Here is a 72,089-nt window from a genome sequence, read left to right as displayed (position 1 = left end):
AAAAGTCAATTTCCTTATTTCTGGAGATTCCTCTAAAGACCCTGGTTTGGACCTTCTTCTACCATCCTGTCTATGGTGTCTATCTCTCTTTTAATCTAACTCCTTTAATTAAGTTTCTTTCCAAGTTTCAAAAGGAAGCCTCTCTCTTTAGGGCTCCATTTTGTTCCCTCACACTTTTCAATGTCCCAAACACAAGGATCCAAACATATTAAAAACTTTAACCATGCTGCAGCTCCTTGCTATACTTTGGTTGCTTCAGTTAAACTCTTGGAATAGTGTTCCTATAACTGAAGCCATGATCCCGCAAATTAGGGTGTTTAGTGTAAATGTAGTTATCCATGTCCAATATGTGACAGGGTTATTGAGAGAAGTGATCTGCAGAAATATAGAGATGGCTCACAGATTTAGCAAGATGACACCCCCGTAATAGCACACAGAGAAAAGATCAGGTTGCCATGGTTAATTCCTGTATCTCCCTACTCATCAGCCAATTCATTCTTCCCAATTTTGCTCATAAATGTTGTCTTCAGGGCCTCAGGTATATCCTGTTAGCCTACAGATAGCCTCAAGATCACTGCAGTCAGTAACTTCTCTCATAGGGCTCCAAGCTCTTCCTGTTGTCCTATGTATACTCTCACCAAGTACTCTAAGAACATGGAAAGCTCCCACTCAAATTGTCTTTCCAATGGAACTACTCCTATCATTACTGAAAATAGAAAGCAGGCAAGCAAACCAACACAGTGATTTTCAGTTTGTCCTACAAATTCTGAGTTGTCTCAAGCTATATCCACCTCTTTGTCATCACCTCTAGACCCGGTGCTTCACATTCTATTGAACACACATTTCTCCTTCATTCAGCAATTTCTCCCATATTATTAATTTTAAAGCAATTTTCAATATTTGACATTTATATTATTTTAAACTGTTTTCTTACTTTCTTATCTTACTCTGCACAATCAGAAAACTTTTTGAGTTGTGGATTGTGTTCATAACTAGAACAGTCCTTAATTGTAATTTAGCAAATAATCAAGAGCATCTCACATCAGCAGGCCTGGGGGTGGGGGACACTGAAGCCAGCAAATGGACCCTTGGCTGATGGCATTCTGAAAGTAGCCCAGGATCGTCAATGCTTTGATAATGGGATACATGGAAGTCATAGAGAATACAGATCACCAGAAACACTTCTCTCTGCTTAATGAGGCATATTAATTATATGCAACTTTGAGGTACACCTGTATTTTTCTGCTTTGGATACATCCACCCTCCAAAGTACCTTCTGCAATCCCCCTTTTGTCCCACTCTACCATGCCCTTTCCTATTCTCTAACTAATATTTCTATGACTTTCAGGTCTTTTAATTCTGGCTTCAGCATATGAGAGAAAACAAGTGGTTCGTGATGCTCCTCAAAGTATATTTACTTAACAAGAGCTAATTCTTTCAATTCCCTTAAATATGACATAATTCCCTTCCTTTCTTCTGAAATGAGTTCCTGCTCAGTAAAACTGTGAATTTAATCTTTTATGTGCATTAATGTTTATTTGCATTTATATCTTTGTTAAGGTGTCAAATCAGTCTGAGTTGTATTACAGACAATGGTGAGCTTCCATGTGGTAACTGTGAATTGAACCCCTGTCATCTGAGAAAACAGCAAGTGTTGTTAACCACTGAGCCATCTCTCCAGCACCCATAATTTAATTCTTTATTACTGAATGTTGCTCTAACATGTGTGTCCATGTGTATGTCTATGTCATCTGTTGATGAATAACTAGTCTGACTCTTTAGCTTCACAGTTGGCTGGGCCATACTAAATATGGATATCTCTAATGAGTGCTGTTCTCTAGAAAACCATATTTAATTTAGTCTTTTCTATGCCTTTCCAAATTAGTACAAGACTCTACTATGTACAAAATTGATTATTTGCTTAATAAACACTCTACTTTTCATTAATTGTTTAACTATCAGGTACATAGATGTTTTCTGTAGTAGTAAGTATATTGTATTAATTTTAGGGAATACTTTACCAATAATACTATTGTTGGATATTATTTAATATATTCACATGTAAGGTATTCTTATTATACCTCACTTAATCATCATCATAATAATTAGCTATCTATGTCATTATCTGAAATACACAGTGACAGAATGTATGCAAACTTGAGACCTTACTTAAAACATGCAGCCAGTAGGTAACAAGGTCATATATATGTAGGTAAATGCATGTGTGTTTGTATGTATATTTTATTTTGACAAAGAATAATTTACTTCAATTCTTCTTAGAAGGGGGAACAAAATACCTATGGGAGGAGTTGCAGAGACAAAGTTTGGAGCAGAGACTGAAGGAATGACCATCCAGAGACTGCCCCATGTGGGGTCCTATCCCATAAACAACCATCAAACCCAGACAGTATTGCAGATGTCAACAAGAACTTGCTGACAGAAGCCTGATACAGCTGTCTCCTGAGAGGCTCTTCCAGTGCCTGGCAAATACAAAAGTGGATGATCACAGCCATCCATTGGCCGAAGCACAGGTTCCCCAATAAAGATGCTAGAAAAAGGACCCAAGGAGCTGAAGGGGTTTGCAGGCTCATGGGAGGAACAACAATATGAACTAACCAGTACCCTGCAGAGCTCCCTGGGACTAAACCACCAATCAAAGAAAACACATTGTGGAACTCATGGCTCTAGCTGCATATGTAGCAGAGGATGGTCTAGATGGTCATCAATGGGAGGAGAGGCCCTTGGTCCTGTGAAGGTTCTATGCCCCAGAATAGGGGAATGCCAGGGCCAGGAAGCAGCAGTGGGTTGGTTGGGGAGCAGGGGGAGGAGGGAGGGTAAAGGGGATTTTTGGAGGGGAAACTAGGAAAGGGGATATCATTTGAAATGTAAATAAAGAAAATATCTAATAAAAAAGAAGAAAAGGATAATTGTATGTATTTACAGAGTGCAGTGTAATATTTCAGTACATATAATTATATTGCAATGTGATGTAATAGATCATGAAGATTTGCATATTCATTACCTCAATTATTTATCATTTCTTTGTATTAGAAACATTAGAATTACCCCCATTAGCTGTTGTGAATGTCCTCTGCCTGTCAAATGTTAAAATGGCACAGAGATGAAGAGACATTTGTATGTGTACTAGATATTGAACCACTGAGCTATTTTAAACCCATGCCATCGAAGAAACTGTTCATTTTGGATCGGTCAAAGACAAATGTCCACTTAAAGTTTTCATTTGAAGTTCAGTTGAGTACAAATCTTCGTTTTCCAAAGCTGGCTGGAGCCCTTTAATTTCCCCAGTTAAATCACTCCCAGTAAAAAAAAAAAAAGCAAGTTAACACCAGAGTGAACACAATTAGCTCCAGGCAGTTTCCTCTTTTTGTTTTAGATCACGCCACACCCACAGAGTATGATTATAAAAGGTCCCTAACCTTGGAACTCTCCCATTTTCAGTTCTTCTTGAAGAAGACAAGACCATCCAGTTCAGACTTTCGCCCAATATGCATGGCACGGCCTGGCATGGCCTTCTCATTTTTTTAAATATTTTCTTTATATACATTTTAAATACTATTCCGTAAGTTCTCTATATCCCCCCTCCCAATGATGGCCATCCTCTGCTACCTATGCAACTAGAGACACAGCTCTGGGGGGCACTGGTTAGTTCATATTGTTGTTCCACCTATAGGGTTGCTGACCCCTTCAGCTCCTTGGGTACTTTCTCTAGCTTCTCCATTGGGGGCCCTGTGTTCCATCTTATAGATGACTGTGAGCATCCACTTCTGGCCTTCTCATTCTACCGGACAGCAAGTGCCACAGGAGCTGCAGGGAACCGCTACTCCTCTTTTTTTTTTTTTTTTTTTTTGGGGGGGGGTCCCTTTGTGGAATGCTACCCTTGGCTCTGAGGCTGCTTTTGGGCCTAATAACAAAACCTATACTCATCCACACATGTAAAGAGTGGCCTTTATATCTCCATACACAGCAAAACTCATCCCAGAACATTTAGTTGTTCTGTTATCCATTTGTGTGAAGTGACCTGAAGTACCTCTGGGAATGGGCAGAGCAAAGTCAGAGCATCATGGTCACTGATCAGCCCCACTGTCCTTGAAAACCCAGTGTCTCTCTTTTTCAGCTCCTGCTCATTCACTAATCATCAGCACGCCCTTGTAATTCTTACTCTAAAGAGAATTGTCTTATCTCAGTTCTTAATAAAATTTAATAGCAGAGGACTCCAGTGAGGGCTCAAGTTAGTGAGATTTTTTTCTCATCTAATACACCAGTGTATTATGCAATTGAGTAATCTATGGGCTGTTGTAAGTAAAGCAAACAACATATATTTACAGAACTAAGCACACTGCATTTTATGGTGCTATCCTTGACTCTTTCACACTCTGATCAGTAATGGTGCTCTTCTCATTAGTGTGCATCAGTGAGACACTCTGTTAATTATCTACAAAGTTACCCCTGAATAGCAGTCATTTCGAATACCATTTGTTATTACAGCAAATATCTAGAAATTACACCATTAGCACAAAAAAAAAATCAATCTAATTTTAAGCCTAACATTTAAAACTCATCACCCTCACTCCCACATGGAACATGCTATCAGCAAGTTTTCTATGTATTTGAGAACCTCTAAATTCCCGAAAGCCGCACAAAGCTTATGACATGGTACAAAGAAATAAAAGTCTTATTTGATCAATTTTTATGATCCTTTTGAACGATAGTCACATGATTTTGGGAAAGGTGGAAATAGAGTCTCAATAGTTTTACTACCAGTGGGTATTTGAAGATGCTTCTCAGACACTGAAGCCCAGAAATAGAAAGATTGTTTTGTTGGCTTTTAGGAAATTTAGCAGATTACAGGCAAGGATTGAGAGGCATAGACAGATATAGATGTGAGTGTGTCACTGGGGAGGTGCTGCCCAGCAGACCCACAGAATACAATGAAGCCAGGTGAGATAATGAAGGATTTCAGGTGTGTTTGGATTTCATATAACTTAAAAATAAAAATTTAATTACACACGGTGTGTGTGTGTGTGTGTGTGTGTGTGTGTGTGTGTGTGTGTGTGTGTGTAGGTCAGAGGTAAACTTGGATGAGTCGGTTCTGGTTCTCTGCTTCCACCCTGTGACTCAAACTCCTCCCCTTCCCTGATTGGTGGCAATTGCCTTTACCTGTTGAGCCATCTCATTGGAACTTCATTTAACAGAATGTACAGTATATTGGATATTTGAGGGGTGAGAATATAGCTAAACTGGTAGTTCAGATAACTTGCACAAAGCTCTGGAGTTGCCCTAGCACCAAAAGACAGGACTTGTTATTGCAGGCCTATAATCAATTACAAGGTCATTCTTGATTACAAGGGAGGCCGTGATAGAGTACACTGCTCCTCACTTCTAGCCTAGTGTCTGCTGTTTAATAGTCACACAACTATTTCTGCCCTTTAGAAACTGGGTGACCACGTTGCCTGGACTTACAATTGTTACCATGGAGATGAGAATGTGAAAACTTACAGCATAGAGCTGACAGCAGTAAGTTCACATCTACTTCTCTGGCCCCCTCACGTTCCTGTACCCGTGTAGAACTCCTGGCCTTCTCATTGTCCTCCAGGCTAAGCATTTCTTTACTAGAAGCTGCAAACTCCTAGCAAACTCCTGTCCTCCAAGAGGAGCCGTACTTGTTGCTTCCCCCACCACACTTGCTTGGATCTCCCTCAGTCTTATCTTTTACTTGGGAAATTTCACTGTGTTTTGCAAATCCTCTTGGGATCCTGTCACACTGAATGGTACACTGTAGCTATCTATAATGCATAACTTACTTCTTAATGCATTAAAAACTGGACGTAGTTCTTTAGCACCTAGCATGGTGGTGTAAATTTCCAGTTATTATAGCATTGGTTTTAACTAGGGCAGATTCTTCCTTTAGGGAAATAAAAACTTAAATGTTCCTTGAATCTGATTAACTTTTATATGACGTTTCTCTGACAGAATAATGTTAATATTGAAATACGGAAGGCCTTGGGGTTGATTGAATCACTACAGAACTGGTAAGTTGACTCCATATATTCTTTTCAAAACAAATGATTAAAGTCCTCTTTTTGGAATCATTTTCTTCTTAGGCAGAGACCTCATTATTTTATGCCTCTGAAGCACGACTGGTGTGAAAGGAGTTTCTTTAAAGAGAAAGCAAAAAGCAGACACATAGAAAAGAAATAATAAAATAATACTTGACATCTAATTGGACATTGAAGGACATTCAAATTTCATTTTAAAATGATATTGTAGAGGATGGGTAACTGCTCATACTGAATATTGAGAGAAAATTAAAAAATGGTATTATTTATTTACTTTTATTAATTTTTTATGTATTTTCATCATAAATACTGTCCCCTTCCTGTGACTCCTAACAGGGTTCCTCCCCCCATCTCTCCTCCCCTCTGCATCTGAGAGGGTGTCCCCACCCCAGGTATCCCCGTATCTTGGTGCATCAAGTCTCTGCAGGATTAAGCGCATCTTCTTCCACTGAGGCCAAACAAGGTAGCACTCTGCTGAATATGTGTCAGGGCCTAGGACCAGCCTGTGTATACTCTCTGGTTGATAGCTCAGTCACTGGGAGCTCCCATGGGTCCACATTAGATGACACTGTTGGTCTTTCTGTGGGGTTGCCATCACCTTCAAGGCCTTCAATCTTTCTCCTACCTCTTTCATTAGGGATGCCCGACCTCTATTCAACAATTGTCTGTGAGTATCTGAATCTCTCTCAGTCAGCTGCTGGGAAGAGGCTCTCAGAGAACAGGTGTGCTAGGCTCCTATCAGCAAGCACAATATAGTACCACTAATGGTGTCAGAGATTGGTGCCTGCTCATGGGATGGATCTTAACTTGGCTTGATTATTGGTCAGTTAGTCCTTCATTCTCTGTTCCATCTTTGTCCCTGCATTTCTTTTAGACAGTAGCAATTTTGGGTTGAAAGTTTTGTAGGTGGTTTGTTGTCCCTATCTCTCCACTGGGGTCCTATCTGACTACTGGAAATGATCTCTTCATATTCCATATCCCCACTGTTGTGCATTATATCTAAGGTCACCCACATTGAGTCCCAGGAGCCTCCTCCATCCCAGGTCTCTTGGACTTTCTAGAGATTCCCTCTATCCCCAACCCAGACAGCTGCATATTTCCACTCATTCTCCTGGCCCTCTGGGCCTCTCTCCTTTCTCTCCCCACACCTGATCCTGTCCTCCTATTCTTCTCCCACTTTGCTCTTCCACCAAGGTCTCCCCTTCTCTCTGCCTCTCATGACTATTTTGTTACCCCTTCTAAATGTGATTTAAGAATCTTTATTTGGGCCTTCCTTCTTATTTACCTTCTTTGGATCTGTGGGGTACATCGTGGGTATTCTGTACTTTTGGAATAATAGCCACTTATCACTCACTGCGTACCATTAATATCCTTTACAGTATGGGTTACCTCACTCAAGATGATATTTTCTAATTGCATCCATTTGCCTGCATGATGTTCTTGTCTAAACAGGGGAATAATATTCCACTGCACTAATGAACCACACTTTCTGTACCATTCTTAGGTTGAGAGACACTTAGGTTGCTTCCAGTTTATGACTATTTCAAATAAAGCCTGTTTTTCATTTGTATAAAGGAAGGCTACTGATTTATTTGAGTTAATTTTATATCGAGCCACTATGCTGAAGTTGTTTGTCAGATGGAGAAGTTCTGTGGTAGAATATTTGAGGCCACTTATGTATACTATCAAAACATCTGCAAATAGTGATGTTTTGACCACTTCTTTGCCAATTTGTATCCCCTTGATCTCCTTTTATTGTCTTATTATTGCTTTAGCTAGAACTTCTAGTACTATATAGAATAGATGCAGGGAATGCGGGCATCCTTGCCATGTCCCTGATTTTAGTGGAATTGCTGCAAAACTCTTTCCATTTAATTTGTAATTGGCTGTTGGTTTGGTGTTCATTGCTTTTATTATGTTTAGGTATGGGTCTTGAATTTCTGATCGCTCCAATACTTTTAACAGGAAAGTACTTTGTATATTGTCAAATATTTTTCAGAATCTAGTGAGGCAATTATGTGATTTTTTTCCTTTGAGTTTGTTTATATAGAGGATTATGTTAATGGATTTTCATGTATTGAACCAACCTTGCATCCCTGAGATGAAGCCTGACTGTGGTAAATGATGGTTTTGATGTGTTCTTGGATTTGGATTGCTAGAATTTTATTGAGTATTTTTGCATCAATATTCATAAGAGAAATTGGTCTGCAGTACTCTTTTTTTTTTTTTTTTCTTGGTTGGGTCCCTGTGTTGTTTAGGTATCAGAGTAGTTGTGGCTTCATAGAATGACTTAGGTAGTGTTGCATCTGTTTCTATTTTGTGGAATAGTTTGAGGAATATTGGTATTAGATTTTTCTTTGAATATCTGGTAGAATTCACACTAAATCCATCTGGCCTTTAGCTTTCTTTGGTTAGGAGGATTCTTCTAATTCCTTGAGGAAATATGTGCCTATTGGACAGTTTACTTACTGTTGATTTAAATTTAGTAGGTGGCACATGTCTAGAAAATCATATATATATCTAGACTTTTCAGTTTTGTACAGGTTTTTGTAGTAAGATCTGATGATTGTTTGAATTTCCACAGCTTCTGTGGGTGTGTTCCCCTTTTTACTTCTGATTTTTGTTAATTTGGGTACTGTGTCTCTGCTCTTCAGTTAGTTTGGATATGGATTTTTTGTTTGTTTGTTTTTTATCTTGTTGACTTTTCTCAAAGAACCTGCATTTGGTTTGTTGATTTTATGTATAGTTCTCTTTGTTTCTATTTCCTTGATTTGGGCCCTGAGTTTTACTATTTCCTATTGTCAACTCCTCTTGAATGTGTTTACTTCTTTTTTTCTAGGGTTTCAGGTGTGCTGTTAAGTTGCTCTTGTAGTATCTCTCTAGTTCCTTTATGAGGGCACTACAAATGTTCCTTTTAGCACTGCTTTCATTGTGTCATATGTTGGGAATGCTGTGTTACCATTTTTACTGAATACCAGCAAGTTTTTAATTTCTTTCTTTAGTTTTTCTGTAGCCAAGTTATCATTGAGTAGAGAGTTGTTCAATTTTCATGTGTATGTGGGTTTTCTGTAACTTTTTTTTATTATAGAAGTCCAACCTTAGTCTGTGGTGATCTGATAGGATGCATGGGGTTATTTCAATCTTCTTATATTGGTTGAAATTTGTCTTGTGATTGTTATATGATTAACTTTGGAGAAGGTTCCATGAGGTGCTAATATATATATATATATATATATAGTGAGAGTGAGGTATTGAAGTCTCCCTCTATTATTGTATGGGATTCAATGTGTGTTTTATGCTTTAGTAAAGTTTCTTTTATGAATGTGGGTGCCCTTGGGGCATTGATGTTCATATCTGTGATTTTCTCTAGGTAGATTTTTCTTTTGATGAATATAAATATCCTTCCCCATCTTTTTTGATACATTTTGGTTGAAAGTCCATTTTAGTGAATATTAGGATGGGCAACTCCAGCTTGTTTCCTGGAGCCATTTGCTTGGAATACTTTTTTTCTAGCCTTTCCTCTGAGGTAGTGTCTATTTTTCTTATTGAGAAGTGTTTCTTATATGCAGCCCAATGCTGATTCCTGTTTGTGTATCCAGTCTTTTAACTTCTGTCATTTTATTGGGGAATTAAGTCCATTGATGTTGAGATATATTAAAGGCAGATGATTGTTATCTCGTGTTATGTTTGTTGTTGTAGATGCCATTATGTGTTTGTGATTATCTCCTTTGGGCTGTGTGATGATTACTATCTTGTTTTTCCTTTGGTGTAGGTACCCTCGTTGTGTTGGAGTTTTCCTCCGTAGGGCTGGATTGGTAGATAAATATTGTCCTAGTATATTTTGGTTTCTCCATCTATGTTGATTGATAGTTTTACTGGGTATAGTAGCCTGGTCTGGCATTTGTGTTCTCTTATGGTCTGTATGACCTCTATCCAGGTTCTTCTGTTGAAGAAATTTGGTGTAATTCTGATAGGTCTCCCTTTATATGTTACTTGGCCCTTTTCCCTTACAGCTTTTAATATTCTTTTTGTTCTGTGCATTTAGTGTTTTAATTATCATGTGATAAGTGGAATTTCTTTTCTCCAATCCATTTGCTGTTCTATAAAGGCTTCTTATACATTTATGGCCATCTCTTTCTTTATCTTGGGAAAGTTAAAGAAAGATTTTGTTGAAGATTTTTTTTAGGGACCTTTAAGCTGGTAATCTTTTCCTCTTCTATTCCTATTACTCTTTGATTTGGTCTTTGGTATCCTGAATTTCCTGGATGTTTTGAATTTTCTTTGACAGTATTGTCAATATCTTCTAAGGTATAGTCTACATCTGAGATTCTCTCTTCTATCTCTTGTATTCTGCTGCCAATGCTTGCAAAAGGAATTCCTGGTCCCTTTCCTAGGTTTTCCATTTCTAAGGTTTCCTCAGATTGTGTTTTCTTTATTGTTTCTACTTCTACTTTTAGGTCTTAGACTGCTTTGTTCAATTCCTTAACCTGTTTATGCTTTCCTGTATTTCTTTAAGGGATTTATTTGCTTCCTTTTTAGGGGCTTCTACTGGTTTATGTGTGTTTTCCTATATTTATTTCAGTGAGTTATTTATATCCTCCTTAAAGGACTCTATAATCTTCATGAGATAGGATTTTAGATCAGCATCCTGAATTTTAAGTGTGTTGATGTGTCCAGGGCTTGCTGTGGTGGGAGAACTAGGTTCTGATGATGCTGAAGTGTATCAGCTTCTTTTGCTTATGGTCTTGCATTTGCCTCTTGCCATCTAGCTATCTCTACTCTAAGCTGGCCTGGGTGTCTCTGTCTGGAGCCTTTGTCTTGTTTCCCTGGGATGCTGCAGGTCTCCTGGGATACCTGTGGCCCTGGTTGTAGCAGATTTCATGTGAGGCCTTCAGACTGTAGAGTCTTCAGAGGGGCAGACAACAGCTGATCTATTTCCCTGGGTGGAACAGATCTCCTGGGAGACCTTCATATTGTGAAGTCTTCAGAGGACAGACAGGCTGATGATCTGTTGCACTGTGTATAGTATATCTCTTGGGAGGCCTTCAGGCTGTTGTGTCTTCCAAGGAGCAGTCAAGCTGTTGCCCTGCATGTAACTGTTCTCCTGTGTAGTCTTCAATCTGTGGGGTACAGTAAAGCTGATGATCTGCTGGACTGAAGGCTCAGGCTAGAAGGGAAATGCTGGGTCCCAAGTAGGCTGGGCTCCTTGGGGTTCCCAGATTTTGCGGTTGTTTGAGAGGGCCTCTTCCTTGTTGTTCTTCATGTAGCAGAGCTCCTGGGAGGCCTTCAGAATGTGGGGTCTTTAGAGGAGCAGACAAGCTGGTGACCACTCATATTTTCTTAGGGTTATGAGACTGCTAGGATGGTTTACCCGATCTTGCTTTAACTTTGGGTACAATGTATCTGTCTAGAAAGTCAACTATTATGTTTAGATTTTCCAGTTTTGTCCACTTTAGGCTTTTAAAGTAAGCCTAAGGGTTTGTTGTTGTTGTTATTTATTTGTTTGTTTGTTTTTGTTTTTCTTAATTTCTCCAGTTTCTCTTGTTATTTCTCTTTTATCATTTCAGATTTTGTTAATTTGGATGCTGTTTCTCTGCCTTTTAGTAATTTTGGCTAAAGGATGGTTTATCTTGTTGATTTTTTTTTTTTTCAAAGAGCCAGCTTTTGGTTTTGTTGATTTCTTTGTATTGTTCTCTTTGTTTCTAATTGATTGGTTTTGGCCTTGAGTTTGACTATTTTCTGCTGTCTGCTTCTCTTGGGTATGTTTGCTTCTTTTTGTTCTAGAGCTTCAAGTCTGTTAATTAAGTTGTTACTATGAGAAATCTTCAATTTCTTCATGAAAGTAGTTAGTGCTTTGAATTTCCCTCTTAGCCCTGCTTTCATTGTGTCCCATAACTTTGGTTATGTTGTGCCTTCATTTTCATTGAATTCTAGAGCATGTTTAATTTTCTTATTTATTTCTTTCCTGACTAAGTGATTATTGAGTAGAAAGTTATTTAGTTGTCATTATTATTTCTGTTTTTTTTTTTTCTTCTGGTTTTGTTGACGTCTGTTGAGGCTTGTTTTGTGTCATATTTTGTGGTCAATTTTGGAGAAGGTACTGTGAAATGCTGATAAAAAGGTATATTCTTTTGTTTTTGGATGGAAGATTCCATAGATATCTGTTAAACCTATGTGGTTCATAACATCTGTTAATCTCATCACAATGAAATTAGTTAGTTTCTGTTTCTCTATTTAGTTTCTGTTTCTATGACCTGCCCACAGGTCCCAGTGAGGGGTTGACATTTCCCACTATTATTGTGCAGGATTCAGTGTCTGTTTTGAGCTTTAGTAAAGTTTTTTCTGTGTGTGTGTATGTTTTGTTGTTGTTGTTGTTGTTTATTTTACATAAGTGGGCACTCTTGCATTTGGAGGATAGATGTACATAATTGAGGCTTCATCTTGGTGGATTTTTCCTTTGATAATTATCCCCCCCATTAATTACTTTTGGTTGAAAGTCTATTTTAATTATATATTAAAATGACTTCTCCAGCTCATTTCTTGGAACTGTTTGCTTGGAAACTTTTTCTACCCTTTACTCTGAGGTAGTGTCTATCCTTGTTGCTGAGGTGTATTTCTTGCATGTAGTAGAATAATGGAGTCTGTTTATGTATCTAGTCCATTAGCCTGTGTAGTTTTATTGGTGAAATGAGTTCACTGATACGGATAGATATTAATAACCAATGGCTTATAGTTTCTTTTATTTTGTTGTTGGAGTTAGGACTGTGAGTTTGTGATTCTCTTCTTTTGAGTTTGCTGTGAGATGATTAATTTCTTTTATTTTCTTGGGTGTAGTTAATTTCTTTGTGTTGGAGTTCTCTTTCTAGTATCCTCTGTAGGGCTGGATTCTTAGAAAGATAATGTTTAAATTTGGTTTTGTCATGGAATATCTTGGTTTCTCCAACTATGGTAATTGAGAGTTTTGCTGGGTATACTAGTCTGGACTGGCATCTTTGGTCTCTTAGGGTCTGCAACTGTCCAGTATTTTAGAGTCTTTTATGAGAAGTCAGGTATAATTCTGATAGGTCTGTTTTTATATGTTATTTGGCTTTTCTCCTTTCAGCTTTTAATATTCTTTGTTTGTTCTGTGCATTTAGTGTGGGGTAGAGGGGTTTTGTGCTGATTAGAGAGTGCAATAGAGGATGGAGTTATGGACTGGAAGGGAGATTGAATTCTAACAGAGCTGGGCAGAGCCCATGTCTGCTGGGCTCTGTGAGGTCTGAGCACAATGGGCATGGGGCTGGTGTATCTCACCTGTGTCCCTGGAAAGAATAGGGTTCTTGGGACACAGAATGGGCTATGGAGTAGAAGGGGAGTAACAGGCATCTCTGTGAGTGCAGGTGGGGGTATGGACAGGAAGGGAGTTAAAATGATAATTTTAACATGTACTTTTTATTTAATATCCAATAAACTAAACTGATTATATTTTTATGCCTGTTTACTTTAAGTCTGTGTGTCTCTACTGGCTACATGTTTCTCTCAGAAAGCATATTGTTGCTTTATTTCCTTCATAAATTTGATAGACTGTATATCTCACTTGGAAGAATTCCACCATTTTATACTAAGAAATAACCATGAAATATAGTCAACATAACTAAAGCACATGAAAGTATACCATCTATAAGAAGAGCAGATACACAGGAGAGAAAATGAAAATAATTCAACTTTTAAACAAAAAGTTTAAAAGTTTCTAAGCCATGGTGGAACAAGAAATGAAGGAAAGAACAAAAACAATTTTCAGAACCAACAGATTAAAATGTATAAAACTTCGATAATTTTACAAATGCCTTTATTGGGGCAGGAGTCTTCTCCTTTAACTTTCAGCTGATAATTAGAGTATATTCATTTTATTATTTATTTATGTAGCTGTAATCCGTATTATTTTGGGAAGAACGAATTATAAGGTAGTAAGGTAGGAGAAAGAGGAGTCATCTTATACTTTGAGGAAATGTTATTAATTTTTTTTTATCTCTGTGGGTCTGTGGGTCTTTTCCCCCTCAGTGCTAGAACTGCAGGTACATGCAGCCATGCCTAGCTTTTTGTTTGTTTGTTTGTCTATTTATTTATATTAGGTATTTTCTTCATTTACATTTCCAGTGCTATCCCAAAAGTCCCCCATACTCCCCCACTCCCCTACCCACCCACTCCCACTTCTTGGCCCTGGCGTTCCCCTGTACTGAGGCATATAAAGTTTGCACGACCAATGGGCCTCTTTTTCCGCTGATGGCCGACTAGGCCATCTTCTGATACATATGCAGCTAGAGACATGAGCTCCGGGGGTACTGGTTAGTTCATATTGTTGTTCCACATATAGGGTTGCAGATCCCTTCAGCTCCTTGGGTACTTTCTCTAGCTCCTCCATTAGGGGCCCTGTGATCCATCCAATAGCTGACTGTGAGCATCCACTTCTGTGTTTGCTAGGCCCTGGCATAGTCTCACAAGAGACAGCTATATCAGAGTCCTTTCAGCAAAACCTTGCTAATGTATGCAATGGTGTCAGTGTTTGGAGGCTGATTATGGGATGGATGCCCAGATCTGAGGAATACCGAATGGCTGAGAAGCACCTGAAGATATGTTCAGCATCCTTAATCATCAGGGAAATGCAAATAAAAACAACCCTGAGATCCCACCTCACACCAGTCAGAATAGCTAAGATCAAAAATTAAGGTGACAGCAGATTCTGGCGAGGACGTGGAGAAAGAGGAACACTCCTACATTTTTGGTGGGATTGCAAGCTTGTACAACCACTCTGGAAATCAGTCTGGCGGTTCCTCAGAAAATTGGACATAGTACTACCAGAGGATCCCGCAATACCTCTCCTGGGCATATATCCAGAAGATGTTCCAACCGGTAAAAAGGACACATGCTCCATTATGTTCATAGCAGCCATACTTATAATAGCCAGAAGCTGGAAAGAACCCAGATGTCCCTCAACAGAGGAATGGATGCAGAAAATGTGGTACATTTACGCAATGGAGTACTACTCAGCTATTAAAAAGAATGAATTTATGAAATTCCTAGGCAAATGGATGGACCTGGAGGGCATCATCCTGAATGAACTCATACAATATGTACTCACCGAAAAGTGGATATTAGCCCAGAAACTTAGAATACCCAAGATACAAGATACAATTTGCGAAACACATGAAACTCAAAAAGAATGACGACCAAAGTGTGGACACTTTGCCCCTTCTTAGAATTGGGAACAAAACACCCATGGAAGGAATTACAGAGACAAAGTTTGGAGCTGAGATGAAAGGATGACAAATCTTATTAATTTAGTGAACATTTATCCCTGGATGATCTTCCCAAGTGTGTTCTTGGATTTTTTGTTGTTCTGCCCTATTTTTCATTGTTAATTAAGCTAGGAAACGTAGAAGCTACTGGCCAAAGCATGTCCACCATTTACAGGGACATGACTCTGGTACTATCCATTATCCTGGAGGATAGGTTATGAATGTTATATAGCACAATCTAAACTTTATTCAGAGTGGTTACTTCCTTCTTGCAGTAAGCATACAGAGAAATAACTAACTAAAGACTTTTATTTAGCCATTTCTGTAAAACTTGTTGGGATTTTTGTTATGCAGATCCATGAAACTGCTGGTTTCTCTTCATCTCTGCACCTCACTCTCCTTGCGTGATTTGCTTTGTCTATGTGATTTGTCAAATCCACCACTTAAGTGTTGGCTTAACTGCTTTTGTCTCTGTTTACTTCACTCTTCAGACTTTGAACTTTCTGTTTCCCCTTGGCATGTCATCATTCTGAAGACTCAAGTAAAATGTTTCATTTTCTGAAGTTTAATTTTCATAAAAACAGAAGTGACAACATGCAAGGTTGTTTTTTTACCTCTCAGGACAGAAAAAAAATTTCTAAGTAATATTTAGAGATATTTTGGTGGTTATTCTGCTCTGCTTTAAAAATCTGTCGTAATGCATATCAAATATTGTACCCATGGTAATTCTTACTCTGTTCTCAAAAATTCCTAAACATTCAACAAAATGTTGCTTAATAACAATGTTTATTTCCCTGTATGCAACCTCTAGAGAGCTATCATACTCTTTGTAAATGCTGTACCCATGGCAACGTTTCGTCTATTCTCAAAAATTTCTTTTGCTTTCAAGAAAACGTTATTTAATAGCAAATTTTATGCCTCAATATATAATCTCCAGGGAGCTTTCAGATTCCCTTTAGAATAAAATTTTGACCACTATTTATAGGCCAGGAGAAATGAATATATAAAAAACTCCTGTTATTACTTGAGATATGAGATTTTGGTCCTTCTATAGTTGAAAATAACTAACAAATTTACAGTTTGTTTTAGCCCTCACCAGGTTGTAGGTTGTTCTACTTTATTTGTAAAATTATTCTTAATCTGTCCTGGTTAGTTTTAAGTGTCCACTAGACACAACCTAGAGTCACTTAAGAAGATAGTGTCTTAATTATGATTTAACTGGATCAATATTAACTGTGTACATGTTTGTAGGTGGGATCATCTTGATAATTGAGAGGAAGCCCAACCCATGTGACCAGTTCTATTTCTTAGCCAGGGAGTCCTAAGCAGTATCCAGAAAAAAATGGTTGGCTGAAAGCAAGCAGAGAAGGATGTGTTGTCTTTCGTTGCTCTTGACTTCAGATTGTGATGTGAGTGTTTTGATTTCTGCCTGGACTTTCATGAAATTATAAAGTATAACTTGTAATTATAAAACAAGTAACCACTTTCGACCAAAGGTACTTTTTCTTTTGTATGTTATCATGACAATGGAAATGAAAGTAGGACAATATCATTGATTTAAAATTTTATGCATTTAAAATATACCTTTTAAGATGTCAAACATAACTAAACCAGTAAAGAAGAAGGATGGAGTAATTATTTCCCAGAAGCTGTGGCCAGATTCATCTCTGGCACACGGGATTTTGCCAAGTTAGAATCTTGGTGTTCCTTTACCTACATTTTTAGCACAAACCTAAGTATGCAGTATTCTTTCTCAGATTTTTGCTCAATAATTTTTTGGACAATAAATTCATATTTTTGGCTTGGAAACTCACCTTTTATTCTAAAATCCATAATGTTATTATGAAAAGAAATATTTTCTTCATTAAAAACATTTATATGTTGTATGTCTTACAATTTTATAAAAGTTATGATTAGGACAAAAGAAATGCTGGAGCAAAATATCATATTTTTAAGAGATTCCAGTGTACCATTGATTTCATTGTTGCAGAAACAACTGACTATGCCAGACCACAGGAACATTCTGATTTGGCATTTTGTAATTCCAAGATGATAATCCATGTTCACTATGCAGAATTCTTACTATATCCTTTTAAATTTTATTTCACAAATATTCTTCAGTGTATAATTGTCTGTTGTTAGTTATCTGGAGAATAAATATGTAAGGTCACTCTACAATTTTAACTCCATGTACTAAATACATATTGTTTTAAGTATCAAAAGATATGTCAGTGTAATTTACAAGATTATCCTGTGCTATTTTAAATTTTATAAATTATAATTAAACAAATTACAGTGTTACTATTGTATACATATGTTATTTAATCTTACAAATTGCTTCAAAAAGTACCGTTTTTGGACAATGAAAGTATTGTGTAAGAGCTTGCTGATAGGATTCTGATATAGCTGTGCCCTGAGAGGCTCTGCCAGTGCCTAACAAACACAGAAGTGGATGATCACAGCTATCCATTGGACAGAGCACAGGGTCCCCAATGAATAACCTAGAGAAAGTACCCAAGGAGCTTAAGGGGTTTGCAGCTTCATAGGAAGAACAACAATATGAACTAAACAGTACCCCCAGAGCTCCCTGGGACTAAACCACAAATCAAAGAAAACACATTGTGGAACTCATGGCTCTAGCTGCATGTGTAGCAGAGGATGGCATAGCTGTTCATCAATGGGAGGAGAGGCCCTTGGTCCTGTGAAGGTTTTATGCCCTAGTATAGGGGAATGCCAGGGCCAGGAATGAGAGTAGGTGGGTTGGTGACCAGGGTGGGGGGGGGTATAGGGGATTTTTGGAGGGGAAACTAGGAAAAGGGATACCATTTGAAATGTAAATAAAGAAAATATCTAAAAAAAATTTGAAAAGAAGAAAGTATTGTGTATTTTATAAGACATAAACTAATTTACTAAAACATAGTTCTTTATACATTTTAATTTGGTTTTAATAATTTACATATTATTTCTATTTTTTTTCTATTTATTCAACTATCACATTTATTTTGAATTTATTGCTGTAGCTTAAGTGTCAATAATTTTTTATTACTGTTTTCTAAGTCTGATTTTTATCCTTGTCTCCTACATGATAATTCATTTCCCATAAATGAATGGGAAACACAAAAGGGACATTTTGAAACTCAAAATGAATGTATCATAAATACAAAAATGAGTCTATTCTTCAAAGTATGTCCTTAGCCAACAATAGAGTGTGTTAGAAACTTAAATCAGCATCATCAGAAAAATACCCAGGACGCCCAAAAATGTTTGAAATATAAATACCAAAGTTCAACTCAACAGATATTTCAAGAAGATCATAAATGCTGGATAAAATGCAAACACAACATATCAAAATATATAATGCAGTATTAACGTGCAAATTAGGGGGAAATTACAACCACTAAAAACATGTGTTTGAAAAGAAAAATGTGTCTCAAAACAGTATTCATGACTTTTTAGAAAAGCAAGAAGCAAAAAATGAACTCAAATTCATCAGTAAATAAGAAAATCATGAGGAAAGTAGTAAAAACAATATAGGAAATCAATATAACTAAAAGTATTTCTATGTAATAGTCAATAAAACTGACAAACTTCAGTCTAAACAGGAAGATTATTTTTAAAGAAATAAGAAACACATTTCAATACCAGGAATGAGGTGAGTGGCATGCACACAATAGTAAAGGAGAATTTTGAATAGCATTTGGACAATAAATTCAACACCTTTGTGACTATAAGTTTCTCAGAATAGAAAAAATTTGAATATTTGTTAATTAACTTAGAATACCCAAGACAGAATTTGCAAAACACATGAAACTCAAGAATAAGGAAGACCAAAGTGTGGATACTTCATTCCTTCTTAGAATGGTTAACAAAATACCCATGGAAGGAATTACAGAGACAAAGATCAGAGCTGAGTCAGAAGGAAGGACCATCCAGAGACTGCCCCATCCAGAGATCCATCCCATGAACAACCACCAAACCCAGACACTATTACATATGCCAGCAAGATTTTACTGACAGGACCCTGATGTAGATGTCTCTTGTGAATCTATACCAGTGCCTGGCAAATACAGAAGTGGATGCTCACAGTCATCTATTGGATAGAACACAGGGCCCCCAATGAAGGAGCTAGAGAAAGTACCCAAGGAGCTAAAGGGATCTGCAACCCTATAGGAGGGACAACAATATGAACTAACCAGTACCCCCCAGAGCATGTGACTCTAGCTGCATATGTAGCAGATGATGGTCTAGTTGGCCATCAATGGGAGGAGAGGCCCTTGCTCTTGTGAAGATCATATGTCCCAGTACAGGGGAATACCAGGGCCAGGAAGAGGGAGTGGGTGGGTTGGGGAGCAGGGAGGCAGGAAGGTATAGGGTACTTTCCGGATAGCATTTGAAATGTAAATGAAGAAAATATCTAATACAAAATTTGAAAAAAATAATTGAAAGACTAAAGAAGGAGTTAATTTTAAACAGTACTTGTTTGAACTTACAATGATAAACTTTCTTATAATGAAAACGTCAAGTAAGCAATCATTTCAGAGCTGTATTATTCTAAATATATATGATAGAAAGGTTGGGAAACATGTAGACTTCTAAAAAATGAAAATAAGTGACTTATAAGTAAATCTTAGGAAGTCGGCATTATCTAAATTCAAAAATCATCCAATCATATCAAAAGACATAGAAATTGAAAATTAAAACCTCTTACAAATCTAGGTTCAGTGATTCTTAACAAACTCTTAGAAATTTATTCCCGTAGTTTGCAAAAACATAAATCATCATACTCATATGGAGATTGCCATGATAGTCAACCATTCATTTTATATTCAATAATCAATCAATTTAATTAACCAAGGCAAGAGATGAAAACAGGGAACATAAAATCAACAAAATAGATATAGAACAGGCCTTTGATATAAACCCTAAATCCACACTAAGTGAATCTCTGAGCAATCTCGGAAGAGAAGGAAAGTTCTGAAACTTGCTGAGTGGGAGCTGTGAAGGACAATCAACAAAGTTATAGTTGACACACAAACATAAGAATTTAATTTAATCTCAGTGAAAGTCACAGAAGAATATCACTCAGTAAATAACAAACACATTCTAAAAATCATATCAAAATGGGAAAGTACAGATTTCTAAAAAGAACTTACTTGGATAGGTACTACTACTTGATTTTCAGACAGAATTATTCTGTCAAAGCATGTGGTTACTTACTGAGTAGCACAAGACAAATTGGTCAGTGGAATGAACAGAAGGCCAAGTCCGAATGGATAGTTACATAAGAAGATAACTTTTTTAAAATCAGAATTACAGGTGTCATTCACTGCAGAAACAATACTCCAGTATATGGGATTGATTAATCAGATCTTAAGAGTAAACACACCAACAAGACAAAAATCACTAACTTTATCTATCAAATCCTGTGTAGTTACATCAGTTTAAGCTTAGACTCTATTATATTCCAACTCAAAGCCTAAAACAATGCCATTTATTCTATTCAAGGGATATAAGAAGACGCCTTACCAATGTGATCTTTGGAAGGAAATCGATGCTGTATTAGATTTCAATACACTGACATTCCTTGACAGATGCTGTTAATAGATTGAAAAGACAAGGTAAGATTGAGAGAGAGGGAAAAAAGTCTTCTAATAAAGAGTTTCACTGGAATGACCAGATGGGTTCCACTGCTCATGTGAACTGCAAAGGTAAACTGAGACAGTGATAATTACTAGTTTTTTTTGTTTTTGTTTTTTTTTTTTTTGTATTGAAAACTTTCTTTTATTATGTCTTGACTTTCTATTCTCTCAATGATATCTTTTTTTTATAGATAATTTTTTAAATTAGGTATTTTCCTCATTTACATTTCCAATGCTATCCCAAAAGTCCCACATTCCCACCCACCCCCAATCCCCTACCCACCCACTCCCCCTCTTTGGTCCTGGCGTTCCCCTGTACTGGGGCATATAAAGTTTGCAAGTCCAAAGCATGGAAGGAGTTACAGAGACAAAATTTGGAGCTGTGACGAAAGGATGGACCATCTCGTGATTGCCATATCCAGGGATCCATCCCATAATCAGCTTCCAAACGCTGACACCATTGCATACACTAGCAAGATTTTGCTGAAAGGACCCAGATATAGCTGTCTCTTGTGAGACTATGCAGGGGCCTAGCAAACACATAAGTGGATGATCACAGTCAGCTATTGGATGGATCACAGGACCCCCAATGGAGGAGCTAGAGAAAGTACCCAAGGAGCTAAAGGGAACTGCAACCCTATAGGTGGAACAACAATATGAACTAACCAGTACCCCAGAGCTCTTGACTCTAGCTGCATATGTATCAAAAGATGGCCTAGTCGGCCATCACTGGAAAGAGAGGCCCATTGGACACGCAAACTTTATATGCCCCAGTACAGGGGAACACCAGGGCCAAAAAGGGGGAGTGGGTGGGTAGGGGAGTGGGGGTGGGTGGGTATGGGGGACTTTTGGTATAGCATTGGAAATGTAAATGAGCTAAATACCTAATAAAAAATGGAAAAAAAAAAAAAAAGATGGCCTAGTCGGCCATCAGTGGAAAGATAATTACTAGTTTAAAGAAAGAAAACTCTCCATTTCTGACATTGGCAAGGATAGAGGTTCCTGGCTTTTCATACTATGAGCATAGAAAAGACTCCATCCACTGAGTTTAGCACAGGAAGGTTCTTAAACATTAAGCACACACACCACACACCGTTTGAGTTAGCCATTCTATCTTTAATCATTTACTGCAAAGAAATTGAAGCACGCCGGGTGGTGGTGGCACACGCCCTTTATCCCAGCACTTGGGAGGCAGAGGCAGGTGGATTTCTGAGTTCAAGGCCAGCCTGGTCTTCAAAGTGAGCTCCAGGACAGCCAGGGCTATACAGAGAAACCCTGTCTCGAAAACAAACAAACAAACAAACAAACAAACAGAAATTGAAGCCCTTTTCCATGCAACGACTTGAACATGGATTTTGGTAACAGCCTTCTTCTTCTTTTTTTCTATTTATTTCTTGAATATTTTATGTGTTTACATTTCAAATGTTATCCTCTGTAGTCCCTGTTTCCATCCTCCCTCCCTCTGCTCCTATGAGGATGCTTTGCCTCCCAGTTCACCACCCTGGCATTCCCCTACACTGAGGAATCCAGCCTGGGGGATGGGCCACCCACTCTCCTCCAAATTCTTCACTCAGAAGGGCTCCTGTCTAAAGGAAATACGGGAACAAAGTGTGGAGCAGAGACTGAAGGAAAGGCCATCCACAGACTGCCCTACCTGAGGATCCATCCCATAAACAGCCTGCTTCTAAGAGACAAAATCTGGTAACTTTCCTGAACTCTACCAGCAGGGCGAAATATAAATAAAAGATGCTATGTTAAAAAATAAACTGTTATTCTGTAATAAAAGGAATGATCTACTGATTTTTACTAGAAGAATTAATTTCAAAATAATTAGATAGTGTTAAAAATAGGACAAATACATAATGTATAGTTTATGTTTATATAAGAAATTAAAGAATGCAAATTAATTATTTGTGAATAAAATACAAAGTCAATGTTGTGTATGGATAGAAAAGATGTAAGGTAAAAGTGGAAGGATGGAATTTCAAAGACACATCACGCAACTATTTGTTTATCTTATAGAGAATGTATCTATACTGACTAGCTTCAAATGTCTCTGATCATAGTTTGAGCTCATAGCTTGGTTGCCAATTGGTAATGGTTACATTGAAGTTTGCCTTATATTATTAGGTCCATGTCCCAGCCCTGGTTTCTGCCTCATTCTCTCCTTTCTGGTCTATTTGAATGAGGGCATTTTCTGTCAGGTGCTCCTGTTGCTGTGGACTGAGTTGCTCTGTTCTCTTCTCTGCCACAAAGGATTCAAATTCTGCAACTACCAGCCAGCATGATCCTTTTTTCCTTCAGTTGTTTATGTGAATACTGTGGTCACACCAAAATGCCAAATTAATTGACATGCAGTAGCTACCCTCATTGTATCTATCTTGATCCTTCTGCCTCCACATCACAGGTTCTAGGCTTAGAGATGTAAACCACCACACCCAGAAAAGGCCCTATTTGAGTGGTATTTGTGTATTCATTAAGTTGTCGTTATGGTTTAATGAATATGACAAAATTATTAAATTATATACATTCATATTTTATTTTTATTAAAAAGTTTGTTTTATTGTACTTAAGTAAGAAATATTAATAAAAGCAAAAATAGGAAAACTCCTCAAGTAAGAAACATTGTAGCAATGTAAAGTGAAAGATTAAGAGAAGCCAATCAAGTGTAGGAGTTCAATGATGTATTTGTGTTTTGACTTCTCTAAATTTACTTGACTAATTTAATTCATCTAGTTTAAACTTTATATACATTTTAGAAATTTGCCCTTTTCTTGTATTAAAAAAATATTGTCTTTAATTTGGTTTCAACTTGACTTAGTTTCCTTACATCTAAATATATTTTCCTGTTTGATAAAAGAGTGTATTTAAATATTTGTAAGTTAAGTGCATTTTGGTGAAATATTTCCTTAGCACCATGTACTTTGGGCTTTTTCTTACCTCGGGAAACATGTTTTCTTTCCATGTAGTACTGGTTACTTTTACGCTGCTATTCACTGAAGACTGGAGGAAGCAATTGAGGAGGAATGTCTTACCTTGGTTCGTAGTTGTAGAGGGCTTTTAACGCATTATGGCAGCAGAAGTATTGAAGGAAGTTCCTTACCTCTTGCAAAAAATCTAAGAGCATCTAGAACCAGAGGCTGGGATAGAGTCTCCAAAGGCTCACCTCTAGTGAATGGTTTCCCCAGTTAAGCAGTACCTCTGTCCACATAGGGCAAACAGCAGGGAATAAAAAACTGCCCAGAACCTAGCTTACCTAGCCCATTCCAGGCTCAAACTGTGATGTATGCATTACTCAGATCTCATTCCTTTCTGTTTAACTTCTGTTTTTTTTCTGTTTCTATTATGAGAGTATGCTTATTACTGGAAAATCTTCTTCCTGATACTATGAAATATCATTGATATTTGATTCAGTCCTCTCTTTTCTGAGACCTGCCTTCTATCCTAAGACAGATTGTGGGATTTGGAACATATCTTCATTTTCAGAAAAATGTGGTTAGTGTGAGAATATAGTCAGAGCTAGTAAAGCCAGTTAATTATGTTTCATTTATCTTTATTTTCATTATCTTACATTTATTTGTGTGTTTGTATATGTGTGCATGTATGCTTTAGCAAATATATGGCATCCAGAGGACAACTTGTTGGAACCAGTTCAGTCTTTGTACCATGTGGGGACCCAGGGAATAAACTCATTCATCAAGCTTGACTGCAAGCACATTTTCTGGCTGGGCCATCTTCACAGCTCTTATCTATCTGTCTGTCTATCTTTCTATCTGTCTGTCTATCTATCTATCTATCTATCTATCTATCTATCTATCTATCTATCTATCTATCTACCTACCTACCTACCTACCTACCTATCCAGTCATTTATATTGCTGTGTATTCTTTATAACTGAACTCTACTTTATTCTTTATTTTAGCTTGATTCTCTGTGTCATGTGTCCCGGTTATAGACAGCAATTCTGGGCAGTTACATGCTTAATAGTCATATTTGCTTCTGGGAGGTCTGAAAGTGTAATTTGTGAGTATGTATATGGAATTCCAGGTCATTAATATTCACTATTTCAACTTCAGGGGGAAGGGGAAGAGATTAGTCATGTTGTGCACAAGCACTGGTGGTCTCATTTGGCTTTATAGTTTTGAGCTTAGGGCAAGAAATGATATACATTTCCTTAGACAAAGTCATAACATTTTTGATATTTTATACTCTTTGGGGGCAAATATTTTACCATATTTGAGTTTTATGTCTGTGACCATAAATTTCAAAGATACCTCTAGAGACAAGTATCTTTGAATTACTTATCTAAAGGATTTGCCAATATATCAAACACAAACACACACAAATGCACATGCACATGCATGCACCCTGCCCCAAAGTAGGCTAACATCAACCTTGTATAACAAACTTCAGCTCGGCATAGTTTGGCTTTCCTGTCATCTTTGCTCCTTGAGAAGCTGAGTGGCAGAAGGTTTTCAAGGATGCAGCCCAGTTTTCTTAGTGGAACTCTGTTCCAAAATAAAAGAAAAAAGGAGAGCTGTAGACACAGTTGAGTGATATAGTGTTTACATGGCATATGTGGGGCCCTGGAATCAACTCTATATTCTGCATAAACAAAAACAAAAGTAACCAGCAATAAAACAAACCGAAATAAACCTAAGGAAAACACTGTCTTATGCTGGTTGTGGTTATACAGGAATTTTTTTCCATTTTTTATTAGGTATTTAGCTCATTTACATTTCCAATGCTATACCAAAAGTCCCCCATACCCACCCACCCCCACTCCCCTACCCACCCACTCCCCCCTTTTGGCCCTGGCGTTCCCCTGTACTGGGGCATACAAAGTTTGCGTGTCCAATGGGCCTCTCTTTCCAGTGATGGCCGACTAGACCATCTTTTGATACATATACAGCTAGAGTCAAGAGCTCCGGGGTAATGGTTAGTTCATAATGTTGATCCACCTATAGGGTTGCAGATCCCTTTAGCTCCTTGGGTTCTTTCTCTAGCTCCTCCATTGGGAGCCCTGTGATCCATCCATTAACAGGAATTTTAAGGAATTTGTCTAAGGAAAAGCTTAACATTCTGGAGAGCTGGCAACATTTAAAAGTTATTAACATACTACTTGACCTTTCTTTCTTTAAATTTGCATGATGTCCCAAGTTAAATAAGGGTATTTTGTTATGACCAGAACACGTTTCCTTAGACAGCCATTGGTTAGTACATACTTAATAAACAAAGTTTATGGGGAGAGACAATACCCAGGCTTTAAGAAGTCTAAGTAAGCTGGGGACACTCATCTCTTCCTTCATAAATCTAGTCTATGACAGCACAATTCTGTTCATTAGCTTTTTAACATAGTCTCCTTTGTCCATATTAAATGATGGAGAAATTGAGTTACGTGTTATTGGAAGTTCAAAAATTCTAATGAAAAATTGATATTATTCAGATGCATCTTATTTAAAGATGTGAAAGATTTTTAAATAAGTATTTTATGTGTCTTATAATTGCACATATATTTTGACAATATAATAAATTGATTTTACAAACTAAATCTGTAATGACTGATAAAACTTTTCCGCTCATCTTAAAGATAATATTTGCTAGTTAACTACCATAGTACAAAAATAGGCTCATAGAGCACTGAGCAATGTTCTTCAAAATATTTATTAGAAAGAAGTCTTGCCTTAGCATTGAGAATTTAATTTCTTTACCAACCACTATCTTCTTTCAAGTCATTTTGGTTCATAATATTTTAATTTCTTAAAGGAAATTCAAATGAGAAATAAAACAATTGCTTGGAAGTATTTTTTGACAATCCTTTAAGGACTTATTGGTCACAGTTTTGCAGGGTAGGAAGTCCATCAAGATAACTCCTGACCTAATGTGTAGGGAGGGCTTGCACTTTGGCTTGTAGTTGTAGCCACTTCTGTCCCTTACACAGTAGAGAGGACAGTGCGGAGCTTTGTTGTGTCTTGTCTAGCTGCCACTCTTGACTTGGTTGGTTTCTGTGATGCTTCATGTGATTGACAACCAGACCGGATTTGGAAGTACCATCTGTGAAGACGTCACTAGCGCCATTCTCCTGAAGTGAGGCAACTCACTCGATGTGCTGCGCTATTCCCTGGGCAGAAATTCTTTACTAAATGGAAAGGAATAGAAACAGAACTTGTATGAATATTTATTTTCTGCATGGTGAATATCTGCTGCATGGTTACACCAACATGCTCAGTAAAAAATAAACTTTTTTCTTAAATGACTTCGTTAACCAGAAGTGAAACAAGTACCTAATATACCTCATCAAACTGTTACATCAGATATTTGAGACAAAATTCACTTGCTACAGAGCCCAGAGCTATATGCCAGTTTAATGTCCTTATGGTAATTAGTGACTTATTACCATTCCTATAGGAGGAAAGAAGTTTCTCATGTGTACCTCCCCCTGCTTTGCTCAGATTCACAGCTACTTTTCATTAATCATCATTATAAGCATGTATGAATATACACATATATTGCTAGATATAACCCGTCCAGTCTATATAATGTTACTAGTATGTATATTTTCACGTCTGACAATTTCTTATTAAGCTACTTGGTTCGGATACCATGGTATTTTTATTCATAAATTATCACTAGGAGGTTATAAATATCCTGTGAAATTCATCTTGCTATCTTGATTTTTAGATACATATTGTTAGATGGAAATTTTCTACACCAAGATATAAACTTCACAAAAAATGTATTTCATTATTTACTTTATTATTATATTGAAGAAATGACTAGTTCATACTAAGTATTTAATAAAAATGTTTGAAGAATTAATGAGGGGTCTAAATCAAAGTAAATTATCTAGTTGAAAAGCATTCATTTCCTAAATTATTAAAATTGGAATTTCATCCTGAGGTGTTATTTAGACCTGTGTATTCTGGGTTTAGATGTTAAAACTAATAATAATTAAAATCCAGAGTAAAAAAAACAAAATCAAGCAAAATTTTGGTTGTAGCTGAAACATTGGAACAGAAAGGAATAATGTAAGAGTCATAGTAAAGGGCAGAAACTATTGGTAGGAAAACACTTCTGGTGGCTTTAATAGATGTCAGTTATCTATGTCTTTAGTAGTAGAAAAGAAGAAATAGACTTAGGACTTCAAAACCATTGAGAAAGAGTCAACAGATTTGTATGAGTATGTTGATGTAGACATTCGGTCTGGTTTCTTCTAAGTCCTATGCTCCCAAAATAAGACTCATTCTCAAAATATATTTACAAATACCTTAGCCATATAGCTAGGCTCTTCTCTGCTTACTATAACTCATTTACTTTAACCTACATTCTGCAACGTGTTTGGTGTCCCGTGTTTAGGCACCATGCATCTGTCTTGTCACATTGTCCTGGGCAAATCTTATGTCCCTGACTCTATCCCAGAATTCTGTCTGTCTCCTGGATGTCTCACCTATTCTATCCTATTTCCTATGGGCCCTAGGTTTTTATAATTGACAGCTGATTAATCCATACAATACAGAAGACAGTTTCTCTACATGTGGACATATACAATGGAAGGAAAAAGACAGGAGGACCTATAGAAAATGATTTGAAGAGAAAAATAAAGGCATATGGAGGGCTTTCATTTCTGTGTATCAGGTAAAGCCTATTCTAGAAAGTAGGGATTGCATGTATAGTTCCATTTCTTAATTATAAATTAACCCCTTGGTAATCAGAATACCGTGTTTATAGCACACCCATCTTCCATCCAAAGATATTTCACTTGCTCTTGTCAGTCATTCCAAAACTCTAGGGTTTATTCAATCCCGTGTATTGAGGTGGGCACTACTGCATGGATTGCAAGATCCAAAGAAACTCTTAATTCCTTTCTTACTACTTTTTGTTTTCCTGTGTTCCTCCTGAGGCATTTTTGTCAACACTTGATGGATAAATACTACCTCTACTAAACCAATGTACTGCTAGAATATATTGTCACACGTGTAGAACTAATGTTTCTATTCTAACCCAAGCTTAGAATTCTGTTTTGATAATCACATATTAAATGTATATTAGATATTTTTCAAAGTGAATTGTGTGGATCACTGGAATCTGAAGGCATCCAGGGTGTGTCTAAGACCCTAGTTATCTCTTTCTTCTACCTTACAATCTCAATTTGAAGATAGAACATTTACTTAAATAAACCAGCTCCACTTTTCCCCTGGGAATATTTAGCTTCATAGCTGACTTGACTTCTCTAACTTTGAGGTACCATGATAGATATTACTTATCTAAGTTTAGGAATCCACGTTCTCTCTCTCCCTATCCAGAAGATTTAGACTATATTCTTGGAACTTACTGTACTTGCTCAGGGGAGACACATCTTTTTGATTAAGAGCTTAAAAGCTATGAGTAATTTTTTCCTCAGAATAATATATTTATTATGGTGAGGACAGACTTAGTGGGTTATCAATGAAAATAATGAAGAGGGAAGTTGGGAGATGGATGTCTGAGAAAGTTGGAAGAAGAAAATGAGGATGCATATGGTCACATTTAATTAAGTATATGTCTGAGATTCTAGAGAAATAAAAATAAATATACCCAAGAAGGGAAATCACTGGATGTTCATTCTAATTAACATTTTCTTTTATGTATAAATATATGATAATAAAATTTCTAAAGACTCATTTAAAAGTATGTATTTCAGTTTTTCTTGGCTTACATAAACTTATAACTATCCAGATTTTAACCTACGTGAGGGAAGAATACAGATTTAGAGCATCAAAAAGTAACTGCAAAATATTGTATGACTTTTCTGGGACTGGGGTAAAAATCCATGCACGACTAATTGTTTCACTAAACAAAAGTAGATTTTCTCATAGGTCTGAGGATTAGCTCTCTAAGATGAAATGGTGAACAGCTTGAATGTTCTTTTCTGATACCTTGATGGTTGGCTTATAAATTAGGTGTCTTCATTCTGTGTGTCTATGTGGCTACTTCTTGTGCATGCTTGCTTATGAATTTCTGGTGTATTTCCTTTTGGATGTGTCCAAATTTCCTCTTATAAGAAGCTAGTGCTATTGTATTAGGGTCTTCTTGCTTAGAATAGCCCACCAAGGACATTATTATTACATTTAATTACATTCTGAGTAGTAAATGCATGATTTGTTGTTGGGATACAAGCACAATTCATCATGCATGTGTATATATATGGACTATCTAAGGTGAAACAGTCAGTAGAAAGATTGTGGGCTGGTGTTCTTCAGGTATGAAGCCAGGAAGAGAGTTCTTAGAGATGACATGAGAAAAACCACCCTGTAATTGAAGATGATAACGGAGTGAATATGCTTCTTAGCAGTTGTCATTGTTAGATACTGACTCCAAAAGTTATTCTGATTGTATTATCTTACCGTATCTCTAATGAGAGAATGTTTTGAGGATCTTTTTTATTCTCTGAATATAAATTAAAGGAAAGAGAAAGAGGAGACTAAGGAAATAATTATATGACTTACACGTGGACTCAGCATGACTGAGTAGGTGGACCAGTGATTATCTACCACTACCAAACTACTTGCACTTGCTCATTTCCTCTTAAGGGCTTATTCATCTGTACATTTTGAATGAAGACATGAAATTCCCAGGTGTTTCCAACAATGCAGTCATTTTTTTTTATATTCCTGATTGTTAAATATAGATACTTGTGGGTGTGAATTATGGCATATCACAATTTTTTGTCATTTTATAATATCAAATATGCCTTTAATTCTTTAATGCTAATCCTTTATCTTCAGATGTGCAGTCTGATGCCATGTTGTACGAATTTTCACTGTGATAAACCTATAAAAAGAAAACGAAAAAGGAAACCGAAAAGCAAGTTCATTTATTCTAGGAATAAAGCGATCTTGCAAGTTTAGTTACAGTTTCACGTGATGAGCCTTGATGGTGAGCTGACTTAGCGTGGTGAGCACAGCAGGTCTGAGGGACACTTTCTTCCATGTGAAATGCAGTCGCTTTTCTTTCCTCAGGTTACTCACCTGCAGAAATCAGATTTAATATTTCATTTGCCCTTTATTCCCTTTTCAAAAGCCTACCTCTCAGTTGTGTGGGATCAGATATATTGGGTTATAGGTCCTGCAAGTTTAGGCAGTAAATGAAAATGAAAAATATTTGGAAGGGTTTTTAAGGCCTAAACAATTGCATCCGGAATATGCATAGCTCTTATTCCTCTCCTCTCTTTTTTCTCTTTTAAGCATACGAAAGGTAGAAGGTGTACCGGGCTGATAAAATTGCCCATAAGGGTAAGAAAGGAAGTTATTCTCTGGAGAATGCAACAGAATTCAAAGGATGTGAATTTTTCTTAAAAAAAAAAAAAAGAATAGCATTTTTGCATGACTCTAGTTTTCCAATATATTTCATATAAATTTCTAATTAAGAAAACTATCACCTAAAGTGATAAAATAATTTACAGAAATAATTCTAAAGCCACACACTTGTTTTATGTTTCTTTATTTGTCTTCAAACGCTTGCTGTCCTTCACAAATTGCTGTATAAATCTCTAGAGACAGTGGATCAATCTGAAGCTGATTTAGTCTTCATTTTCTAAGCTGCAAAGAATCACAAGCTGAGAGCGCACTTGCCTGGGGATCATGTACTGAATCCACAGAACTGAAAGGATTCAAAATTTGCGGCTCAAAAATCAGTGTATTATTCTTTAGCTAATGCTATTTTTCAGCAAATGTAACTCAGGTCTTTAACTGAGGATTTGCTCAATTTTAGTTTTTTTTTTTTTTTTCTTTTCTTTTCTTTTTTTTTTTTTTTTATTCACTGAAATAACTAACAAAATGGAAAATGCATAATGGCTCATTTGCAGAGCATTTACATCCTGTAATTAAGACTCTATGAATCAAACAATACAGTGTTAGCTCCATCTCTTCCAGTAGATGGAAATGAGCTGCTTAGCATCTGTCTCTGAGTCATTGGGAGGGGGTGCAGTAAGATTAACCTTGTGCCTTTACAAGAAGCTAGTGCTATAAGAGTTATTGTTATTTTCATACACAGGGGTATGGCAAAAAAAGACATAATCATGTTACTTTCCCATGTCCTTCTTAGATTCAGCAGTCAGTGAACATAAATGTCACTACCTACAGATATGCTCAATAATACACAGTTTCAAATTACTCAAGTCCTTTTACTGCATGCCCAATTTCCCATAGTTTGTTAAATTTTATAGCTAGCAATTGTGTTAGTTTATAAGCAGTTATAAGGAATTCCAACACCTTCCAGATTTGTGTGTGTGTGTGTGCGTGTGCGTGTGCGTGCATGTGTGTATTTATGCAAGGAATGATTTTGGGATAAGGGCATAGGTCATAATAGAGCTAGACTGAGCTGATGAGAGACCATCTATGATAAAATCTAATACTTTCCTTTAAGAGTTTGTTATCCTGGCAAAGTACATCTATATAAGGGCTGGACGTTGTTTCTGACTCACCAGCTGGTAAGTGCTATAGACAATGGCTCCTGATGCTACAAAGGATATTCCATGACATGACTATTCTAGGACTTACACAATTCAATTTAAACTTCAATTTGAAGACATTTCAAGCTTAATTTTAAATTAAAAATCAACTCAGTATTATTATAGAAAAGCAATAGATATAAAAGAAGATCAATTGTTACCCACTTAATCTAGATGAAAAATATCTCATGTATTTTGTGGAATCCATATGATATAGATTGTAGAACAATAATGTGAGAAAAATCACTGGGGCAAAGATGTAAATTTTAATTTATTACAATTTTCACACACCAAAGTACCTTGCTTTTGCTTATTAAATAAATTTATAAAAGATATTTATGCACTCAGTGTTATAGAGGATTGTCTGGTTCATGATTTCAGTCTGAATGCTTGGCCTATCCATTGTTAGCAATAGGATTAGCTTCTACAATGACCACAGTACTTCTTGAAATTGTATGTTGCTATACATATGAAGGACAGAAATCTGAAGGTTCTTGATTTCTTCTCATTTTCACAGACTGAGAAAGAAAAGACAGCATTCTGTGTAATTGCCCAACGGACAGACAGAAGGACAGGCTAGAGCCACACAATGAATACCATCAATAAGGATTGCTTGGGTTTTATGTGTTCTTCTATAAATTATTAAGCGGACACATTATCTTTTATAAGAAAATATTTCCAGAATTTTAAAACATAAAAACAAAAATAGAATGAATGGAACTTGCTTTCTCAAAGGATGAAAAATTATCTATTATAAAAACACAAATTGAAGGAACAGAAATGGAGAGAAGACCTTCAAAAAGTTAATGTGTTTTCCCTCCCAAGATACTTTTCTAGACCCTAGGAGTGTTCTCCTACCCAGCTTTGGCTTCCACTCCCCAAAGTCTCCTTTGCCTCCTATTGTTGATCTGTATTCACTCTGCTTGTGCAGTGGCATCTCACAATACTTTTTCACATCTACTTAGACTTAAAAGCAGTTTAGGAGTTCAGAGCTCTGTTTATAGTGGTGGGCTTCCTATGCTTAGTCTTGTCCCTGCAGGCTTGCTCTCTGCATCTTACTTGGTTCCCCACAGAGGATACATTGAATCAGGATATTCTGTCTTGCTGTCTGACTCCAAATGCCAGGGATTTTCCATAAGTACAGTCCCCTCACCTTGCTTGGATTCTCACTCTGTGGCTTTAACTATTACAGCACCTTCCCCCAACCACAACTCCCACTAGAAACACCACCCCTTGTTCCACGCATGATAGACTTTCAATGGAATAACTTTGGGAAATAAGTGAGAACAGAGCAAAATATGATTTAAAAGAGAACAGCAAGGAGGGGAAAAGCTAAACTCCATGTTTAAAAATACTGCTCCAGGAAATTCTGAATGCCAGTGTTTTGGCTGCCAGCTACAAATGTGCAGAGGTCTTCTGGGCTCAAGGTTGTCAAATATTTGTTGAGATGTTTTATTTTCTGAGTCAGCAGCTGGAGAGCTCAAGACCACATACCCACTTCACTTTAATTTTGACATCCCTGAACTTGTTTGTGAACAATGACCAAATAATTATGTTAGGTCATGTTTCATCAGCAAAATATAGTAGTCATGAGACCACACCATCTGGACTTTTGTAGAATATTATGTTTGAATAGAAGGCCTTTTAGTTTGGCTAATGTTCTATCTGTATCTGAGACAGAAAGTCTCACTGTGTGCCTTTTCTGCTAAAATTCTATTAGTTGGGTGTATAAAAATATCATTCTACAGCTGAATAATTGTGAAGTTTCATCATTTACTTATGAATAAAACTACACATTTTCCAATCAATAGGATATAGCTTGACAATTAATATTCTGTAGTATGATGGTAAAACACTAATTGGGGTTTATTTGTTTAAGTTTTATAACCACCTGTCCTTGAGGATATTAATGAAGCTTAAGTAATAAACTTATATGACAGAGATATATTATCTAACTGATGTTGTATTTTCCCAATGCACCGATATACAGAATAAACTTAAAGTTTAGTCATTTAATTCTACTGACGTTTCAGACACAATTTAAACATCCTATGAAATGTTTTTCAGATCATGCAAATGAAAGCAAAGTTTAATCTCTCAATAACATAATTGAAAAAACTTAAAGATCACGTACAATAATGTTTACAATACGTTGACATTGAGAAAAGCACAAAAAAAGCAAACATAGGCTTAGGGATTTTAAAAAATGAAAGTATGAAACTAGGTGTTTCCCAAATCGTTGACTCTTCCATGATACTCGAGTTAATGTAAGCACCTCCCAAGATGTTCTCGGGCCACAGGGACTTGCTGTCATACTTTCGGAATCATCTTAGAGTTGGACGTATTGAGGAAATAGCCTGATTTATCCCACCCCTAGTTACAAAATCTTAAAGAAGCTTCTCTTTAAAACTGCATCCTTAAAATAAGAATTCAGATCCACTGTCATATGGAAAATGTATTCTATAACATGATTTTGGTTTCTTATCAATTTGCTGTTTGACCAACACTATTTATTTATTTTTTTGAGGAGCAATACAGAAATTGGCTATTTTATTTTATTTCTTAATGAAGTGTTCTTTTTTATAAAAAAAAAAAAGATTTATTTTATTTTTTTTAATTTATTTTTTTATTAGGTATTTTCTTCATTTACATTTCTAATGCTATCCCAACGTCCCCCATACCCTCCTCCCCCTACTCCTCTACCTACCCACTCCTACTTCTTGGTCCTGGCATTCCCCTGTACTGAGGCATATAAAGTTTAACACTATTTATTATACTATCTAATTAATTTATTAATTTATTAATTTATTCACCCTGCTCACTGCCCATCCTCTTGATTACCCCCTCTCACAATCCTTTTTTCTTCCCCCAATCCCTCCTTTTGAGAGGGTGGAGGACTCCCCTGGGTATCCTCTGACTATGGTATACTAAATCTCTGTGGGGCTAGGCACATCCTCTCTTACTGAGGCCAGACAAGGCAACCCTATTAGAAGAACATATACCACATACAGGCAATAGCTTTGGGGATAGCCCCTGCTCCAGTTATTTTGGACCCACATGAAGACCAAGTTGTATATCTGCTATATATGTGAGAGGGGCCTAGGTCAGTCTAGGTCTTTTTTATTTTTTTCCTTTCCTTTTTTTTTTTTTCAATCTAGCTCTTGTATGCTCTTTGGTTGGTGGTTCAGATTGAAAACCCCAAGTGTTCAGATTAGTTGACTCTGTTGGTCTTCCTGTGGAGTTCCTATCTCCTTCAGGGCCTATAATCCATCTCCCAACTCTTCTATAAGTGTCCACAGGCTCTGTTCACTCTTTGGGTGTGGGTCTCTATATCTTTCTGAGTCAGCTGCTGTGTGGAACCTCTCAGAGGACAGTCATGGTAGACTTCTGTGTGCACGTATAACAGAATATCATTAATAGTGTTAGGGACTAGTGCTTGCCCATAGGCTGGTTATTGGTTGGTCATTCCCTCAGTCTCTGCTCCATCCCCTGTCCCTGAATTTCTTATAGACAGGATAAATTTTGAATCGAAAGTTTTGTGGGTAGGTTAGTGTCTCTATGGCTGAACTAGGGTCCATGCCTGGCAACAGGAGGTGGACTCTTTACTCGTTCCAAGTATCACTTGCTGTGAGTCACAGCTAAGGTCACTCTTATTGACTCTCGGGAGGTTTCCCTATTCCAGGTCTCTGTCGTGTTCTTGAGATGCCCCCTATCTTCCCACCCCTGTCAGTTGCAGATTTCCATTCATTCCCATGGCTATCTGGCCATCTCTACTGCCCATCTCCACATTTGATCCTAAACCTTCTCATTCTCCTCTCCATTCCCTTCTCTCACCCAGTTCCCTTCCTCTATCTGACTCTTAGTTGTATTCGCTACGCTAAGCAAGATTCAAGAATCCTAGCTTGTACCTTCCTCCCTGTTTAGCTTTCTTGGTAATGTGGAGTGTAGCATGGGTATCCTCTATTTTATGGCCAATATCCACTTAGAAGTGAGTACAGAGCATGCATTGGACAAGCATTGTAAATAAATATGTATATAATAACAGGAGCCACTGCCAGCCATACTTACCTTGTAAAGGCATCATCCTCTTTCAAGCAGGCAAATATCTGCAATTTTTGCATAGCGCAGACTTGTTTCTGACATATTTGTTAGGGAGGTGAATATGGCATTAGATCCCTTTGGCCAAGCCCTATAAATTTAGATATTCTGTTTGTTTTGCAAATTGTGCAAGCACAGATGCCTTTAGAGGATACCTGAGGTGGTTTTTTTTTTTTTTTTTTTTTTTTTGGGTCCTGGGCCTCTTTGAAGCATTGTGTATTCTGCACAGTGTATTGTTTTATGTTTTCATGGGAGCTCCAGCAGAATCACAGGGCTCAGTCAGGGTGACACTGAATCAATAACCCTACTTTCCTGAGTGCTTTATAAGAGTCACTTTCTTTTATTGCATTTGGTTTCTTTGAACTTTCACCAATTTCTCTAGGGCTTTACTGAATATATTAAGATATATAAAACACTGAACCATGATGTCTGAAATGTAACAAATGGGAAAGTCATTCTGGCTTTATAATAAATGCACTATAGATGAGTATAAGGGCTTAGTCTGAGTATTCTAAAATAAATTTAAGGAGTAAATCACTTTAATGTGAATTATTTCTTTTTGAAATCTTTGTCATCGTGCAATTTTACAAACCATTCAGCAATATTATCCTTAATGTATTCATTTTTTAACATGTTGGGCATTTAATGAGTCACATAAAATATATTTGAGCTTCTTTTTCTGTGATAACAAATTGATTTATTGCAAGTGTGTAATCAGTACTATTAATATCAATGAATTTCACAGAGCAAACTGTTGCCTAGGAAAACTATAATGCCCAAAATCTCACTTCGAAGATCAGAATATCCTTTGTAAACTACTCAGAATATTGTTAGAAGTACTCATAAGATGTAGTGGTTTACATTATAGTGATTCTATCTGGAAACTGGTTTCTCCATCCAAGAGGTCATCAGGAAAGAGATATGACATGGCTTACAATGAAAATTGAATAATGGAAATAGAGAACAAAGTGGTTAGGACAAGGTGAATCGTGTTAATCATGGATGTATCTCCGAAACCCTGAATTCTTTAAACAGTTCATTAAAGTCTACATTTTGATGTAGACCATTAGGATACCTACAGCATGAAATAATAAAATGTGTGGTATGGCCACTGAAACTCGTGTCTGTAATCTCCTTCTACTTGCTTTGGGTAAATCATTTAGCCATTAGGGGTATTCATTTTCTCTGCTGTACGATAAGGGTAGTCTGATGGGTCCTATCTCATCTATGTCATCAAATTACTATGAGGTGTAAATGAAGTGAGTATGCTATGCATTAAGCACTGTGGATGAAGGATTATTCATAAGAGGTAATCTATAAATTGGACCTATTAGCTGTAGAGGGATACTTATTTTTGGAGTTGATCTCTTTTGATCTTTGTTTCCATCAATATGTACCAAACCTAATGAATGTTCGATGCACACCCTTGCATTAATAACAATGTGGTAATTCTTCAATTTATATACATTTTGTAAGATAAAATGTAATATTAAATTTGCACTGGAGATGAGGTCATATTTTCTCAAGATCATCTTGCTGTTTTTGTTACTGATGACTATCTGAGCCAATTCTTTATCAGCTATTCCTTTGAGAACTATGAGGAAGAAGAGCAGTAGGACCATAGAATTAGTAAGATTAAGGGAATGGTGGTAAGAGTTTGTAGTGGAGTCAAAGTGTGTGGGACCTGAATGTGAAATTAGGAATAACATTCAAAATATTACTCAATACTTTGTTTGATCCACCTAGATCTCATCTTATAAAGAATATAAAGCTTCCCAAAATGGTGTTCCCATCTGTGGAAAATCCACTTAAAACATAAGCATGCAGAGAACATTTCATATTGAAGAAAAGTGGGACCAAAGGTTCATCAGCACACTTTGGGCACACTCTTAATGACCTCACAGTCTCATACTATCTTAGCCTCTTACTCTAAGACCCACGGAGGCACCACAATCTCAGGGTCAAGTGTCAAGCCCAAGAAACTTTAGCAGCTACTTTGCCAATGCATAACTTTTTTTTCCTGGTAGCCACCAATGTCTCATGTTTATTTCACAATGTAGCATGTTTTTATTCTACCCCCAAGAAACTCCAAAATTATGATTGTTTTACAACACTGCTCCAATGTTGATCCACTTCTGAAATCTCTAATACTCAAGATCAATTCTTCTGTATATTTATACAAGGAAGGTACATACTTCCAGGATATATTGGTGAATTAGGACAGTGTAGACATTTTCATTTAATAAGAGATAAAGATTGAAATCGATTGAAGGGTTGGAATAGCAAAATAACCCCAGTGGTGGAGCCATTACATCTTAGGAAGTTTATGCTGGCATCAGAGCATACTACACATGGTCTGAGCTCTCAGTTTCATGGATGACCCTGAGTCTATGTCTTTGGTATGTATAGCCCACCTGATAACTTTTCAGCAGGATTTTCAAGCTGCCTGCTGATTCTTGTACCTTTTATTTTTTTCAGTATCTACTGCAGCCTTGGCTCTATTCTTAGAGCATCAGACATCATGCTTTCAGGGACAATGTCTTTCTAGGCATTGTCCGACTTCCCAAGCTTTCATCTGAAATCTCTGTGGAGCTTCCATGACCCCATAAATGTTGCACATTGAACAACTACAAAATCCTCCATAGAAACCATGCCAAAACATGACATAAAAGATCTGCTTGCTGGCCTGCTTGAAATTTGACTACAATAGGCCCTGTTATCTTAGCAGTTACCACCAGAAAATGAATCTGTATGTGATATTGATCATGCAGAGTGTATCAGACCCCTCTTCTCAAAAAGACTCTTCACCTTTATTTCAAACCTATTTCCACTTCTCATTCTCTGTGTCTGGAAGCTTTGGTATTGAAACATCTTAGGAATAAATGTAGGTCTTCATACAATTCCATTGCAGAACACAACATTTTGTTGGTGCTAGGTAATACAATAGCAACTTGCTTAGTTTTATGGCTAACCTGTAATTTTCTGTTCAGCCTCTTTGTTGTTATTGTTTGTTGAGTTCTAATGTCAGTTTGGCTAACAAAAAGAAAAAAAAATCAGGTATACTCTCATGTTTGCCTGAATGTTTGCTGCCTTGAAATTTTTTCTCCTAAATAAGTTGTTTACCACCTTTAAGTTTAGCTCAAACATTGTCCCAGGATCTGACTAAAATGAATTCAAATCCCTATTATGTATAAACAAAGAAAAGCTCTATGAATTTTCTCAAAACATTCAATTCCTCCAAAAACTTCATCAGAGTAGTCTTTCCAGTGCTACCCTTGTTCTTTGCACCTGTATCAGCATTGTGTTAAGCTTTTACTTAAAGAATTTTGATTCTTAATGATATTCTGCTATACTCATAGATTGGTGCTTAGCCCAAGTATCATCAGAGAGGATCATCCAGCAACAGATGGGAACAAGTGCAAAGACCCAGAGCCAAACATTAGGTAGAGCTTAGGAAATTCTCTAGAATATGGAAAGAAGGGATTATAGGAGCCACACAGGTAAAGAACACCACAAGAAACCCCATAGAATCAACTAACCTAGGCTCATAGACCAACAAGGGATCCTACATGGGACTGACCTAGGCCCTCTGCATATTTGTTATACCTGTGTAGATTGCTCTTCATGGGGGCTGTCTCTAACACTTTTGCCAGCATCTGGGAACCTTTTCCTCTTACTATGATGTCTTGTCCAATCTTAATGTGAGGGGAGTTGCCATGTCTTACTGAAAATTAATATGCCATGATTGACTGCTATCCCTGGAAGCCATGCCCATTTCCGAATAGAAAAGGAGGAGGAGTAGATGAAGGAAGGGCAGAGGGAAGGTTTTTGGGAGGGAATGGGAGGATAAACTGAAATGTAATGTAAAAATTAATAATAATATAATAATAATAGAAATATGATTTTTTTAGAAAAATTGAAACACATCTTAAATTCTTTTGAAGATTTTAAATAATCCATTATAGCTTTATTATAAAATATTTTCAAATAACAAACACCACATAGTGAAATTAGTCGGACCTGAAGTCTCTAGATCTCAGTAATCTTAGGAACTGCTTCTTACAGTCACTCAGGGCTCCAAAGATTCACATTGAATTTTGCACTTTCAGTATCTAATATATTTTAATCACTGTCATATTCACAAATACATTTAGTCACTGATATAAAGTGGAAACCCATAACTTTATATAGAACTTTTATATAAAAATTTGTACTATATTTTGTTACGTTGTGAATAATCAACAATCATATAGAGGCTTTATGCATTCTCTATTAATAGCATTAAAGGATCACACTCTACAGGCCCACAATTCTAAATGTTAATACTAAATGTATTTAATGCAATATTTAATATATTTAAAAGTTAATACTAAAATCTGGTTTCTTTGGCTGTATGACTGGAAACCTGACCTACTCAGAAAAGGACAGGATTCAGTTTGAAAGAGAGCTAAAGAAATAAAGAAACCTGCAACCCTGGAGACCTATCTATCTACTAGCTATGACACAGGAGCTGCTTGTTGAGTAGTGGAAGGTAAGTGGTTAAATCTTGTTGTCTAGCACCTGCACGAATCAGAAGATATGTCAACAAACTGAACCCATCTGGCAGTTACTAATGCATTGTAGTGGGTTCAGTGCTTGCCCATACAACTGGTCATTTATATGTACTATACTGTATTTGGGTGTTGCAGCAGATCTTGAACAGGACAGCATAATTTATTTGTTCTTCTTATTATGACTTGGCCACAGGAGCTAGATAGGGACATACCTTGCACCTTTAGCTCTTCATCAGATGTCAGAACCTAAGAGTCTACTGTTCTCCATGGTCCTCACATTTCAGGTATACAACCCTATCTTTCAAACTATGTAAAAAGTGCTCCATGTCCCCAACATCATGAGAACAAGACTAATCAGGATGCCCAGAGTTTGTGATTAACTGCCAGTATGTGACTGCCAGACAGTGTCTTGGATTTATATGCCTGTTATATCACAGTTATAACGTGCCTTGTTTACAGTATAGCATATACCTCTTTTTCTTCTCTATTTGCTAAACTTGTATGAGACAGAATCCAGGTTCTATTAAAAATTTAGTCCCACGTAAGCATTCTAAAACTATGATTGTACTGAATTTTAATTGTTACTACCTCCCCAGTTAGCCTCACTCCCTATCATGATTGGTTGTTTACACCAATAAATCTTGTCCAGTACATGATGGGTAATGGTACACTCCTTTTTGAAAGTTGTACTACTCACACTTTTTTTTTTCTGCTGTTTCTGCAAGCTCTGTGGAGTGGTGCTGTATTTCTTTAGTCTTCATTGACAGCATAAAATATAATGGTTCATTTAGGATGGGTTTTTATGGGGCCTGTCAGGATTTAGCTGTGTTTTGCATAGTAAACCTAATATGAAATGACAAAATGCATCATAGCATATACTTCACAACCATTAATGTGGAAGCAGTGGATGTGTAGAAGATAACTACACTTTGCAAACAGTGGAGCAGCTCAGATAATAAATAAAGGATAATTGAAATCCAGGGGACTTTGAATATTGTTCTTATAACAACTCTGATCTCCAGTGTGTGCAGGAACTACTGCAGGAAGGTTGGCTGTAGCTCTTCTCTGCTGGTCTCGTCACACAAATGGTGATGTTCTGATCATAATAACCTGCAGCTCAATTTTTTTTTTTTAAAAAAAAGCAGGATGAAAACTGAGTCACAATTGCTTTGGGCATGTTCCTTATAAAAAATATTTGTGTTTAGAAATGAGCTAATTTGATTAGAGAGCCATGAAATCTGCTCAACAGCATAATGGAACATCATTTAAATCTAAACTGGCAAAACACCGGGACTTTGAAAATTAATGAATATTCAGTATAGGCATTATCTTCAATAGATTTCTTATAATGGAAAGAGAAAGGAGATCAGGAGAGAAGGGAAGACTCTAGTTTTGGGACACTTTCATTTCCATCCTAGAGGGTTGGGGCAGAAAAGTCAGTTAAGTCGCCTTAAAAACATAAATATGTAGTCAGGATCAACAATTTATTCATTAATTTTGTATTTCTTGACCCTCACAGTCTATATTACACTCTTTTCATCTACTACTATTTAAACATTTGGTAAAAATTTTCCAAATGATGGATGAAAGGAGGGTTCTCTTTATTCTTATCCCACACAGAACTAACTGGTTAAGGTATTCTTAATCTTTATGATAAAGGAAAAAGAAATGGGCTCTGTGATAACAAAAAGAGAAAACGAATGGGGATGGATGCACTGTATATATCTACTAGGCCAACTGTTAAAAGCGTAAAAATAAATAGCGATTACATACGTGCTTTTCCATAGGACAAATGTTGATTGGGGATGCCAGTGATACAAATACATAGAAAATCTTGCTCTATTAGTCTTATTAAAATGGACAAAGGAAAAATATTTCCCAGTGCATTTGAGCATCCACCCATACCAAACAAAAGAAGATCAATCCCTGATGGCACAGATCTGTAAATCTTAGCTTTCTGAGATCCATGGTTAGGGGAGTTACACGATAAATCTAGTCTGGGCAGCTTTGTGAGACTTGTCAAGATAAGAAGCCAAGAGAGGGCTGCTGCGACTCCTCAGATTCAGAGTGCTTACTGAGTATACTTACTCAGTATTTATAACACTCTACATTCAGTCCTAAGTATTAAAAAACGAGTGAGTGAGTGAACGAATGAAGGAAGGAAGGAGCAGCTAGGCATGATGGCACATGTTTATAATTCCTGAATTCAAGAGTTGAAGGAAGGTAAATCAGATGGCCAAAACTATCCTCAAAAACATACTTAATATGAGGCTGTAATAGGCTACATGAGAACCTATCTTAAAATAACAACAACCAAAAACAAAAAACAAACAAACAAACAAACAAACAAAACAAAACAAAAAAAGGAAAGGAGAAAGAAACCATTACAAAGACAGAACTCAAATATCTGAGTTTTTTTAGCCAGCACTAAAGTGTGACTATACCTTGTCCCATTGTCGAAAGATTACATGAAACTACTTATGCATGATACAGTTAATTTGGGTTCTGGTACAATCTCAAGAATCACCAAAATCTTGCTGCAGATCAGAACTTGTCTAGACACTGATTTATCTCCATCTCCACACATCAAATTGCATCAAGTGGTAGCAAGATTCATTTAGGTGAAGAATGAGGCATGGCAAACCTGTGGCAGGACAGAGGCATAATAACAGATGTGCAGCTGAGGTGGCCTAAGTGAAAAGCTCTGGCTCACACAAATCCTTATTAGCATTTTTCAGATACCAGCACAGTGGTAGATGAATATCAATCAGAAATTCAGAAACTGCTGCCCTTTAAGAACCTCAGCCTTCAGCAACAAAAATAATTCACACACATAAATAATTAAGATAGAATTTCTGTCAGAACAATTAGCTCCTTAATAGAGCAGATTTATTCTCTATGTTGATGAAATCCTAATTTATATTTCTCACCTTACATTCTTGACTGATCATTTGATTTGTCTCATAACTAACATATTATCTTAGCTGGCCACTTCAAACTTTTGCATAGCGTTTCCCCCTCTTTATTGTCCAACTTCACTTTCCCAATTAAAATGCTTTCTAAGTGTATGTACAATGTATATGTGAGTGTGTGTGTGTTTGTGTGTGCATGCATGTGTGTGCACATTCATGTGTGTTTATGAAGGTCAGAGGAAACTTCATTTATAGTAGGGTCCTTTTGCTTTTTTCCTTTCTTCCTTCCTTCCTTCCTTCCTTCCTTCCTTCCTTCCTTCCTTCCTTCCTTCCTTCCTTCCTTCCTTCTTTCATCTCTCTCTCTCTCTCTCTCTCTCTCTCTCTCTCTCTCTCTCTCTTTCTTTCTTCCTCCCTTTTTTCCTTCCTTCCTCCCTCCCTCCCTCCATCCTTCCCTCCCCTTTCTCTCTCTCTCTCCCTCCCTCCCTCCCTCCCTCCCTCCCTCCCTTCCTTCCTTCCTTCCTTCCTTCCTTTCTTCCTTCTTTCCTTTCTTTCATTTTTTCATTCTTTGTATACATGGTTAATTGGTTACATACTTCTGGCACTGACATGTATTTCTTCCCAGGAACAGTGGGGCTACACATTCTTATTCTAAAAGTATTAGTTTAACTTGGTTTCTGGGGCTCAAAGTCAGTTGGTAAAAAGGAAATGCTTAGATTTGCATAATTATGTACATTATTTTTCTATTAATTTTTCTAAAGTCAAAGAAAAGACAAGGGGAAAGGTGGAGGAAAATGTGGCATAATTTCATCTACAGTTTTTTCTTTTGAACCAGGAAACATTCCTTTTCCTATTGAGAAATGATTATCCTCAGCTTGCCATCCTCCATGATGCTTAAACTCATATTTAACCACAGCAGAAAAATGTCATTTGCTTGCAATATCTACCAGATTGCTTCTTTTGACCAAAGATATTTATTCAGAATCTAGGCTCTAAATGTAAGCAAGGCACTAGAAGGCAACCATCCCTGAGATTTTGGGAAGAGATGCTTAACTATTTTTGCATGGGCAGAACCATTTGTACTTCTGTATGCCTCTTGAATGTGAATGAGAGGAGGGGCAAGAAGACACTGAGCCAATGTATGCCCCATGAACAGAAAGTTCCTGAAATAAACACTAACAAGGCAGAGCTAAGAACATCAGACGTGAGTGGGTTTCATTACTGAGATCTACCCTGGCCGGGAAAGCCCCTCTGAAAGTAGAAAGACAAGTTGAGAACATTTTATAACAGAGACTAAGAGCTTTCTATTATAGCCTGTTGCACTTGAACCTCAGATGTCTTTTAATACCAAAGATTACACAATGGGGAAGAGGACTGGATCTGAAGTTATAATTTGATGTCTAGTTCCTTTTGCACTTTGTTCTATTGATTATTGATATTGATTTTCAGTGTTGTGAATTAATCATACACTTATTAAATATATTGTGATGGATTAGACTTCAAATCATTTTTATTTATTTTTTACTTATATATTTTATGTGTGTATGTGTGTATATATGCTATGTGTATGCATTCCAGTGGACACCAGAACAGGGTATCTGGTCCTCTGGAGCTGAAGTTACAGGTGTATTTTGCATACTAAACTTGCATTCTCTGAAAGACAGTGAATGCTCTTAACTGCTGAGCCACTTCTCCAGCCAAAAAAAAAAATTGCTTTAAATTTCACCAAATCTCATGCTAATCTGTTACTTACAGACATCAAAAATGTTAACTATTCCTGTTATGCATTATGTGGGACATACAGAGCTTGAGGCAGATGATATTAAATGAGGCCACATCTAACCGTAGTTATTTTCAAAAGGTCTCATTACCATATACTAACACACAGGGGTAGAGCTTTAACATGGGAAGTTAAGGAGGAACAAGTAGGTATTTTGTACATAAAAGCAGAGTTAATTTTGTATTTGATCAATAAAATTGAGAGATACCCTCCCACTATTAATGCATGCCATGGAAAAGTCTATGAGAAGTTGCAGAATTTGATTCATTAGATTCACTGAGTGTTAAGAAGTACAAATTCTCCCCCACCTCTTCCCTGGAAGAATGACTTCACCAAGAGACCTAGCCAGACTCTCTTGGAAGTTCGGACAGTGGAACGTTTAATAAATGTACTTCTATATTTTAAGCAATTTAGTATCTGGCATTTTATTATGGCAGCTCAAGAAGATGAAGATGACTCACTTTCTTAGGAAATATTTGGTGATGTTGTCCACATTATTAACAAACTTGAACTTTAAGAATCAGGTTGGTTTTTTTTGTTTGTTTGTTTGTTCGTTTTGTTTTGTTTTGTTTTGTTTTTTTTGCTGAGGGATTATGATACATTCTTTTAAGAAAAGAGGTTATTATAGTGTGTATATATAGTGATGTCAGTTGCTATGTGGGAACTATACATCTCAACCGATATTCTATTCCTTTGAAAGCTGAATGCATTAAAATATGACCTTTTAGTAGAAACATATCCCATGGGATTTATGAGAAAAAGAAACACAGATCACACATAGACCCTAATAAAATATTATATATTATCGTAACTGACAATGAAGATGAAACCAGTCCTTCAATTTGAAAAGTAAATGTTGTTAAAATGGCAATAATTCTCATGTGACACATTAAAAAAAATAAAAACATGTCCTGCAAATGGCTGGTCTCTGCTAGAACCGGTTTCATATAGAAAATTTCATGACTTTAATTTTTGTGAAATTTAACTCATTTTAAATATCATAATTCATTAAATGAAATGAATAAATCTAAACATAGTAATATACAGTGCTCTAATCACCAATAATAAGGGAAAACTCTTTCTGAACACTTGGTCAATTTTTTTCCTCATCTGAAAGTTGACTTCTATGGCCTCTTGCCATAGTAAATATGGTTCGATGTAAAAAAGATGATACATTCTTTAGGAAATTCTTTTTGCAACACAATTAACCTCTTCACCTTCTAGAAAACACACTGTGAGCATATTGGGACCCTTTTAATTTGACATGACATATATAAATTGATTGTTGCCAAGAACGATTTTAAATTTTCCTAAAAATTATTTTATATTTGTTAGTTATGCTTTTGCTGCTAATTATGCCATATCTCAATGTTTAATATAAGCTTATAATCAGGGATATAATAGTGATGTGATTTGAATGTAGGGCCTACTAGCAGTGGAATTATTTCTACCAAATTCTATAAGAGTACTCAAAGAAAACACACAAACAAAAGAAAGCCACCGTGAAAACAATAAGGCTATTTCTTGGATGGGATTCACTTTTTAAAAGGAAGGACAGGCTATTTCTCTTGAAGAAAATGTTTCATTCAACAATTCACACAAATATTTCAGAGGAGCATATGAATAATTAAGGGGAGATCAAAAGCAGAAAAACCTACTGACACTACAGTCAGTGGATGCTCTGAGAAGGGGTTTATTTTGCAGCTTTAGCTGTAAACTGTATTATTTCAGAGTTTCAGTTAAAATTAGAAAGGCTCTTAAATATAATTCACTGCCATTTTCTGGCCATGGATCAGTCATTGCTGTAACGCTGTCATAGAAGCTAAGGCCAGCTTGAGCCTCTGTTGGAGAACCTCCAGAGAGAAGAAAGTCATTACTTCACAGGAGAGCTCATTACTGGGTGGCATCCACATGTCCCGTTGTATTTTACTTGATTATATCTATTTCCAGTAGCTTTCTTGGTTTTTAAATGAAAGGTAATATCAAGTCTTTATTGATATATTCAGCCTGTCGTAATATATAGCACAAAGGTAGCCATGTGAAAAGATGACCTTATGTTGATTTGATGATAAACAGAAAACAAATATTTATCCAAAGTAGCTTTAAAATGACATAGCTGTTATTTGTTTGGGGGACATAAAAAACACTATTATACAAACCACCAGGAAAACGTAAGTAAAAACAGTAGATTAACAACATGCATTTTTTAATTTCATTCTGCTAGGAGTATGGTTTTTATCTCACGGATTCTTCTTTTGCTGATGATTCTATTAAATGCAGCTGAGCTAGATGGATTGTATCACAAAAACTTTATTTTGTCATATTTAGGAGAAAAATGCCAACTGAGACAGTGGTTATAAAAATTCATTGTTCCAGCAGCTGTTTGGTTATAAAATTATTATACTAAAAGCTTATAAATACATGCTGCACACTTCATTGAGAGGCAAAGTGGTGTTTTATGACTTTTTAGCATTTCTTAGGCATGATTTTCAGTAATGAGTTAAAACAACTTTCTTATAAAAAAGAAAATGCTTTCATGAATTTTCTTTAGAATCACAAGGGGAAGACTTGTCTGGGAAGGGAAAGAACATTGGTGGGAATTCCAAGGAGTGGCTTTGAGTACTTTGAGCCTTTCTGTTTGTTTTTTATTTTTGGTTCGGTTTGGTTTTTTTTTTTTTTTTTTTTTTTTTTTTGCTTTCTTGTGACTTTGAGAAGCCATTATTATGAATAGTCATTCTTCGTACATGTGAAAAGATACACTTGCTTTTACTGGCTGCTGCAAAGGATGGTGTTAAAAATCACAGGAAGCCCTGTGATGACCAGTCTTTAGTAAAAGCAATACTGGGACATGTACATAAGCACAGGGCTGATTAGGAACTTTCCATTCCAGATTATAGTCCTAGAGGACAGGCCAGCAAATGTATCCATATATATCACAGGATTATATACTGCCAAGTCATGGCTTGATCAGACATGCCCACATTAAAGTATTCAGTAAAACAAAGCAGAAGTGTATTATATACCACTTTTTTTCTTTTCTTTTTTCATTTATTTCTTTACTCATTCACTCACTTTACCTCCTGATTGCAGCTACTCTCTCTTCTCAGTCCTACTCTTATAAGTCCCATGCCACCCCATGACCAGTCCCCTCAGAGAAGGGGAAATCCCCCTTGGGTACCACTCCATTCTGGCACATCCAGTCTCAGCATGACTAAGCACATTCCTCTCCCAGTGGGCCCAAGCAGGCAGTTTCCCTGGGGAAGGTGATCCAATGGCAGGCAACAGAGTCAAAGACAGCTCCACATGAAAACCAACTTGTAGATCTGATACAAATTTGTAGAGGGCCTAGGGCCAGCCCCTTTATGCTCTTTGGTTGGTGGTTCAGTCTCTGTGAGTCCCCATGGTTAGGTGACTCTGTAGGACTCCTTGTGGTATCCTTGACCACTCCAGTTTGCTCAGTTCCATCCCCCACTCTTCCATAAGATGCCCTCAGCTCCACCTGATATTTGGCCTGTCTTATAAAATTTTAAAAAAAAGAAAAGAAGATTAATAAGAAAGGGATTCATTCATTCAAGTATGATACTGTTTTGCTAGTTTAATTTTAAGCTCGACTCTGTCCATCTAAAAGAATGTACTAATTTCACCAGTCTATAGAATGCTGAGTGTGGGTCACATTGTTCTGCCAAGTCAATCAGAAGGATCAGAAGGTAAAGTTCTTGATCTGGCATCCTAGTTAGTTCTGGTGCTGATAATAGGATGTAGGAAAGAAAGCCTTGATGAAGTGAACTGAGTGGGGAGAAAGCACAGTATCAGCCTAGCCCCACAGCAGGGCTTCTGAATATGAGAAGTGGGAGTAGAGACCAGGGATGCCAGGCATTCCTCTTCATGTCTAATAATGTTAAGATTACATTTGAAGGCTAAAGGGTGCCAACTCTGCTTGTAGAATCTGGTAAACATGTAGTCAACTCAAAAAGAAATTAATGTAACTAAGTAGTTTACTCAGGGATTTGATTTTTAATAAACTATTGAATGGTTTTTAAATTTTTTTATTGATTTATAGAGATTTAGAAAAATACTATAGAGGCTTCTCATGCAACCTTAATCCAGTTTTCTCCCAAGGAGTTTGGTCTCACATAAATATAGTACAATGCACAGTGCAACAAGCTAGCATCTTACTAAGCACATGTGCTTCTGTGTCATTTTATCCCATGTGCAGTTCTGTGCAAGAACTACTTCAATCATGAAAAGCAGGTATTTCACAACTACAAAAATATCTTTCATGCCATATTTTCATAGTTATTTTATTCCCTCTTTTCCCTCCAAGTAGCCTCAATAGTTGGCAACCTTTGATCTCTGTTCCATTTCTAGAACTCTGTCTTTCTTATTTTGTTAGATTAATTAAATATATAGTATGTAACCTTTTTGATTGGGTTGTTCAGTCAATTAATTGGATTTTGTCCTCAGCATAATGTCCTGAGATCTATGTGAACGTTGAACCGGTCAATAATTAATTGCATTATTGTTGTTGAATACTATGCCATGGTTCTGAATGTATAATATCTAGTTTAAATATTCAGCTATTAAACAGTGTCTTTACTATTAATATTTCTTTCTATTTTAATTTTATGGCACAGGTTCTTGCCATCTGTTCCAGAATTCCTTCCTGGTACTTGCTTTGTAGTCCTGGCTGGCTTTGAACTCACGGTAAGGCTTCCTAGGTGCTAGGATTACAGGCAGTATTTAGCTATTAAAAATGAAGTTATATTCATGTACTATGATGGAGTTCAAGATTTTATTTCTTGGGGTCAAAGTAATGCATAAGGATGTCCTTGTTACATTGTATGGATCTTGTACATTTTGTTTTCTGTGAAACTATTTGTTTTCCAGGATGGCTCTATTATCATTCTTTATATCATTTCATTTCTGATTAGCGAAGAACAAGGGATTCTATTTTGTTTACATTTGGCCTGCGTTTGTTCTAAAAGATTTAAGCATTTTAGCCATTTTGATGAATATGTTTATCATCACAATATTGCTGTAGTGAGTTTGGCTAATTGCTAGAGATGGGGAACGTGGTTATATATGTGTTCATTCATTCTTGTGCGGCCTTGGATGAACTAGGTCTTTAGGGTTTTACTCATTGTCTAATTACATTTTTATTTTAATATCAGATTTTGAGTTTTTTATTCAAGTCAGGTGAGTTATTTGTCAGATGTGAGACCTGGAAATATTTTCACATTGTGTATTCTCTTTTACACCCACTTGATAGGTAGGGTCTTTTGAAAGACAAAGATTTGAATTAAGGTGACAAATTTTGGAGGCAAATACTTTTAATTTTGATTTAAAAAGTTTTTTGATCATACTTTTATGTTAAATAACTAGTTTGATACCAAAATCAGCTCAAAATGGGTTCTAAAATAAAATGTAAAATGTTATAATTTATATATCACAGAAAGACTTTCTATGTAAAGCTTATTTGTTTCTCTTATTTCCTTGATTTGATAACACAGGAATGCAAGAAAATATAGGCTGTACAAGTGTCATCCAAAATTCTGAAATAGGAAATAGTCTATAATTCAAAACAATTAAAAACCATCTTGATAGCACAATGGAAATTTCTAGGCAATGCTTTATATGATAAGGGGTAGTCAGAAGTTAAGCATAAAAAATTGCAAGACATCATCTTTACTCTGGATGTATGGGTCATAAAAATGCTAGCATTGTGTTTATAATTGCTGTCTATCTTTAATATATCTTATTATATATAAATGGAAGTGTTCTAAATGCCATGAGGACTTTTGACTTCCAACCATTTTATAAAGGCATATCCAACCTATATTCATTGTCATTGGAAATAACTTACATGGACAAATTGTCATTTAAGAATAACTAATTAGCATAGATTTCTTTCACAAGGTTAATTTGGAATCTTGATTATATGTTGTAATCCTCGAATAGTTAGGATATTTAAGCTTAATTGATTACTCGTGTAGGATAAAGAGTTATAGTATTGATGGCAGTGGTCCCAGGCATTTTTCATTATAAAGACACAAACCTTGTCAGTCATAATGTTTGTAGGATATAAGATGATTTTAACTTTTCTACTAAGAGGAGAAACTATGGAAAAACTACTTTTTTGAGGTATAAATTGTTTATTGGAGATACTGGTGAACAATGTGCTCAGTGCAGTTTAGGGAAAGGTGTGGGTCTTTTCTGTCTGTCTGTCTTCCTTTCTTTTCTTTTCTTTTTTGCTTCTTTTTTAAACCACAGAAGCCTTTCTATAGAGGAGGCAGAATAATCTGCTGTAATATGTTCAAGGCCAAACTGAAAGGAAGGAAGTAGCTTTTCCTTCCTCTTTAAGCTGTATTTATAACTTCTATTTTTTTTTTTTTAAATTTGGCTATCTGGTATGGAAATTTTAAAAACTTGAGCTCCACAGAAATAAAAATGTCCTGGATGGGTCATTGATGATAAGAATACTAGTTCATCTCCTCACAGCAAACACTAGAATTTTAATTGGGCCACTTCTTTTTGCAAACATAATTAATAAAGGTGTTGGAGGAATATTGATCTGGAAATTAATTCTTAGACTCTCCTTTAATGGACAGTGCTTAATCCAAAAGCACTATAACTTTTATAAGCAAGGTATCATACATTTTGGTGGTTTTTGAAAAGTAATTGTAGACTAACAATTTTCAAAATTGGGATTAAACAAAATAGATATAATTAAACACTAAACGAAAATTACGGCTGACAGAAGACTGGAGTTAATTGCAATCATTGGGGGCCAGAATTACGTTCTTCTGGTTAGAATATTGACAGAATTTCTCAATAAATCATTCAGAAAACTAAGGGGAAGCAGGAGTATAGATGAGCTGTTGCCAGGCTAATCATGAAGATCATGTATATTGTAAAGACTGGGATACTATAGTTGGATGGTCACATTGGACAGGGGTGGGAGACTGGGATACTATAGTTGGATGGTCATATTGGTCACATTGGACCTGGGGTGAGAGAGGCAGAGGATTGTTTATTACTCCTGACATTTTAGTGGAAATTGAAACATATTTTTAAGAGCAAGCATCCCTTGGGTCAATGGTAACAGGTATCACGGAATTTATTAAATCTCAGTAGAATTGTTTCCATCATTTCTTTGCAAAGAATTTGTTAGATGTAACATTTTCCAGAAGTACTGGGAAAATGTACTCTTTGTGCCAAAAATAAGAGTGAAATTGACTTGAAGCAGAAAGTCCCCATCCCAGCTGAGGAAATGCAAAAAGTAAACAAAGGGTATAAATAGCAGAAGAATGCAAGTCTGTGGTTAGCAATGACGTCTGGATGTCCAGTTTAACATTCTGCATTCTATTCCCAACCCTAGTTACAAACTGAATGAAATTTTAGCGATGCAAATATCCCCACATTTGGATTCTTTTTTAGTTATGTGAACTTTCCATGGGTATTTCATCCTGAATATTTTCAGCTTTGAATCATTGAAATGATGTGTTTGTCAAAAGTAGCCCAAGTTGTCTTTCACTTTGCCATTAGGAATAAGGTTGCATGCTCAACTTCAGCATCCTTAACAACTTTCCTGTGAGTTTTATTTCCCAATCCTGAATCATGATGATGCCACTGTCAATTTCAACTGGAAAAGTCTTTTTTGGGAATGTGTAAGCATTTCTGTTGCGTCCTTTGTGTTTGTTCTTAGTCTGTAGCCTTCAGGATGACTTATTTTCAAATACAACAGATCAAAACCCAATGGGAATGAAAGTTTACAAGGTTTCCCTGGAAATATTTCTGATAGGAAGTATTCACAGAGTTCAGTCATTTTGTACTTTCTTGTATTTAAAAGACTTTTTTAAAAAATTGAAGATAATATCAATAGTCAATAATATAATATTTTGAAAATGTGATTAACTGTGTATGTATATTTTAAATAGAGTAATTTTGAATATCTTAAAGGACCACCATATAATGACATAGGCAGATAATTTTGTGATTAAAAGTCCCTTGAAACATAAAGTTGTCGCTTTTCATAATCTAGATTTGAAACTGCAATGACATTAGCTCTGTACATATGTGTAGTTTCAAACAGTTCATGAAAAGACTTAGGCTACACTGGTTTCACAGCAAGATGAAGCTAGGAGGTGTTAAATGTTTCAGTCTCACACTGAGCCATTATCTGCTTTTTGGCCACATGTCTCCTACAAAGAATACATTGAAAGAACAGGCATTTCAACTAAAATTCCTTGAATTAATATATTTTTTTACAACTATACTACATTTTCTCTATCCTTTTCTGAATCTATTGTACTTTATAGTTAATGCTCTTAATAAAGTAAATAAATATCATTGTTCTGACTGAACATAGAAATTATCTTGATTGTATGTATGAATTTTATATATGAGAATCCAAACTCTTGAGATCATCATATCTTTGTATAATAAACTGCAACCTACAAGTGGAGCTATAAAAGCAGGTACTGGTTTTATAAGCAATCAAGCCATTCTTTAGAACTCTATTGGGTGTCCTTCCTTTCTGAAGCAATCTGACAATTTCTTAGAAAATTTGATTGCAAAATACATGTAATTGCATATTGATTTTATAAGTTATATACAATAGCTTTTACATGATAGATCAACAAAAGCTGCTTTGTGCTTCAGAATATCTTTTGAACTTCCTTGGTCAGTCTATCTATCTATCTATCTATCTATCTATCTATCTATCTATCTATCTATCTATCACCTACATATGTGTCTATATATAATCTACCTAGTTACATTATTATCAATTAAATATATTATCTATCTATTCAAAATTACCTTTATGTTTGCTCAAATTAAAATTGCTAGAGTTGTAGCCAGATGTGATGCTTCAGGAATGTATTCCCAGAACTTTGGAAATATAATCAGGATTATGAGGGGAAAAAAGCGGAAAAGAAAAAACAGCCTTGACTGAAAACCAATTCTGAGGCCAAAATTAGCTACATGAAAATGTATCACGAAATACAAACATACATACAAGCATACACACAAACAAACAAAAATCGCTGATGTAAAGACTTATGCAGCATCAGTTTACTGGATGGAAATTACATAGACCTCCTTGCCCTTAGTTTTTATTTATCTGAAGTGAGGTTTGTTTCATTGTACTTCAGATGATATGAGTGCTTTCTGTCAGCATTGTTTTTGCTATAATTCATAGATATTTGCTTAATTGATCTTCCATTCACATTTTAACAAACAATTTTCATCTATATTGACAAAACCTTGTAAAATCTTCTTTCTATGGTTGCTTCAGCAATTGCAGAATGTTAATGTCCCCAGAACTCAGATTCTCTCTGTGAATTCTAGTTCTCAAATTGGTGGTATTAGAAGGTAGAGCTCTTACCAATGGTATTAGTGTCCTTCTAAAAGACAACCCACAATCCATGTGTTAACCCAGTAGAAAGCTGATTATTACCAAACCAGGCTCGCAGAAGTCTTTAAATCTACTTGTATCTTCTTGAGGTACTGGTAGAGATAAATGTTAATTATTGATAATTTACAAGGTCTTGTTTTTTTGTTTTGTTTTGTTTTTAAAATAGCAACTATAATACCTGAAGACAACCTCTAAATAAATTATGTAAATTCCTCAAATACATCTGATGAAACGTTAATTGGTAAGATCACTCTAAAATTTGTATATGGAAGGGAGATTTTGACTGTACCATTCTTGTCTCATACTTTCCTCTAAAAATATTAATCTGTGATGCTAGTGGCTTCAAAAAAAGTCAGCCCTAGGACTAGAACATGTTTCTTCTTATTTTAGCTCCTGAAATTTTCACCCAAACTGATTATGTTCATTAATAAAATGGTGAAAGAATTGGACCCAGGTACTCTGTTGTTTTCTCTTTTTTTACCAGTTATTTTATTTATTTACATTTCAAATATTATCCCTCCTTCCCAGTTTCCCCTCTACAAACCCTCTATCCCCTCCAACCCCTGTCTCTATGAGGGTATTCCTCCCACCCTACCCCACCCCTAGCAAATCCTTTCCTTCTTCAGTGCCCTAGAAATCCTCTACCTTGAGTTATCAAGCCTCCACAGGACCAAGGGGCTCCCCTCCCAATGATGCCTGATAAAGCAATCCTCTGCTACATATCCAGCTGGAGCCATAGGTCCCCTCATGTGTACTCTTTGGTTGGTGGTTTAGTTGCTGGGAGCTTTGGGGAATCTGGTTGCTTTCTTAAGAGATAGTTAGAGGACATGAGAATTGCTAGCCACATTTTGAAAACATACTATTAACTATATGCCAACAATAGGTATTTTTAAAGATGAATAATAGGCAATAAACAGTAGAATCCGCTGGATATATGTTTTTAAAATAGTGTAACATTGAACACTAGTTTGGAATCATCACATGTCATCCTCACAAGCCTGTGTTAGATCCATACTGGATACTTGCTTTTTATATCTACGGAAATACTTTTGTCCTATCCTCTTTTTACAGTGTTATAATTTCCACTGTAGTTGACTTCTAGGCAATCCAAAACATACTTTAGTGTTCCAGTGTTAGAATGTGTTGTGATATGCAGTGTTGCATTAGCTCAGTCTTCCTGTCTGATTTTCATCTCCCCTTCTCCATCTTCTCAGAAGGCAAGCAGTCTTGTAAAGAGTCTCATGCCATTTCAGACTAGATACTAGAATCATAGCATGTGTTATTCAACATGTTCATAACAAGGAAGGGATTTACTTAACAATCTTTTCCAGTGTATACCTACAATCAACTTACAAAAATGCCACAAGCAACTAAAATAGCTTGAGAAAGCAGAGGAAAGGGACTATGGATCTAGGCTAATGAGCATGGAATTACTAATATCCATAGACTAAAAAGAGGAGAAAGATGGAGGACAGTGAAGAAAATGAACTGACAGAGATATAATAGTTCAAGATACACTAGGCACCAAACAACAAGTGTAACTCAATTAATTCACAGGAAGCAAGAACCATGAAGTGACTTGGTTAATGTTAAACAATATCTAAGTCACTTTCCAGTCTGCTGAAAAGATTTTTTTCTGTTGTTATTAAAATAAAAGCAACATAAATTTAGACTTTACTTTATACCCCTTTCACCATATTCATTAATCTCACAAGCAACTCTGGATCTAACAGGGATTTCTTATACAAGCCATGCTACTACATCCTGAGAGAATTTAACTCAGTCCTCAAATGACATCTGAAGCCAATATTTATAACTCGATCCTCTGTCCTTGCCAAGTTTCTTGTGCTAATGATCTTAAGCTTCAATAACAGCTGTCATGGAGATGAATTGCAAGGTACTTTGGGAGCTATATGAATATATTGCACAGCTTATATTACACATATATTTTTCTATAACCTCTGGATTAAAATGTCACCTACTTTAGGAATTCCTAGGGAAGTACAAAGAAAAGTATGACCACATATATACCACAGCTAACTAGAACCAAAACTAAGACTTAGAGATTATCTATACTGTAGAAATGAGATTGGAAAAAAAAAATCTTTGGGCTTCATAAAATGGCAAAACTACCTTCTCTCTATATTTACTTTACTTTTTATTATTATTATTATTAATTATTATTATTTATAAGGAGGTGATTTGATTAATTGTGAAATGGCTAATTGAAATCTAGCCTTTAGCATATCATACTATAGTAATTTCAATGAAATAATAATTACTCTAATATATACAATGATTTTAATATTTTCAGTTGTTTTTTTAGAGAAAGCCTTGCTATGTTGTCTGTGCTAGTGAAAACAAGATCTTCCTGCCTCATCCTCCTAACTACTAAGATTAATATTATGGTTTTCTTTTTAATATTTAATTTCTACACATTATGATTCCATACAAATGACTACTAAGGAAAATCTTAGTAGTCTTAAAATAGTTTAGTGTTCTCCAGACATGTGGTTTACATCTTCATCCTACTAATGAACCTCTCATTAAAAAGACTCATCCCTGTGCATCCTTATACAGCACTGAGTGCTTTTTTTTCTAAGACCTGGAAACCAATTGAAACGATTAGAACAGATAACCCTATGAGCGTTCTGTCAATGACAAAGCATAGAAAACTATACTGAGTATAGAAAACATGGTTTAGTAAGAAAAAAGAAAAGGTACAAACATAAGATACATTTTTGTGTGCTTATGTGGAGGGGGTTGTTTCCAGTAAGAAAGAAAAACTAATGGGTAAGAGTATGAGTTATTCTTTATTGTTCTGGACTCTTGTGATTAACAGTGTGAGCTCAGAGTGCAGGATACTGTTAGAAAATGTGTATGATACTGAGTGAGGTAACCTACTCACGAAAGAACTCACATGATATGTACTCACTGATAAGTGGATATTAGCCCAGAATCTTAGAATACCCAAGATACAATTTGTAAAACACATGAAAATCAAGAAAAAAGAAGACCAAAGTGTGGATACTTCATTCTGCCTTAGAATGGGGAGCAGAATACCCATGGAAGGAATTACAGAGACAAAATTTGGAGCTGAGACGGAAGGAGGGACCATCCAGAGACCGCCCCACCTGGGGATCCATCTCATAAACAGCCACCAAACCCAGAAACTATTACATATGCCAGCAAGATTTTGCTGACAGGACCCTGACATAGTTCTCTCTTGTGAGGCTATTCCAGTACCTGGCAAATACAGAAATGTATGCTCAGAGTCATCTCTTGGATGGAACACAGGGTCCCCAATAGAGGAGCTAGAGAAAGTATCCAAGGAGCTGAAGCAGTCTGTAACCCTATAGGTGGAACAACAATATGAACTAATCAGTAGCCCCCAGAGCTGTGTCTCTAGTTGCATATATAGCAGAGGATGGCCTAGTCGGCCATCATTGGGAGGAGAGGCCCTTGGTCTTGCAAAGATTATATGCCCCAGTACAGGGGAATGCCAGGACCAGGAAGTGGGAGTTGGTGAGTTAGGCAGCAGGGTGGTGGGAGAGTATAGGGGACTTTCGGGATAGCATTTGAAATGTAAATGAAGAAAATATCTAATAAAAAATTGTTTTTGAAAAAAAGAAATTAAATAGAAAATGTGTATGTATTGGGGAAATGAGTGTTCCTTATTAATATATTTATTTCACACTTCAACATTCAGTCCTTAATTGGCAAGGTGGATATTTGGCATTTCTTGTTGACTTGGAGGAAAAAAATGCATAAGGTTCGCAAGTCAGATATTTTTGACAAAAAAAGTTTCTTTCTTTCTTTCAAGTCAACAGTAATCTAGTAAATGCAGATCCAATTGACTTTTAAAAACTATCTTATCTGCTGTTAATGGTGCCACAATAATCATAATACTATTTGTTACACTAATTTTATTTCATGTGGGTATATTCCCAGAAGTGGCATAACCATGTAACATGATAGATCTGCTTTTAGTTCTTTGGGGTGGAACTTCCACACTGTTCTCCAAGAATGCATTTATTCATATTACTACAATATTGCATTGGTTTCTTTCATTTTACATCTCTCTTTCCCAACCCCCTTTTCTCTCTCTCTCTCTCTCTCTCTCTCTCTCTCTCTCTCTCTCTCTCTCTCTCTCTCTCCTCTCTCTGTCTGTATCTCTCCTCTCTTTATCATCTCTATATATAAACACGTATTTTTCCTTCTTTCCATTTATCTACTATCTATCTATCTATCTATCTATCTATCTATCTATCTATCTATCATGTATCTATCATCAATCTTTCAGTACTATTACCAGAACCAAAGAAATGAATATAGAAGCCATAAACAATATATTACATATAGGCAGTACATTGAAAATAATGAAATCCAATCATTTATAAAAACAAAAACAAACCAAAAGAAAACACAAAACAAACCACAATGGAACCAGATATTTACGTGGAATATGTCAGACATGGAAACACAGCTATCACTTTTCTTTTTTCATCCAGGTTTCAAAAGCTTTAGTCTGAAAATAAAATAGATTTTAATAGAGTGGGGGAGAAGATAATTGAAAAGGATTGATGGATTTGATATGGACATGCTGAAATGTGTGTGGATGCCTCACTAATGTGGAGTATTAACATGTGTTAATAAAAATACTTACCAGTATTTAGGTGAAACAGTCGTCTACTTTCCTAAATTAAAGTCATAGATGAACATCAAAAATGGACTCATCTACAGTGATGGAAAATATATATGTAATATAAGTTGTGTGATATATTCATATTCATGAGAAGTAAGGTCATAAGGATAAGATTATAAGCCCATCCTTCCAAATTTCTTGCCAACAGACTAACTTTTCATCAGCCCACTTAGCTCTGCAGAAAGTTGAAGACAGTCAGAAATGCTTGGTGAGAGGAGCCATGTTTGCTTCATACTTTAGTTATTTAACCTGTCTGTCTAGTACCTTGTCTATTGAGTGGCAGATGCAAGGCTCACAAGAGGATTGATAAATTGGTAAATAGACAGGTAGTTAGATGGATGACTGAGAAGGATGATTTTGCTGACAAAGGGGGAACCAGATTCAATCAAGCATAACTTCTTGAAGTTATGCAAACGAAGCAGAGCTACAATTCTGGAGAATGGGGAAGAGCACTTAACCTTACTTGTAAGGCTAAGTTCTCTAAGCCCGAGTAAGTGATGCTGCCCTCTGAACATGGTCTAGGGTTACCAAACTGAAAATCATGGCTTCAGAGGGACCCTCTAAATCTTTGAGAGAATCTTGGAAAAACCTACACTAAATTGTATCAGTGTTTTTGCCTCCTATTCAAACAACAGGAATCATTGAAGGTAGAGAGTAATTCACTTCCCATCACAGATTCTTGGAAAATCCAATACATCTAATCACAAAACAAATTAATTAATTTTACAGGAATAGTCAGGACTCAGTGTTCTAAAGACTGGAAAAGACTGAGGTTAGTCTAAGGGCTACGTTCTTCACACTTCGGCTCTCACTGACATCAAAGCTTGTCTCCTTGTCTCCTCATGATTTATATAGGAAATTAGAGCTAGTCAGGGGAATCATCATCATCATCATCTTCTTTCTTCTTTTCTTCTTCTCTTCTTCTTCTTCTTCTTCTTCTTCTTCTTCTTCTTCTTCTTCTTCTTCTTCTTCTTCTTCTTCTTCTTCTTCTTCTTCTTCTTCTTCCCCTTCCCCTTCCCCTTCCCCTTCCCCTTCCCCTTCCCCTTCCCCTTCCCCTTCCCCTTCTCCTTCTCCTGCTCCTCCTTCTCCTCCTGCTCCTCCTCCTCCTGCTCCTCCTCCTCCCCTCTTCCTCCTCTTCCTCCTCTTCCTCCTCTTCCTCCTCTTCCTCCTCTTCCTCCTCTTCCTCCTTCTCTTGTTCTTTTATTAATTCTTTTGTTACTTCTTTTGTATATCGCAACCTTCTTTCTTCTTCTCCTAGTCTCTGATTCCCACCTCCCCTCTTCTTCCCTACCCTCACCCATTCTTCCTCCATTTCTCTTCCGAAAACAGCAAGCCTCCTGTGGATATCAACCAGCCTTACCAGATCATGAAGCAATATCACTAGGCACATCATCTCCTATTAATGCTGGAGGAGGCAGGTTGGAAGAAAAGAGCCTCAACAGCAGGCAACAGAGTCAAAGGCAGTCCATGCTCCCACTGTTAGGAGTCCCACAAAAAGACCACACTACACAACTGTAAAATGTGTGCAGAGGGCCTGGGTCTGTCCCATGTAGACTCCTTGGCTGGTGGTTTAGTCTTCATGAGCCCCTATGAGCTCAGTTTAGTTGATTCTGTGTGTTCTCTTGTATTCTTGAACCCTCTGGCTCCTACAATCCATCTTACCTTTTAAGCCATGACATTTCTAAAATGATATATTCTAAGTAGTCTGGATAACATTTTAAACAAAGTCATTGAAAATTGAGTGTATTGGAGTCAACAAATATACTCAATTGTGGATTTTTATATTGCAGTGTTTTTGGCATCTAAAATAATGATGCAATAACTTCAAAAGCAAATGGCCCATATTATGCACAAATTGTTTGCAAAATCTAAATTGCTAAATTGTTTTCTTTTCCAGCTGTGTTAGAATATATATATATATATATATATATATATATTGAAGGTGTGAATATGCTAGGATTCTATAATAAAACCAGTTAACATAAAAATGTGCATTTTCTTTAAGTTATATTTTATTTTTTAACAAAATATTATACTTCTGAGCAAATCCTTTCTGCATTTACATTCCCTAGGACATGTGTCCCATTTGGTCTATAAACTCTCAAAATAGGATTATGAAAGAATAAATCTGCTCATCTCATAAAGGATGGATGACTTGACTGTAAAATTAAACTGACTGTCTGTAGCACTGGGTATATCAGGATTCAAAAGTTTGAGATAGTTATCCATAGCACTTAGTTTCACACAAAGGTCATTATTGGTGAAGCTGTTTTGCAATGATGGTGTTCTTTAAAAAGAAATTAGGGAATGAAATTTTTATATTCTACATCAAAATGTTCTGAAAGCAAATAATATTTTCCTCGGTGTTAATTTGGACTTAGGGCTAGTCAATTTACAATGTGGTAAAAATACAGACTCATTTTCATAAGATCTGCTTTGCTGTAAAGACCACTTTGAAATCCAAAATTTGGGTATCTTTTCTTGTTTTTAAATTACTAGGGTAAAAGAACATTTTCATTTCATTTTACAATTTGATCATCCATCTTGATTTTTGTAAGATCTTGTGAGTATTGAGTCAAACCCAGGGCTTTGTGAATAGTAGGCAAATATTTTGTGCTGAGCTCGACCACCTTTGCCCCATTTATGTTTCAAAGAGTGATTCTGCTTTAAGAGATAGCAGATCTGAGCCTCCCAGTGCTGAGGACTTTATATAACTGCCCCCTCTTAAAACTCACTCAAACTTGCTTGAGCTTGTAGCCATGTTTCTCTGAGAACTCAAGAAGATCCCTTGCTCTCATTATGTCTCTTTTCCTTTCATCAAAGCTAATACTATTTCCCCTCATTGTCCTTACATTTCTTAATGGTTGGTGTCTATGCATTTGGCAGAATTTATATACCATTTCTAGAAATCCATAGAATTACTCTGTTCTGTCCAAATAGCACTCCTTTTAAAAGTGGAAAAATTAGTTATTTCTTACCATTTCAATACACACAGAATATACGTAGCAGAATAACAGCACTTTTCCACAATATTACTTTTGATTTCTAAATTATGCAATTCTGTCCCCTTACTTATTCTCCATTTAACATTTCATCCAGATTGCAGCATTCATTGATTGGTCACTCCCTCTTCTATACCCCGTACTATGCCAAAAGAAATCAGCTTTCTGTCTCTATGAGAATATATATTCAGGATATTCCTGTCAGTAAGTACCTGGTTTGGAAAAGGCAGGAAGTCCCAAAGGAGTGGAAATGGGCTGAGAAGATATGTGGAGGCTGGTGTTGGCATCAAAATTAGGGGTATTATTCAGTGATGCAAATAGGGGAGGGATAGAGTAAGGTGATCTCCCTGGGTTCAAGCAAATGTTGTACAAGCATTCTGGTTTCCCTTGACCCCAGAACTGGGCTCTGCAGCAAACTCAAAAGCTTATAGGGGTTATCTTAATAACAACAAGGGAAGTCGGAAGACCTGTCTATTGTGGGTGGTGCCATCTCTAACAGGGATCCTGGATTGTACAAGAGAAGAAAGGGATTGAGTAGCAGCATACGCGCATTGCTCTTTGATTTCTGAGGGTGAATATCACATGACCAGCATCTTCCAACTCCTCTAGACTTGACTTCTCCATGGGCTGTGCCCTTGAGCTGTGAGCTAGACTCAGTCCTTTCTTCCTTAAGTTGCTTTCCTCAGAAAAACAGTAAATATAAGATGCCTGTTTGTCCAGATTCTTCTTGACATGCAGAACATTCCTCCACCAGGCAAAACAGTGATCTCATGAAATTCTTCAGGGGCGAGGCAGCGGAGCGTTGAGAGTGAACATGTGTTACTTTGTTTTCTTAATTTTTAAAACATTTGTCTGTTTTATTTCATGTGCACAGGTGTTCTTGCTTGCATATATGTATGTGCATCTCTTTTGCCCTCAATGCTATCCTGGCCAGAAGATGTGGTTTGAGCCCTTGGAACTGGAGTTATCGATGTTGATGAGCCATCATGTTGATGTTGGGTATTGATCCCCAGTCTCCTGTCAGGGGAACACAGACTCTGAGCCATCCCTCTAAGTCCCCTTAACCTAGGTTTTAAGGCCTATTTTAGGATTAAAAACTGTGAGAGAATTTAAGTGTCTATGGTTTCTTCCAGAAGACTGCATCTGGCTTTCGTTGTTTTCTTTGATTCCTGTAGATTTATGTTTTGTATTCCCTCCCACCCTCTCTGTCTGTCTCCTTCTCCTCCCCCTTCCCTTCCTTCCTTCTTCCTTCCTTTCCTCCTCCTCTTTTGTCCTTTCATCATTTCCTTCCTTCTTTTCCTTTTTTTTGGTGATATCTTTGTCTGCCTTTATTATCAAGGTGAGTCTTTGTGCTCTCTTGCTGTGAAGAGACACCATGACCAAGGCGATTCTTAAAAAGTAAAGCATGTAATTAGAGTGTGCTTATAGTTTCAGAGGTTTAGTCCATTGTTTTCATGAATATATGAGCATGGATAACTTATATTTCTTAAGGAAATTAACATCTTTCAGCAATGTTTTGTAGTTTATATTGTAGAATTTTTTACCTTCTTGATGAAATGATGCATATATAATTTCTCCTTATATGATACTTGAAATTAGTGTTCCATTTTACATTTAGTTTCTTTAATCATTTCTGAGAATTGTGCCTCCTACTATGAAACAATTCTAATAGATTAATAGCATTCTTAAACTGTGGGCCATGAAACTAGAGAGTTCATGGACAAATCACATTCTAACATAGCAGCATTGCTCCCTCTCCCTCTCCCTCTCCCTCTCCCTCTCCCTCTCCCTCTCCCTCTCCCTCTCCCTCTCCCTCTCCCTCTCCCTCTCCCTCTCCCTCTCCCTCTCCCTCTCCCTCTCCCTCTCCCTCTCCTTCTCCCTCTCCTCTCCCTCTCCTCCCTCTTCTCCCTCCTTCCCTTCCTTCCTTCTTCCTTCCTTTCCTCCTTCTCTTCTGTCCTTTCTTAATTTCCTTCTTTCTTTTCTTTTTTTTTTTTTGTGATATCTATGTCTGCCTCTATTATCAAGGTAAGTCTTTGTGCTCTCTTGCTGTGAAGAGACACCATGACCAAGGCAATTCTTATAAAGTAAAGCATGTAATTAGGGTTTGCTTATAGTTTCAGAGGTTTAGTCCATTGTTTTCATGGTTGGAAATATGGTGGTAGAAAAGTAGATACATTGATGGACATAGACCTAAGAATTATATATGCAGACCCACAAGCATCCAGAAGAGACAGAGACTCTGGGCCTGGTTAGAGCATTTGAAACCACAACGTCCTCTCCCAGTGACTTACTACCTCCAATACAGCCATACCTCCTAACATGTCACTCCCTGTTCACTTAGCATACAAATCTATGAGCCTTTTGGGCCATTTTTTTTTAAGCCATCACTCTGAGTTTCTAAAGTGAATTGTAGCTGGAAGTAAGAAGTGAGAATCTCCTCAGGTGTTTTCTGATTGCACATCTATTCCTGAACTAGAATATGGCTTTCTGGATTCCTCACATAATGTGCAATATTTGCAAAACAGAGCTTCAAAGTTCCAGATTCTTCATGTTAGTTCTCCATGAGTCTCTAGTTGTTTTGTTGGATACAATTATTAGGCTTTGTTCTAGGTGATAATTGTAGCTAATGCACAGTGGAATCTGTCTATCTCTTTGATATTCCAAAGCACAGAAAATGCATCAGGCTCTGAGGTGACTCACCAGATATCCACCACATAGGCAAAATCCATAACAGCAGCTTTTCTCTGAGGATAAGTTTTGCTTTCTTCTGTTACATATTAACAGTATTTTATCACTCCTGTGAACTGTGAGATTCACGTCTCTAGGTGTACCAGATTGTGGGGATTAGTGATTGATCAAGGTAACATGCAATTTAGACTTTCCTATCTGAATAGAAGCTTCTAGTTCATTAAATATTGCACTGTTTATTGTGTGTGGCTTAGTTTCCAGAACAAAACTAATCAATTAAAAAAATAAATTGGACAGGTTTCAGGTTTCAGGTTCAATTTCTGACTCAGAAGCATGGCAGAGGGTTTTTTTTTTTTCCATATTTACTGATACTACTCTAAACTTTTATTTATTTATTTATTTATTTATTTATTTATTTATTTATGTTTATTTTGGTGCCTGTATAGTGTATATGGTATTTGTGCATTATGTACACATCCTCATATGCGTATAGGAACATATTTGTGTGTGCTGGTGCACACGCCTCTGTGTTGGTCAGCAGTTTGACATTTGTGGTTATGGTCCATAATCTTTCTTTAAGTTATATATTGAAGTAGAGTTCCTTACTTGAGTCCAGTGCTTGTTAAGTTGGCCTGTCTAGCTATCTAACTTGTGCTTGGGATGTGACTTGCTGTATGTTGGGATCACAGGTAGGATGCCATATTTATGATGCATTTGCATAGTTACTTGGAATCCAAATTCTGGTTCCATGCTGAGCCATTTTACCAGTCCCTGATGCCCTGATGTTATAGATAATCAATCTCTCTCTCTCTCTCTCTCTCTCTCTCTCTCTCTCTCTCTCTCTCTCTCTCTCTTTCTCACTCAACAACCTTAAGAAGTCAATTCTTTCTTGGTACCTTGTGTCTGAGGTAGAGCCTCTCTAATTTTTAAATGATACTGTGGCCTCCCTTTCCCATCTGCACAGAGAAAGGCTGATGTTGTACTCATTTAGGTTTTGGTATGGCGATTAAACTCAGTCTATATTGTTATCAGTTTTAGTAGGAATGTTCATTTATTGTATTCTGAACTTGTATTCTATACCACTTTTGATGGTATGGGTGCTACATATTGGACAATATTTGAAAATGAATACTTGAGAAAAACAATGAATAAATTTATGTCTACATAAAATATTTTACTAAGATATAATTTATTTAGAAGTAAAAAATTCAAATATAGGATATTTTGTATATTATATTTACTGTAATCATTATTTTTCTTCTGTAATGCATGTTGAAGAAACATGGTAATTATTGTTTTGCAATGCCCTTTTCTGCTTCTACAAATAAATTTTAGTTTAATCATTTTCTTTTTCTCTTCATTTCTAAAATAAACAACCATAGGGCCTTTTCTCATTGGTTCTATTTTCTCTCTGAATTATCCAGATAAGGATTGGAAAATAGAGATCTACCAGTTAATAGTCTTAAGTTCTCTTGGGATTTGAGCAATCTTTTTGCAATGAACTTTGGTTTAGCATTTTTAAATTGACTGTTATAATGTGAAATATTAAAAAGAGCATCACCCTCGAGAATAATATTTCTTCTGCAGTGGTAGTGACTGGATTGTTGTAATACATGAATAGGTCATGGTTGACACATCTGGGTGATGCTTGTCTGCTTCAGAAGCAATGGCTCATTCAGAAAAGAGACGACGAAGGCTAGAATTATACATTCAGAAAGACTTCTCTGTGTAAAACAGAGTATTTAAAATTCTGAAAGTGCTATTTTAAGCCCAAAATGTTGGTGTGTCTAAACACATGTGCACATGTGTGTATATGCCAGGGTCCAAGAGCAAGGTCAGAAATTGATGTTCAATACCTTTCTAACTTCCTGCTAGCTTTTGGAGCAGTGTGTCTCACTGAACATAGAGTTCTTTGATTCTGCTAGACTGTCTGTCACCCCAGTCATTGGGAGCATCCTGTGTCTACCTCCTCAGTAATGGGATTACAGCATCAGGCTTTTTATGCTGGTGTTAGGAATCTACAAGACTCTCACACTTGTAAATAAAGTTCTCTATTGACTGAGGTGTCTTTCCAGACCCAAACATTTATTTTCTCAGAAAAAAAAATGTTGTGTACCTATCAAGTGATTTACATAACACATTTATAAATGATGCATGGACTACTGAAGCTAGACCTTAAATTAGTTATTTCTACTTCCAATCTTAGTCAAAGAGAATAAGTATCAGAGCTAGGAATTAGCAGTGCTGGGAGATAGCAGCTGTGGTGGCACAAAACTCTTGATAATCCTACAAAAGAGAAAATACATAACAACAGAAGGAAGTCATCTGACTAGCTCCACCAACTTTTTCTCAGTACCCCATGGGACTTTCTCCAAAATTGATCATTTAGTGGACCACAAAGCAAGCCTTAACAGATACAAAAAATATGGAATAACCCTTTGTATATTATCAGATCACCAAGGATTAAAGCTTAATTTGAAAAAAAAAACAGAAAACCTTAAAACTCATGAAAACTGAACAATTCCCTCCTACAAAACCTTTGGATAAGGGAAGAAGTAAAGAAAGAAATGAAAGACTTTCTAAGATTTAATGAAAATGAAGGCACAACATAAACTTAAGAGACACAATAACAGCAGTGTTAAGAGGAAGATTCATAGCACTAAGGACCTTCATAAAGAAATTGGAGAGATCACATACTAGCAATTTTTAAACATTTTTATTGGTTATTTTACTTGTTTACATTTCAAATGTTATCCCACTTCCCGGTTTCCCTTCTGCAACACCTTTACCATCCGTGTCCCCCCTGTTTCCATGAAGGTACTCCCCCACCCCACCACACACCCCCTCCCATCTCACCACCCAAGCATTTCCCTATGGTAGGACATCAAGCCTTCACAGGACCAAGGGCCTCCCCTCTCACTGATGCCAGGTAAGACAATCCTCTACTACATATGCAGCTAGAGCCATGGTCCCTCCATGTGTATTCTTTGGTTGGTGGTTTAGTCCCTGGGAGCTCTGGTGTGTGTGTGTGTGTGTGTGTGTGTGTGTGTGTGTGTGTGTGTGTGTGTTTGTGTCTGGTTGCTTGATACTGTTGATCTTCCTATGGAGTTCCAAACCCATTTATCTCCTTCAGTCCTTCCCCTAACTCCTCCATTGGGGTCACTGTGCTCAGTCCGATGGTTGGTGGCAAGCATCTGCATCTGTAGTCAGGAACTGGCAGAGTCTCTCAGAAGACAGCTGTATCAGGCTCCTATCAGCAAGCACTTCTTCGCTTCTACAATAGTGTCTGGGTTTGGTGTCTGCATGTGGGATGGATCTCCAGGGGGGGCAGTCTCTGTATGGACTTTCCTTCAGTCTCTGCTCCACTCTTTGTCCCTGTATTTTCTTTAGACAGGCATCTTGGACTTTCTTTTGGCTAACCCTGCTTCCCATGCTCAATTGCTACACACCTCTGTTAAATTTTCTGACCCTCTATACATCCCATCCCCCAATCCCCATATCCTCCCACAGCTGATCCTGCCCCCATTTTTCCCTCTCTCACTCCTCTCTTTTTCCCAAGTCCCTCCCAACCTCTACCTCTATTTTGTTCCCCCTTCTAATTTGGACTGAATCATCCACACTTTCATTCCTTCTTTTTGAGCTTAATGTATTCTGTAAGTTGTATTGTGGCTATTCTGAACGTTTTGCCTAATATCCACTTATCAGTGAGTACATACCATGTGTGCTCTTTTGTGACTGGGCACTTCACTCGGGATATTTTCTAGATCTATCCATTTGCCTAAGAATTTCATGAAGCCATTGTTTTTAATAGCTGCGTAGTATTCCATTGTGTAAATGTAATACATTTTCTGTATCAATTACTCTGTTGAAGGACATCTGGATTTTATCCAGCTTCTGGAGATTATAAAAAAGGCTGCTATGAACATAGTGGATCAAATGTCCTTGTTATATGTTGGAAAATCTTTTGGGTATATGACCAGGAGTGGTATAGCTGGGTCCTCAGGTAGTATTATGTCCAATTTTCTGAGAAACCACCAAACTTATTTTCAGGTTGCTTGTGCCAGCTTGCAATCCCATCAGCAATGGACGAGTGGTCCTCTTTCTTCACATCCTTGCCAGCATCTGCTGTCACCTAAGTTTTTATCTTAGCCATTCTGACTGGTATGAGGTAGAATCTCAGAGATGTTTTGATTTGCATTTCCCTGATGGCTAAGGATGTTGAACATTTCTTTAGGTGCTTCTCAGCCATTCAAGATTCCTCTGTTGGTAATTCTTTGTTAAGCTTTTACCCCATTTTTAATAGAGTTATTTGCTTTTCTGGAGTTTAAATTTTTGAGTTATTTGTATATATTGGGTATTAGATTTCTAACAGATATAGGATTGGTAAAGATTTTTTCCCAAAAAGTTTAGTTTGCTCTTTTGTCCTGATGACAGTGTCCTTTGCCTTATAGAAGCTTTGCAATTGTATGATATCCCATTTGTCTATAGTTGTTGATCTTAGAGCCTGGGCCATTGTTGTTCTGTTCAGAAAAATCTCCCCTGTGCTGATATGTTTGAGGCTTTTTGCTCATTTCTTTTTTAATAGATTCAGTATATCTGGTTATATGTGCAGGTATTTGATCCACTTGGACTTGGACTTTGTACAAAGAATAAAGAATGGGCCAATATGTATTCTTCTAAATGCTGATCACCACTTAAGCCAGCACAATTTGTTGAATATGCTGTCTTTCCCCCCCCACCCCCCCCCCACTGGATGGTTTAAACTTTTTTGTCAAAGATCAAGTGAAAATAGGTATATGGGCTCATTTCTGGGTTTTCAATTCTATTTCAGTTATCTGCCTGTCTGTCTCTGTACCAATATCATGCTGTTTTTATCACTATTGTTCTGTAGTAGAGCTTGAGTTCAGCGATGGTGATTACCCCAGAAGTTCTTTTATTGTTGAGAATAGTTTCCACTATTCTTTTGTTGTTGTTGCTCCAAATGAAATTGAGGATTGCTCTTTCTAATTATGAAGAATTAAGTTGGAATTTTAACAGGGATTGGATTGAATCTGTAGATTGCTTTAGGCAAGATGGCCATTTTTACTAGGTTAATACTCCAGATGCCTTAGCCTGGAAGTTCTTTCAATCTTCTGAGGTCTTCAATTTCTTTCTTCAGAGACTTGATGATCTTGCTGTACAGGTCTTTCAATTGCTTGATTAAAGTCACAGCAAGATATTTTATATTATTTGTGACTATTTTAAAGGGTGTTGTTTTATTAATTTCTTTCTCAGCCTACTTATCCTTTGAGTGGAGGAAGGCTAATTATTTGTTTGAGTTAATTTTATATTCAGTAACTTAACTGAAGTTGCTTATCAGGTTTAGGAGTTCTCTGGTGGAATTTTGGGGGCTACTTAAGTATACTATCATATCATCTGCAAATAGTGATATTTTGACTTCTTCCTTTCCAATTAATATCCCTTTGAGCTCCTTTTGTTGTCCAATTGCTCTAGAACTTCACATACTATAACAAATAGATAGGGAGAGAGTGGACAGCCTTGTAGAGTCAATGATTTTAAAGAGATTGCTTCAAGTTTCTCTCCACTTAGTTTGATGTTGGCTCCTAGTTTGTTGTATATTGCTTTTACTGTGTTTAGGTATGGGCTTTGAATTTCAGTTCTTTCTAAGAATTTTATCATGAAGGGATGTTGAATTTAGTCAAATGCTTTTTCCACATTTAATGAGATGAGCATGTATCTCTTTTTTTCTTTTTAATTTTTTTATATAGTGTATTATATTGATAGATTCCATATAATGAACCATTATTGCATCCCTGGGATGAATCCTACTTGATCTTGACGAATGATTTTTTTTGATGTGTTCTTGAATTCAGTTTGCAAGAATTTTATTGAATAACTTCAAATCGATATTTATAAGGGAAATTGTTATGAAGTTTTCTTTCTTTGATGGGTCTTTGAGTGGCTTTTGTATCAGTGGCTTCATAGAACGAATTGGGTAATGTTCCTTTTGTTTCTATTTTGTGGAACAGTTTGAAGAGTATTGGTATTAGGTCATCTTTAAGGTCTGATAGAATTCTGCACTAAACCCAATTCTGTACTAAAATCCTGGTTTTTTTGTTTTTTGTTTTTTCTTTTGTATTGTTTTTGTTTCTGGTTGGGAGAATTTTAATGACTGCTTCTATTTCCTTAGGAATTGTGGGACTGTTTAGGTGGTTTATCTGATCCTGATTTAACTTTTATATCTGGTATCTGTCTAGAAAATAATACATTTCATCCATGTTTTCCAGTTTTGTTGAGTATAGACTTTTGTAGTTGGATATGGTTATTTTTTGAATTTCCTCAGTTTCTGTTATTTAGTCTCCCTTTCCCTGATTTTGGTAATTTAGATACTGTGTCTGTGCCCTCTTATTTGTCTGGCTAAGGGTTTATCTATCTTGTGGATTTTTCTCAAAGAACT

This window comes from Mus musculus, chromosome 10 (assembly GCF_000001635.26).
Source record: "Mus musculus strain C57BL/6J chromosome 10, GRCm38.p6 C57BL/6J".
NCBI classification, from domain to species: Eukaryota; Metazoa; Chordata; class Mammalia; order Rodentia; family Muridae; genus Mus; species Mus musculus.
This window is presented reverse-complemented; position numbering follows the sequence as displayed.